The sequence below is a fragment of the Caloenas nicobarica genome, chromosome 2, assembly GCF_036013445.1.
Source record: "Caloenas nicobarica isolate bCalNic1 chromosome 2, bCalNic1.hap1, whole genome shotgun sequence".
NCBI lineage: Eukaryota > Metazoa > Chordata > Aves > Columbiformes > Columbidae > Caloenas > Caloenas nicobarica.
The window spans coordinates 106630370-106702458 of NC_088246.1; the positions used below are offsets into that span (position 1 = coordinate 106630370).

At 36.8% G+C, this 72089-nt stretch overlaps 1 protein-coding gene across 1 annotated transcript; it reads right to left on the bottom strand.

The window, feature by feature from the left end:
- Positions 1–16246: 16246 nt before the first annotated feature.
- CCDC102B (coiled-coil domain containing 102B) lies at positions 16247–56472 on the bottom strand. Its single transcript, XM_065629795.1, has 5 exons — positions 55882–56472; positions 53862–54070; positions 47989–48096; positions 46999–47080; positions 16247–16519 (listed from the first exon to the last, which is right to left on the bottom strand). Exons 1-5 carry the CDS (start codon positions 56437–56439, stop codon positions 16247–16249), a joined length of 1230 nt encoding a protein of 409 aa, XP_065485867.1. The 5' UTR covers positions 56440–56472.
- Between the last annotated feature and the right edge of the window lie 15617 nt (positions 56473–72089).

Genomic DNA, 72089 nt, shown 5'->3' on the forward strand with positions numbered 1-72089 from the left:
TGGAGAACAGGAGAGATGCCTGAGGACTGGAAGAAAGCCAGTGTCACTCCAGTCTTCAAAAAGGGTAAGAAGGACAACCCAGGAAACTGTAGTCCAGTCAGCCTCACCTCCATCCCTGGAAAAGTAATGGAACGACTTACTCTGGATGTCATCTCCAAGCGTGTGGAGGAAAAGAAGGTCATCAGGAGTAGTCAGCATGCATTCACCAAAGAGAAATAATGTTTGACCAACCTGATAGCCTTCTATGATGGAATGACTGGCTGAGTAGAGAAGGGAAGAGCAGCCAGTGTTGCCTACCTTGACTTGAGCAAGGCTTTTGACATCCTCATAGGCAAGCTCAGGAAGTGCAGGCTGGATGAATGAACAGTGAGGTGGATCATGAACTGGCTGGATGGCAGAGCTCAGAGGGTTGTAATCAATGGTACAGTGTCTGGTTGGAGGCCTGTAGTTAGTGGGGTTCCCCTAGGGTTCAGTATTAGGTCCAGTCCTGTTCAACCTGTTCATCAATGATCTGGATGAAGAGACCGAGTGCACCCTCAGCAAGTTTGCTGATGAATATGAGGAGAAACTTCTTTACTTTGAGGGTACCAGAGCACTGGAACAGGCTGTCTGGAGTGGGTGTGGAGTCTCCTTCTCTAGAGACATTCAAAACCCACCTGGACACATTCCTGTGCAGTCTATTCTAGGTGTACCTGCTTTAGGAGGGGGGTTGGACTAGGTGATCTCCAGACGTCTTTTCCAACCCTAACCATTCTGTGATTCTGTGATTCACTGCAGTCATGTGGGTAATGAAAATGAGAAATTCTTTCCATGTCAACAATATTTAAAATGCTGAACTGTACTACCTCCCTTCCAGGAAAGAGAGAGCTACTTATGAATTACAGTTTAAACGAAAGTGATAATATATGCCCTGTAGTTTTATATAAAGATACAGATAAACAGAAACACAGACTATGTATAGAGAATTATACATATCTACATCTTGCCATTTAAAGCATATAATGTTAAGACTTGTATTTAAAAGTGGGATTATTACTGACACACAAACTTGAAGAAATGAAGACAGCATAAATGCTGAGGCGTATGAAAAATATATAAGAAAATACAGCCTTCTTACAGCCTAGTCCTGGAGTAATTACAAAAGAGTAATATCGAGAATTCCAGCAGAGTTTCAGAGTATCCACAAAGCTTGTAAAATAATAAATACTTCAAATAAGGGGAATTATGGAAGTACTGATGACCTCACCATCAAAAATGAAGTGTTCAGGTTGTTTTTATGCTCTGTACAGTGCTAAATAATATGTTTACTCTTGTGTCCTTTGCTACAAAACACTGTGTAATTTTTTTAGTAGTGTGCTATGAGAACAATAATTCTATTTGTACAGACTTTTTGGAACATGGTTTAGCACTCAACTCTAGTGATGCACAGAGGGAGGAGCTACAATAGAAGTCTAGTGGGATAGACCTTACTCAAAGACCTGATATGATCAAGTCATCATCTATCAGAGCTGACTGCAATAAGATTGTAATTATTTGCATTCATATGAATCCACACTAATTTTTCAAATGCATAAATCTTCCAAATAAAAAGAGGAGGCACAATCCCTATCAAGTCCCTATTACACAAAGGCTGCTAGTCTAAGACCCAGTTAGCAAAGATCTTCGTGTTTCCTTCACCTTGAAGAAGCTGATAGGATAACCAACTAAGTTCTTTTTCTTTTTTTTTATTAGTGACTGCACTCAGAGGCCATTATGGTGGATTTAGGTATGTTGATATGATACAAGTTTTGAAGCCATTTATTTTAAGACAAAGTATGAAAGTTGGGGTGCCTTGGCAGCATGTTCTATTGTACACCAGGATAACTAGTAACTAGTACAACTAAGACAGGACAGTTAGGCAAGTTTGCAAAATCTCAACGAGATGAAAAATAATCCACTAATTAAATCTTGCTGTGATAAACAAATTTAAAAGTGTTCCACTTATATACACCAACATCAGAACAGAACTGAAATTAAGCACTGAAGTGTCTCCATGCAGTATAAAATAACAAAAAGGACTTCATGAATTGAACTATAACACTAAGCTTATGTCCCAAGTATTGCTAAAAAAAAAAGATACGATTGCCTCTGTTCTGCCAGTAACACTCCAGACAGTCCAGCTATTGACCTTAAAAGTCCAGTTTTCAGACTAACCATTACTTTATCTTCTTTTACAAAAAACAAAATCAAAATATGGAAGTCAACTCTGTCATCACCACTACAAATGAATTTATATTTCAATCTAGTTTTACTGCCAAAATTTTAAAGTATATCTTTAAAAGCAAAAAGCTGATCTTTAAGTTGGAATGCAATGTCCATCAAGAATCTAAACCGTTATTTTCTGAAGAGTTTGAAGGAGGAAAAAGAGAGTCCAGCTGAATGAAGTAAGCACAGAAAATGGAAATAAAACTCCTTTACTCCAAACACTAACTGCTCCTTTTCACAAATTCTTTATTATGTTTCAGGTTAATGCTGTTTTCAAATCTGTAGGATTAAAACTATTTATTTGAGAGGCTTGGCAGTGTTGCAATTAAGCACTAACAGCCTTCCAAACCATGACACTGAAAGACAAAAATTTGCCAGTTTATGTTCAAATAAGCCGAAGGACTTGAGTGGAATGTTGTTCATAAGCCTTTCAGTGTGAAAAGCTATACAATGAAAGATGAAGAAAAATAACATACACACGGTCTTCAGAGTAGATTGACTGTTAGACTGTTCAGGCCGAATAAGAACTGAACACCTCAATCACATCTGTGTTGATTTATTACATGTGGAAGAGCAGTAATGAAATAGTCTTAAGAGGATCTACCCCAGACTAGATAATCGCTCAGATTTCCTATTTCTTAGCTTATTTAATTCTGGGACCTTAGATTCTTTCTCTTTGTAGCATATTTTCCTCAAAACTTTGGATTTATGGAGTTGATATTTTCTAAATCATAAAGACTATTCTTGCACGTAAAAACAAGAAACCGTATTTATTAGATTTAAGAAATCTCAATAAGGTCAATGGGAAAAGATAAAAAGTTTAGACTCAGCACAATCATCAGTTTCTGAAACAAACAGAAGCATCCAGAGCTTTCTTCACCTAATCCCTGCATACAGATTGATTTTTCAGAAGGCAGGCTATTATGTATGTGTGAGTATTGTGACCTTTCAGATTTTATCAACAATATTCTTCATGTAAATTGATCCATCTTATACCACTGAAGCCAGGGATGCAGAACTGCCAAAAGCATTGACTTCCACTTAGTTAGCTGGAAATGTAGCCTCTCATGAAAAAGCAGCTTCTTCAATCATGGTGTGTGGCTCTGTATGTCATGTGATGAGATGTAAATGTCTGAGACAATTGAGAATTGCAGATACCTTTACGTCTAGTAATCATAAAACCACAAGAGTGTGAATGTAGAGTAACCAATTTAAACTTAATCAGTTCTAGGTCATTACACTTGATAAAAGGTATTTCCACTCAGCTATACAGGAGCCCATTACAATCGTTTCCATTTGAAGGTCAGCAATCACCAGTATTGACCTTCAACAAGGCATGAAAGTTGATAATCAATGAATTTATCAGAAAATCAACAATCACAAAACAATTCTAAAAACCAGATCGTACTTAGTCATTCTGAAGACAAAAGGAACTTAATATTTTGGTGAATTAGACTAGACCGGGTTGAACCTCTCCCTATTTTACTGCTTTGTAGCCTCTTAGCCATGGACTAATGCTGATATTGTCGTTTGATACTAAGTGAGGAACATCAGGGCTCTAAGGATATCCTACTTTCTCCATTTCCTGAGATTTGGTTGCCTGGGCTCAGGGGCCATTTAGAGATAGTATATTTGAGGGCATGCCTCTGTACTCCTCTTAGAAAGGACCTTAAGAAAGGTCTTCCAGAAAGCCACCACCAGACCTACTCTGCTTTCCTTCCTCAGGGGCTGTGGGACTGGGAAAGGTCTGTTCCCCTCCTGGTCTAGGTATTATGCTCAGCTCCTGACTCCTCTTTCCTTAGCAAAAGGGTACCCCTCTGATGTATTGAGGTAGAGGTCAACATACTGATTTTGACAGTGATACCAAAATTACAGTAGTACTACATACGAGGAATTCTCAATTCCAGATACTTATAGCCACAAAATATCTATACAACATTGGCAAAAAAAAAGCAGCTTCTCTGAACTAATCACCTGTTCAGTTACAAAGACTTCTTGCAAAGACTACAATGACAGAAAAATATTTTCTACACAGCTTTCAGAAAGGTGTCTACAACCTTGTTCATGTAGGGTATACAATAGTGTAAAATACAGTACATTATTCAGTACTAAAGAAATCTCCTTCCAAGATGGTTGCCTCTCATTTGTATTACGTATTTGGTAATGTGACAATAAATCTCCTTGGTAAGATACATGGCTTGAAGTAAGTAACCAGACAATGTCAACTATCTGGAAGAAGCACCAAAAAAAAAAAAAAAAAAAGATGCAAAAGGAAAGTGAAAGTAAATGGAATGAATCATTGAGTGAAAAAATGTGTGTTGCTGTTGTCATTTAACCCCAGCTGGCAACCAAGCACCACACAGCCACTCGCTCATTTCCCACCCCATCCCTACCCAGTAGGTTGGAGGAGAGAATCGAAATAAAAATCACAGGTTAAGATAAAGACAGTTTAGTTGGGTAGCAAAGGAAGAGAAAATAGTAATAATGAGAATAATAATAAAAGAATATACAAAACAAGTGATGCACAATGCGCTTTCTCACCACCCACTGACCAATACCCAGCCCATTGCCAAGCAGTGATTGCCTCCGGCCAGCTTCCCCCAAGTTTATATACTGAGCATCACATCATATGGTATGGAATATCTCTTTGGCCAGTTTGGTCAGCTGTCTGGGCTGTGTCCCCTCCCAGTTTCTTGTGTACTCCCCACCTTCTCATTGGCAGGCCACTATAAGAAGTTGAAAGGTCCTTGACAGCTTAGTAACAACTAAAACATCAGTGCATTATCAACATTATTCTTACTCTAAATCCAAAACACAGCACCATAACCGCTACTAGGAAGAAAATTAACTCTATCCCAGCTGAAACCAGGGCAGTTACACAAGTTGAAGACAGTACAATACAGCAATCACCCCAAATGTCTCAATTAGAAACTGAATAAACTTATATTTATTTTGGTATCTAAGGTTTCTTGCTGAATGACTTCTTGATTGAAATTTCTGTGAAAAAGAAGGAAATATAATGATTAAGATATTTTATTTTCCTTTGCAATTATGTTACAGGTCAACATAGATTCAGAATGTCTTGGAATTGTTTTTATAATATACCCACTTTTCAATCATAATTAAACAAAGAGATAAGAAATATTAAATATTCTTCACTTACAAGAAAAATAGAGTAATTTCTTCCACAATGCTGCTGCATTAAGAAAGGCATACGTAGGGTACAATGTTGTCTTTTAAAGAACCACCCTTATAATCATAAAGTATTTAATTAAATTCTGGTCAAAGCATCTTAAAACAAACAAACAAATAAAAACAAACAACAAGCAAAACATCAAAAAATTATTTAAGTTCATATAGAGAAATCACTTTGGTTATCTTATATCAAGAATCATTTTTTTTCCTCTCAAATTTTCTGAAACAGAGAAAGATAGGTCAGTATCCCTAAACTGAGAAGAGCAAAGCATACAGGAAGTGACAGGGTCAGACAAGAAGTGTTCAGCTCTATAAATGAATATTTATACCATTTGGGAGCTTTCTGGCTTCAATGTACACAATCGACAAAGGTTAGTTTTAAGCAATCTCTCGACAAAATCACCATATCTAATAATAAAATAAAAGCTGTTATTTCTATTGTCTGCTTTGGCACACAACTGATTTTTTTTTTTTTCAATTCTTAAGCCTTGGGGTGTTTTTTTGGTGGTTTGTTTGTTTGTTTTAATAAAGATTCTGTGAAGAAATATATCCTTTGAAAAACCTGGAAATAAAAATGGTAGTATAATGAAAAGACAATCCTTTGTAACTAACAGTTTAACCAGAATTACATGGATTAAGTGACTTCAATACTCGAATGAGCACAAAAGGCAAATGTTGAACCAAAATCAGATTACTTCCACTTAGATTACTCTTTCCACATACTGGCATAAATAAACAAAAACACACACACACACCAAAAAAACCCAAACAACACATTATGAGGCTTTACACAGATACATGTCTTCCACACAAACTTGGCTAAAAGGCAAGTTCAGGGAGAGGTAGTTCAGGGAGAGCTGAGCCCATGGTCTCCTCAATTAACATAATAACCCAAGATAGCTGTCCTGACAGCTCTAATGTATGCATAGCACATCAAGACAAAGCACAAGGTATTCCAGGCATCTACTGCTGACTGTTTAAAGAACTGAAATTTCCAACATTGATGAGAAATATCAAGAAATACAGTTCAAACCCATGCATATGAATTTTTAAGAGAGGTACTACTGAAGAACAACCCCTTCCTCTCTTTTTCCAAGAAGGTTAAAAGATGCCCAAAACTGAAGGCTGAGTTCCTGAATTAACCTCTCTTGCTGTATTTACTTATTTTATTATTTTATTTTATTTTTCTTAAAAAGGAATTTGCCAATAAGTGAATTTGAAAGTCTGCTACTTCAAAGAAGTCACAAGGTAACCAGAAGAACTCATTTCAAATATTCAGCATCAGTAAGAAGTACCTGTTAACTAAAATAAGCTTACAGATATTCCACATAGGGCCAGAGTTGCTACCTAACTGAAAAGACTAGTCACTGAAACTGTCAGATTTGACAGGCTGGATTTAAAGGAATGAAATTTGAACTGACCATCAACATACTTGGATGCATATATCCCCATTTACCAACACCTTAATCATGAGACAAAATAAAAAAAAAAAAAAAAAAATTCCTGACCTCCTATCAACAGCAATAACATCAAGTGTAAAGACTATATTTCAGAAATGAATATAATAATAAAATAATGGGGAGGCAGGGAGGGAAATGGAATTAGAATCATAAAATCATTTAGTCTGGAAAAAACCTTCAAGATCATCAAGTTAACGGTAAACCTAACACTGCCACGAAACTATGTCCCTAACTGCCACATGTACAGTCTTTTAAACACCTTCAGGGATCATGACTCTGGCACTTTCCTGAGCCTGCTCCAAAGCTCGATAACCCTTTCAGTGGAGAAATTTTTCCTAATAGCCAAACTAAAACTCCCCTGGTGCAAATTGAGACCATTTCCTCTCAACCTGTTATTAAGGAATTAAAGAAGATCTGAATTTTAATTTCATCACGGGTTTTAGGGAATAGACTTAAAACACGTTCAAGTCTAAGAATAGGACAGAAATAGTTCAGGAAATTACTCATATGTGTATTCTGGAGTGGAGTCAAGTATATTTATTTCATAAAGGGAGCCATGTAAAATATTGTATTGTGTGATATTTTATAACTAGCTGTTTACAAAGGGGAGAAAGAAAATATCTTAAAATCTGGCAGTCTTTTTGTAAAGATATAGTGAGACAGGCCAAATAGGATGTGAGGAACGACTTGCAGAAGTTATAAAAACTATTATTAATCCTTTTCCTAACAAATTGACAGCAAGAAACCTGATGGCCTGTTGATAATTACACAACCAATATGAAAAATGAAGGAAATGATAGTTACTTGAATTCCTTCTATATTTACATAAGAGAAGCATGGAAATAATACTGTACCCCATATATAAGATATAAGCACATCACAAGATCTGCCTCAAATTGAACCCTGTCATGAAACAGACAAAATAGGTAGTTAAAAAACCTGGGAACCAGTCATAAAATTATTCAGAAGGCCAAGAAAACAGCTAGCATGATAACAATTTTTAGAATACTTCAAGAGGTGATAAAAAAAAAAAAAAGACCTGATATTTGTAACAGGAAAAGTAACATTCTTAATTACAAATTAATTACAAATAAGATTACATATGGACAAATATGATAAATTGAAGAAGAATCAAATCGATTTTTGTGCAAGGAAGCTTAGGTCTTACAAATCCATTTCAGTTTTCTGAACAAATCAAGAAATTGACTCTGCTGGGTCAGAGGTCTAGGCAGGCCTTCCACAATGTTTCTTATAGAAACCTACCTGAACTTGAATAAGAAAAGGCCCTCACATGCTGGAATACCTAGTTATTAAATTAGGAAAAAAATAAGTGAAATGGGACATGAAGAAAAGAATAAATTATCAGTTTCCATGCTGTAGTTAGATCATATTAGTAGACTTTCAAAGGGAATCATGTTTGGCTTTTGCCACAGAAGAAGAAAAATCAAAATTATTTAGGAAGTTAGGTAATTACAAACAGGAACAAAGAGACTAGGGGATTAAAAGTAGTAAAGGCCTTCAATACTTAGTGACAAAAAGTGAAAAAAATATAAAGTAATGAAAATCAAAACACAGTTCTGATTCTACTAATAGAGATGCAGCTCTGAGTTTACAATTATCACTAAAAACGGTATCTTAGAATCATAAGAGGTACCTGTATTTTAAAACACCAGCATTTTATTTTTAAAATATATTGTGCAATAGCTGTAAAAAAGTAAAGAGAAGATTAAGAGTTATTAAGAAAATAATATTAAGAATATTAGAAAATATAATTATTCCAGTCATACATTAATATCTTCAGTAGTATTTCTGTTTACTCTTGTGTCCATCCCCAGCACACATCCCCCAATTATATAAGTTTGGAACTGGAAAGTCAGAGAAATAAGTGACTGATGATAAGGAATTGCTGGTGTATATGATACTTTACTCAGAGGGGAAAGAGAAACTGAACCAGCATATAGGATTCTTGGATGGATGAAGTGAAGGAAGAGGGAACCGAATTAATTTTCTATTCCAATATCATGAAATTGCAGATGTAAATTCAAAGCAAACAACGTAAATACTTCACCTAATGTATAGCTATATTTATTATACTCCTTGGCAGGCCATAGTGAATGTTAAATGTTTATATGTGTCCAAAAAATAATTGAAAAAAAAACACAGAAGAGATATTCAGTAAGAAGTATTAGAGTTGAAACACAGCAGTCTCATTCTGCAACTTTCTAAGTCATAAATTGTTAAGAAGCCATGACAGTGCTCTGGGAAATAATTTTTCCTCTGCTCTTGGTAAGCCTTCCATACATACCCATTTTTGCTCAGTGTCAGAAATGGGATACAGGGCTAGATGAGCTTTTCTTCTGATGGCATGCAAGCACTCTCATGCTACTCTGCCAAAATAAAAAATAGAGCTGGCATTTAAAAGCAAGCTTCCCCAACTGAGCAGGAAAAAAGGGAGAGAGGTAGTGTAACGAAGTTGAGAAGTTAAAATTTTATTCTTTTTTCCCTTATTTTTTTATTAAAGCATTCTTACCTTTGACAAGCTATATGTAAAAAAATTAAGAAGGGGAAAATAAGCAAAACAAAACACACACATAAACAAATTTTAAACAAACACACAAAAACCAACACAAAACTGGCTTCCTAAGTTTCATAGGAAAGAAAAGATAAAATAAATTTATTTCTGAAATGTAACAACTCTCTCATTGTTATAAATATGTAATTTACTTGAAATTTACTGCTTAATGAAAAGCTTGAGTGGAGACATTGCATTTTGTAAACTTCTCTAATTGCAAGGATGATAGTCAAATGGGTGTTATTATCCAATATGCATTTCAAGACATTCAGTCTGTGACAAATAACCTCCAGTGACTTTAAGATAAAAGACAACACTGGGAAATTCACTATAAAAAGAAGGAAGTATTCTAACTAGTATAGGTAATGCTTTTTACAATTCCATGAAAAAAAGCAGGTTTCATAATTTTGGTCTTATCATTGAGGTTGAGGTTGAATGACTGAAAAGATGTACTCCAACTAGGCCTTCCATTATTTTATTGTTAGAACATATCCCTTCATAAACTATTATGTTAAGATATTCATTATGTTAAACCTATTTTATGAAAGCTACAGGCCAATATAAATATGTACCCTTAAGTGAAATAAAAATCTCGTCCTAATTAAGGAAAATACAATACAGAGTAGCTGAATATACATACATGTCAGCAAAACCTATAGGTTTTCTTCTTTTATCATTGTGTAATTCAAAATTTTTATATAATCTTCGAAAATATTTTCACTACAATTTGCAGACCCATTCAAGAATTAGAAAATAGGAGATAAAATATTAAACTTAAATGAAAAATTTGAAGCATACCAGTACTCTTAAATTTATACCATTAGTCACATGCAAATGACAAATTCATTTTTAAATCTGGTCTTTGACTTTCATCTTCCTCTTGTCATGAATTCTGAATTAAATATTTTTGAAACTGGAAACCATTTGGTGAGGAAGTACAAACTGCTGAGTGCTGATCCATGCTAGTTTGTAATCTAGTAATTTTTTTCCTTGCTATTATTAAAAATGAGCGGAAATTGCTAGAGGAAATGGACACATCTGCAAAACTATCTTTATATTTGTTTTTAGCTCTACACTTTAGTGAGTTTTCTAAGAAATTGAAATGAGCATTTCACCAGAAAAGTAATGAGGAAAAAAAAATCCTTATAAAACCAACAGTATCGAAAGTGGTAATTCTGACAAAACATATTCCACTTTAAAAATCTCTTAAGGAAGCGAATTGTGCAGCCAGTACTGCTTTACCATCAGAATAACCAGCCCCAGAGGTTTGTGTTGAAACGAAGATAATTTTCCATTGGATGAACATTGCTAAATGAAGTATCAAAGTGTTTAGCAATGATTCCATAATTATATTTTCTCTCAAGTTCTGTTCTGATGAAGAGTAAAAAATATATTAAAAACTCAACCCAAGAGATCTGTGACACAAAACCAAGAATGAAGCAGTTAGTATAAATCCTTACTATTCAAGCTTCACTCACATCATCTAGGCAAATTTTAATATTCCTTCTCTGTACTGTGGTGCCTCCTCAAAACACCTCTGGCAGGCCACATGCATTCATATACATGGTAGACAGATTGCCCTCTACTGTGATTGCTGTTGATATGGAAGCAATTTACATCTCTGTTTGCATTTTAGCCATGTTTGCACCAGTGAGTAAGCACAGCAGAAATTGGTAAGTAGACCAAAGCAGGAGATGCTGAGCTCAATACACGAACACAAGAGCCTAGGTTTTGCCTACCCCTGCGTCCCTTAATCCACGTGCAGTATGAGGCCAACCCAAAAACTGTAATTGGTTCAGTCCTGTCCACTCCTGTAGGGCTTGGAGCAAGGACCTTGAATATCTGAAGAAAAGCTTCCCATGTAGTTTCCTTAAGAAAGAATTAAGTGTGTACAAAATCACTCTGAACTACAGCAGTACCAATTAAAGGAGATGAAGAAGGTACCTGCCTTAAAGATGCATTACTTCTTTGAGGCAAAATGTTAAGGTATATTAATGCAGCTGCAATGTTTGTCACTTTATCTCCTTCCATTTATTTTTCTTAACCACTTAAATTTTATTTCACAACTGTACGTTTAAAGACTGTTCTAGTTAATTATTTGTGATAAGTTTCTGTGGAGCTTAGAGTAAAAAGGCTGTCTCTCGTCAAAAGTTTTCTACTCTTGTGGGTTAACTTTGGCTGCCTCCTCCACCTCAGCAGGACAGGGGATGAAAATGAGAAACCTCATGGGTCAAGATAAAGGCAGTTTAATGAAAAAAACAAAGGCCACATGTGGAAGCAAAGCAAAACAAGCCAAAACAAGTAAACAAACAAAACCCAGCTCATAAACAGAGATGCATTCTCTACTTCCCACTAGCAGAGGTTGTCCAGCCCCTTCCCAGGAAGCAGGGCCTTGGTACACATATAAGATGCTTTGGAAGATAAACATCTTAACAACAAATGTCTCCCCCCCTCAGCCTTCTCCCCTCCAGTGCTCTTAGCTTTTATTGCTGAGCACAACATCATATGGTACAGACTACCCCTTTGATAAGTTTGGGTCAATTGTCCTGGTTGTTTCACATCCAAACCTCTTGCCCACCCCTAGCCTACCAGCCTTTGAGAAAGAGGTTGGAGGGACAGCCGCGATGCTGTGCAATCACTGCTCAGCAGATGCTGAAACACTGGTACATTATCAAGCCCATTCTAGCAACAAGTGGAAGTCACAGCACCGTGTGGGCTGCCGTGAACAAAGTTAACTCCATCCTAGCCAGACCCAGTACATCTGCATTCAAGTGAATAGTAGACAGATGGAATGAATGAAAATGAATAAACTTTACAATGATCCAAATATTTCTAGGAAGAATAAAATACAGTATGAACAATCTTTTTAGCTGCCTCTATTTAATATTTTATATTATTTTTCTTAGCAAAAAAGAAAAGCATTTAATACTTCAGTTGCCAAAACTGTAACTGAGATTTTTCTTTCATAAAAAAAAGTAATATATATGTTTTGTATACCACATAAAATGTTTGTTACTAAGATATGATCTGATCCAACAGCTTCTTATCCAAAGAGCTGACATTTAAGTAGTGGTAATCCAATAAAACACAGCAGACACCAGAAACAAAGAGGTCTGGCTTATGCAGCACTCTTTAAAAAACAGCCTGTTCCTAACTGGAGATGAAAAATAGCTGACAATATTTTTCTCTGAATCATGAAGAAACAGAACCTTATGATGCTGCAAGTTTAAAACCTGGTGTTTCATAGAATCATAGAATGGTTTGGGTTGGAATATACCTTAAAGATGACCTAGTTCCTACTCCCCTCCCATGGGCAAGGAACCTTCCACCAGACCAGGTTGCTCAAAGCCTCATCCAGCCTGGCCTTGAACACTCCCAGGGACAAGCCTTCCACAGCTTCTCTGGGCAGGCTGTTCCAGTGCCTCACCATCCTCATGGTGAAGAATTTCTTCCTTATATCTAATCTAAATCCATCTACTTCCAGTTTAAAGCCATTACCCCTTGTCCTATTACTACATGCCCTTATGAAATGTCCCTCTCCAGCTTTCTTGTAGGTCCCCTTTAGGTACTGGAAGGCTGCCATAAGATCTACCTGGAGCCTTTTCTTCTCCAGGCCAAAAAACCCCAACTCTTTCAGCTTGTCTTCATAGGAGAGGTCTTCCAGCCCTCTCATCATCTTCATGGCCATCCTCTGGACCCACTTGAATTGGTCCATGTCCTTTTTATGTTGGTGGCCCTGTAGCTGAATGCAGTACTCCAGGTGAGGCCTCACCAGAGCAGAGTATAAGGGGAGAATCAGCTTCCTCGACCTGCTGGTCACACTTCTTTTGATGCAGTCCAGGATATGGTTGGCTTTCTGGTCCTCAAGCTCACATTGCTGGACCATGTTGAGCTTCTCATCAACCAAGTCCCCCAAGTCCTTCTCCTCAGGGCTGTTTTCCATCCATTCTCCACCTGGCCTGTATTTGTGCTTGGGATTGCCCCAACCCACATGCAGGACCTCGCACTTGACCTTGTTGAATTTCATGAGGATCACACAGGCCCACCTCTCAAGCCTGTCAAGGTCCCTCTGGATTGCATGCCTTCCATCCAGCTTGTTGACCACGCCGCACAGCCTGGTGTCATCAGCAAACTTGCTGAGGGTGCACTTAGTCCCACTGTCCATGCCACCAACAAAGATGTTAAACAGTGCTGGTCTGATGCCTGAGGAATGCCACTTGTCACTGGTCTCCACTTGGACATTGAGCGATTGACCCAAACTGTGTGACCATCTGTCGCGATTGAGAGACGGGGACGCAGCTTGATGCAAGCAAGATGTCCGATTTATTGAACTAACACACATACATTTATATGTTCTAAGTTAAGCGTGTCTTAAGGTGATTGGTTAAACACTCTAACACATGCGCAAGACTAGCAAGACTACCTAAACAAAGTTTGTTGATTAGGAGATGTTCCCGCGACTATCAGTCGCCACCTGTGGTCACGTGTTGTTCTTTGTCCTAGGGCTTAGGCGTTTGCTGATAACCACAAGTTCTTTGTTCCTGGGCCTTGTCCGGGCATGTTGTGTTCCATGTCAACACTCAATTAGCATACAGGCCTCAGGCCCAGGCAACAGCTCTCGCTAACCCACAACCATCCATCCGATTCCTTATCCACCAAGTAGTCAAACCATTGACTCCAGGTATCCAATTTAGAAACAAAGATGTCATGCAGGACAGTGTCAAATGTTTTGCAGAAGTCCAGGCAGATGACATCAGTTGCTCTTCCCTTATCCACCAACACTATAAACCCATCATAGAAGGACACCCAATTTATGAGGCATGATTTGCTCCTAGTGAAATGATGTTGGCTGTTACCAATAACCTCCTTATTTTCCATGTCTTAGCATAGTTTCCAGGAGAGGGGTCACCTCAGTTGGAGTCAGCCCACCACAAACATGCTGTCCAGAGAGGTTGTGCTGTCCTCAAGGTTTTGAGACTACGCTGAGCAAAGCCTTGAGCAACTTGTCTGACCTCAGAACTGAGCTTGCTTTGAGCAGGAGGTTGGACTGAAGATCTCTTGAGGTCCATTCCACCCTAACTTGTTCTGTGATTCCATGATTTGCAGTTCTTGTAAATCAGAGATAGAAACAGCTGGAAACAAATCGGTTCCCACTCTAGTCTTTGGATCATAACTGTAACCAATCCACCAGAAGATGGATGACATAGTTTCAGCTTACACTAAAATACGACTTTTCATTTTCTCCTTTGAACTGATAATCAACAGTTTTGAAGACAATCTTATCCTAAAATCATCTGCTATGAAAGGGCAAACACTTCACGGACTCCTTATCCTTTATGATAAAGAAACAGAGATGGCTGAGGTCCATTTCCACCTTTTGACTTGGATAAAAAGTTGTGAGGTTGTGTCAGTTAGAGGCTCGATACTAACAGATCTGTTACTATCAGATGCTAACGGAGTTGATGCTAGCGGAGTTGATGCTAGCGGAGTTGATGCTAGCGGAGTTGATGCTAGCGGAGTTGATAACAGATGTCTAATATTCTCTGCAAATAACATTTTAAAGAACCAACAAACAAACAAACAAACCCCAGCACAGCCATATGACTAAAAGATATTTGAAATATAGTAACATGCCTTAGTAGACGAGCATCTTTCTGGCCACATCTCCAACCTCAGATTACTTGCATTACAAAGAAAACATGAAAATGCTGGTATGATATCGTATGATATGATGTGAAATATTGTATGATATGATAAATACTAGTAAAGGAAAATCTAAACCAGCCATTTGTTTTGTCAAATATTTTAGAAAGGTAAGCTATATGTGTGAACTTCAGTTTGCTATTCCTGAGCCATCAGAGAAATATAGAAAAATCATACAATTACATTCTAAAGCAGGCCTCAAATACTGAATCTCTATCTCTCTTAATCTTTTCCAAGATTACCCTAAATCTGGTCCTAATGACATGACCCACACTGCCATTATTCAACAGTATATGCATATAAATGACATTAAGGGTTTTTGTTTGTTTGCTTTTTTGTTTTTGTTTTTGTTTTCAGCAAATAAGAATGTTACTTTTTCTCACTGCCCAACTTGTAACATCAAGCATGTGTATTTACTGACTGGTTGGGTTTTCTTGTTGGGTTTGTCTTGGTTTAGGTTGTTTTGTTTGTTTTCATGTGTTTTCTTTCTCTTTCTTCATGTCTCTTTCTTTCTTTCTTTCTTTTTTTCTTTCTTTCTTTCTTTCTCTCACACAGCTTTCAGATTCTCAATTAAAGTGGGAGTCTTCTGGACTACTACTTAATTATTGGCATAGGAAACCATAAAATAAAGGAAATACCCACAACTAAGAATCTCTGAAAAATTTGTCACACCTTTTTAAGCAGTACAATAAGGTTTAAAAGTGAACAGATATTTAGGGGAATAAAAAATCAGAAATAAGGCTCTTTCTTCAGTTCTTTCTTCCCTACAAAGAGATCCAATATTCAGCAAGACAGAGAAATTATGTGTCTCACAGCTTTTTTTTACTTTGACCTTCATCAAGACTCTGCAGCTACCCAAGCTTACATAATCTCTTCTGTTCCTCCCAGTCCTCTTGCTCCCTAATCTTGTCAGACTTGTCATTTCCCCCTGATCCTTTTAAAAATGAAAATATATGTCTTTCTGTTTCTGTACCCTACAGAAATTTGAAGTCACTGTGTTCTAATTGTTCAGGTCCAAGATGCAGACAGAGCTGTTCTTGCATAACACTTGTTTTAGGGACACATTTTGACATTACGAAATAGCAATTCTTTTGCAGAATGTTCCCCAAGTAATCAAACTAAGGAATGCACATCCCTTATTTTTAACCAGCAGCTTACTTTGTGCATTTTGTTGATCACAATTCATTTTAGTTAGCATTGCTCTATTTTTCACCTCCAGAAGTCCCTGAATTTCTTTTACCTGCAAATTCAGTCTTCTGTTCTCTTCTTCCAAATTTTGCTTTTCTGCTTCCAGTCTCTCTCTCTTTCCCCATTCAGAGGTATTCTCAAACTGCAGTCTTTCCAGCTGGAAAGGGTTTGGGTGGGAGGACAACCAAAAGAAAGAAAAAGGAAGAGGAATTACATGATTTAAAAAAACTATTCTTTATGGTCTGACACTAATAGCCTGATCCCAGCGTAAGGTGGGCATCTTAGAAATCAGTCCAAGACATAAGTTTTCCACATTTCATAAAGTTAAGTACTTGAATTTGAAAATGAAAAAAACGGGGAAGTCAATGGTTCATTAATTGTACCTTTTCAAAAATAAAGCATAGGCAATATTTTAATATAGTAATATTAATATAGTAATATTTCTCAGCTGTTTATGGACAAATAATATTTAAAAAATCATAAAATAAATTGTTTTAAATAACAGTGGCAAAGTTCACATTTTATTCCCCAAAAGGTAAAAAATTAGAACTTTTTTAGTTATAGTCTGTTTACACTTTAGAAGGACTATAATGAATATTCATTAAACTGAAGAAATTCTAAAGTACGTCTTCAGTACTAGAAACTGCTATCCTAGCAACCAGAGGAAGGATTTTCAAGTTTTCACACTACTGTCTTTCTTGAGGTAACAATAATAGTCATTAGGAAAATATTATTTTTTATGGCAAATGATGTAACCCTAATTTAGGAATTCATTTATCTAATCCACACATAGGAGGATTAAATATATCAACAAGAAGTCATGTTACAAAGTCATACAAAATAATTCTCTGACAACTGTTTTTATTTACTGTTCAGAGACAATTAGACAGAGGAGGTTTTGTCAAGAATGTATGAAATGTTCCTCAGATTTCAAACAGAAAGAATCAGTAAAATGGATTTATTTTTATAGCACAAAACAGGTACGAACAGATATTTATTAGAAGATTATTATTGACAAGTACTTACTATTAACAAATTATTAACTGGTACTTGTGAGAAGATTAGAAGAGGTTAAGAAAGATTAAAAACTGAAAAACAAAGGAAAATAAAAGATTCTCTCAACTCAGATGAAAACAAGAAGAGAAATGCTAATACATAAAAGACAAAATTTTAAGAACTTTACGATTTTCAGTTCTGTGAAAACTAAAATAAATTATTTGATAAAAGTAGAGACTGACAAGAGTGCAAGGCACTCCTTGATTGAAGAAAGAGGCTTATTTGTGCCAACAATTGTTTAGAAAGAGCCAGAGGGGTGTACTTTTTCAGATATTGGTTACTTTTATTTTAAAATCAATTTCTGGCAAACAATTAAAAGCTACTGAGCATAAAGCAAAGCAAATGAGGTATTACAGAATCAGAGAAACATAATTCAGACCCTGTGAATTGTAACAGTGTGATTATCTGTCTAAATCAAATAGTAAACTTGTCTGTTTACATGTTATTTCTGAGCAAATAAAAACAATTAGAATGTTGAAGAGGCTCATTCAGAATTTCGGGGAAAAGTAGAAATGCTTTTTGAGTTTCTCTCGTAAGAACAAAAACCATATTCAATGGGAAATACAAGTGATTTTTTACTAAAAATTATATTTTTCCAGATATTTCTCTAGCTAGTATTCTACATATGATAAACTAAAGAATTCCCCAAAAGAAAGGTGGTCACTGGACCAGGCTCCCCAGGGAAGTAGTCATGGCACCAAGCCTATCAGAGTTCAAGGAGTGTCTGGACAAGGCTATTAGTCATATGGCTTAGCTTTAAACAGTCCTGCAAGGACAGCAGGATGACCATGAACCAGCACTGTGCCCTTGTGGCCAAGAAGGCCAATGGCATCCTGGGGTGTATGAGAAGGGGGGTGGATAGTAGGTCAAGAGAGGTTCTCCTTCCCCTCTACTCTGCCCTGGTGAGACCTCATCTGGAATATTGTGCCCAGTTCTGGACCCCTCAGTTCAAGAAGGATAGGGAACTGCTGGAGAGAGTCCAGTGCAGGACAACGAAGATGATTAAGGGAGTGGAGCATCTCCCTTATGAGGAAAGGCTGAGGGAGCTGGGTCTCTTTAGTTTGGAGAAGAGGAGACTGAGGGGTGACCTCATTAATGTTTATAAATCTATAAAGGGTGAGTGTCACGAGGATGGAGCCAGGCTGTTCTCGGTGACAACCAACAGTAAGACAAGGAGTAATGGGTTCAAGCTGGAACACAACTTCTTCTCAGTGAGGCTGCCCAGGGGAGTTGTGGAGTCTCCTTCTCTGGAGTCATTCAAAACCCACCTGGACACCTTCCTGTGTAACCTCATCTAGGTGTTCCTGCTCCGGCAGGGGGATTGGACTAGATGATCTTTTGAGGTCCCTTCCAATCCCTAACATTCTGTGATTCTGTGAAGGAGCAGGGAGTTGGACTTGATGATCCTTATGAGTCCCTTCCCACTTGGGATATTCTATGATTCTGTGATTCTGAATAGAGATGATGAGTACCAACTACTTCACTTAGAAAGTCAATTGTCAAAGAGGCAAAAACTGAATGGATTATGTTTAAAGACACTTTATTCTACCAACAAAAGACACTTTCTGAGCCTGTTCCTTGTCATCATGGATTATTTGCTCTCCTTAAAAAAGAAAACCACAAGAACAACAAATTAACAACTGTCCCCTCCACCCCAACAGCACTCCTAAAACCTAGGCCAGTCTTAACATCATGATACTGCTGAAGGGCACTATTTGGAGAGAACTCTCAAACAGTTCTTAAAACTGAAATGGGCCTTTGATCTAAGATTAGGCAAACTAGCAAGAAAGAAAGAAAGGAATATATTTATTTCATACTCTATCATATTGGTAGACTAAGTGGAAGCCAATTTTAACTTTTTAAACAATTATGCTATTCAGCAGTTGCCTTTTCATTATGGACTTGTTCTTGTATGAAAAGACTTCACACTACAAAACTACTAGCTTTGGGGATTGTACATCTGGGTAAAATACAACATGTATTTTATATTCATGCTACCTCACAGTCTTTAGCAGTTATTTACCAGCTAAATTCCTTAGAATGTGATAAACGTCTGTACTGAGATTAAACAGGGCATCAGGGAAGAATAATTTTGTAGCCTTATTTTTGGTTCATTTTTTTTTGTTATGTTATACCCACTGGTAATAGAGTACAAGATATTAACACCGGTGCACAAGACAATGTTAAATGCTCACTTGTTCCTATTGAGATCTTTAAACTCTATGCAGTGAATTTCTGTGTGATAACTGGAAACGAAGAGATCACACAGCTCTATTTAGAACCAAATCTTTTTTCTTTCCCTTCCATCCTCCCAAATTGTGCAGATTTATAGTTGTTCAAATACCACCTGCTGGACTACCATCACAAAAATACTTATTTTTTCTAAATTAATATGCAGGTATAATGTCTTACAAGTACCCATGAAAGTTCTGGAACATGAAAAAGCCCTGTGTTCTTGTAAAGCAAGACATGACTCAAATTCTAAGCCTGAAAGTTCACCTTTTCAGGGTGATGACACTAATCAATACCAATTCATTTTTGGCAGACTTCAAGTAGAGAGAAATCACAAAGCCATTCAAGGTTAAATTTCCGTCAGGCAATTAAGCACAAGATGACTACCAAACCAAGATCTGATGTCAAAGATAGATTTATTTATCTCTGTGTCTGTAAAATTTCAATTCATTGCACCCAAGATGTCTACAAGTTCAAATAATGATAAATTTAAATGTTTAATACACCATGTACTTAAATAACTCTTTAATACTAACTTGTACAAAATCATGAATAGACAATTTTAGTATAATTTATTTTATTATAAATCATTGTCCAGTAAAGTCCTATAACTCATTCTCTGAAATACTAATTTTCAGAGTGTTAATAATCAGTGTTGCTTTCTTGTTCGTTAGAGTCCTCCCAAACTATACCTTATGCTTATTCCAAATAACACTCTCCATATAATGCTTTCATATGAAGTATTTGCTCTCTTTTCCCTCTTTGGTCAGTGTGCAAAAAAAAAAAAAAAAAAAAAATTGTGGTGCCAGATCCCGACTTTCAGATTTCAAGTCAGAACACCAACTTTGTAAAGTTGTCTTGGGTTATTTTGTCACTCCCAGCTAAAAAGAACAGCTTTCTCTTGAGTAGACAGAATTTGTCTCCCACATGTGTGCAATACATTCCTAATGCTACCCACACCCCGAAACCCCTGTCAGGGCTCTTCCAGCTTCCAGAGCCCAGCTGGCAACACCCAAGGCCAGTTGGCTGATATGAGCTGTTGTAAAGAGCTGGAAGAAGACTCAGGAGAGAAGTCTCTCTTTGCTTCAGGGCTGCTTTTAATTTAAATATTCCAGACCCCAACCTTGACAGAGCTATTATATGTTGCAAATATTTGTGTTTAAAACAAACAGGAGAGGTTCGTGCGAGTGTAATACAGATCGCAGAAAACAGCTTTGATATCCCTATTGTTTTCTGAGGAACACAGGTGTTCCTGAACTGACTAGTCTCATCTTTCTATGTGAACTTTTAAATATATTTTATCTTGAATCACAATTATGTCTCATATTATACATTTTAACTCATTTAGTGGAAAACTGAAATATTGCTATTAAAAGGGCCATAAAGGATTTTTTTTTAAGTATGAAAATAACTGAAAATAACTGAATAATTATTTGTTGGTAACATATTTGCTAATTAATCTTCCTAAATTAAAGAAGGATGCACAAATTTATTTTCATTGAGACTTGAACAATATTATTTTACATTATTTTTTTGTTAATTTTTATATTCTATGTTAGTAGATAATCTAATCAAGTCATTACAATCTTTAAGCAGGATACTAATAATTTTTTACTTAATCATATTTTCAAAACTATTTAAGCACCTACTAACTCTCCAAACAGTATGGATACTGCATTTATCAGGTGTGAGAAATATTTCCTATGTAAGTTCAGCTACTTCTTCCATGAATTAGTTTCACTCTCAATTTAATTAGGAACTAAAACATCTTAATGGCTTACTGATTGTTCATATAGAAGCAACAGTATGTTCACTACAAAGGCCTCAGAAAACTTGTGAATGTAAAGTACTATTACAGCTTGTAGTTGTGCATTTGAATCCATAAACAAAGAAAGCTGTGTCCATTATACATAATAATGCATTTATTTAAAGCGAGTTAGAAGTTATGTTACATTCTCTTGCTGTTCACCTTACTTCAAAGATGAAGTACAGGTATTCACAACAGTAATGTCAAGATTCACAATTCAAGAATCACAGTACTGTTTTTCTAATAAAAGGTGAAGGTACATTCCAATAACACACACAAATTTAAACACTTTGAGAAGTTGCTTCTCTGTCATTCATATAGCTGTCACAAAATGAGTAACGAAAATAAGGAAAGCAAAGCAAAAATCGTGTCTGAAATGAAGTTAGGAAGAACAAGCAAAATTAAGCATTTTATGATCTCTATAATTTAATTTTGTGCAAAAAATATTGCAGGGTTATGTTCTTTCAGAACGAAACTAAGTCTGCTCAGGCCTTTTTGAAATACTGTAAGAAGGGTCTTTTGTAACTTGGTGCTTCAGCTTCCAGAAAAGATTAAATGCAATGACTAAAGACAATGTTAGGTGTTAAGTCAGTGTCCTGGTTTTGTTAAAAACAAGACAAGTTTATCTTTTAGTGAATTTTTCCTTCAGTTAAGCCCTTCTTAGTAACTGCACTGTTCTGAAGTTGGATACACATTTTGGTAGACATAGCAATGGAATGCAAGGTCGCTGATAAGGATGCACGTCCCGTACGTGAGAGGGGCAAGGAGAAGCAAACTGAACAGGTGACTAAAACTGACCAACTAAGTATGCCATCCCATTCACGTGATACTTCATATGAAAGTGGGAGATCATGAGGGTCTTGTCCCTTTTTTCCCTTCCTCGACTGTGGCTGACATCTGGGAAGGACCCTGCCTGCCGTCCCTGCAAATCTGAGGGCTGGTGACATCCTTGAATCCAGTTCTGGTTTGCTGCAGAGTCCAACCCAGGGCTTCCAGGTGCAGGCCCTGCTGCTGCCGGAGCAGTTCTGAGCTGCCAGGAATTTCTGAATTGGTTTTGTATATTTTCTATTATTTTCTCTATTTTATTACTAGCATTAGTAAAACCTTTTTAATTCTATCCAACTTGCAAGTCCTCTCTCTTTTAGCCTCTCTTTGCCCTCCTATTGCCCTTACTTAGTGGGGAGGGGGGGCTGAAGGGGGGCAGGGGAAAGGGGAGTGGGTTAACAAAGAATCTGCCAGGGTTTATTGTCACCCTGCAATCAAACCTTTACTGTCAGATATTTGAGAAGGTGTTCCTCTCACTAAAACAGAGCAAAACAAAAGAAAACAAAAAGCTTTGGGAGTCTGTTTCTCTCTAGAAACAAGATTTGGAGTGTTGTTTTTTTTTCAATTGAAAAATCTCACCACCTTATTTTCAAAGTTGTGAGGTCTCGACCTTTACGGAAAGTAACTTCTTCAATTAAGGAAAAAAAAAAAAAAAAAAAAAGAGAAAAGAGTAGTTACATATACTGATGGGCTCTGTAGAGCATTTCATAACTCTACTAGAGCTGCTCTGTGAGGGACCCATTCCCCATCACTGAGCTTGAATGACCCTTGGGATCTTTTGATCTACTCCATGCTACACAGTTTGAATAGGCTGAAAATCACCTCATCCATCGTACTGTAACTTGTACAGATCCATTTTCCTTTCTACCATACAGCCAGAGAAAACAAGTGTTGTGAGACCTAGTACAGCAAGATGAGGAAAACAGCTAGAGGAGCTTTTCTATATAAGAAAGCTGATGCTACTGAAAATGCAACACGAGGCAAACATTCAAAGAGAGTTAGCTGTTTTGAATGAACCAAATGAAATTTTTTAGGTATATATATGTGTATAAAACACATACATGTATGTGTGTACACATAGACATGTTCCTGTGTTTCTTTCAAGGGAACCTGGCATTTTTTTCAATCCTCCCCTTCATTACATGAAAAAAATACATCCTTTAAATTAATCTATTAATATTGCTGCATTAAAGTCTTCTGTCTGCTTTCACTTTTCACACAAAAGTATTTCACAGGAACAGTAATACTTATTTTTAATTTTGAAATTTAATACTGAAACTTCAGTTAAAAAATGCAAATTGACTGAATATCAGTGATACCTATCTCACATTTACAGTGAAAAGAATGTCAGGGTTTTTTTTCCACATGTAAAATATACATTGTCATATGCATATACAAAAATATTTTAGATATTCCCTGCTGGATCTACAGGTTCTGATTTATAAAGGGACTGGAAGCCTAAGAAACAATTTGCAGCTGCAGGTCACATGCAAAAGAATCTCAGGATGTTTCATTTTTCCTTCAAATTTGAGTATTTTCTCTCCAGAAAATGTCTCCACAAACTCGCAATGAATTTTACTTTTCAATAGAAAGACCAGAATAATGGTGGAGGCATAGAGCAAGGTCAAGGTACTGTCAGTGAAGTGGATAATTGCTAAGGTGAATGGTGCAAATGAAGTATAGTGTACTGACCTTTTGAAACTGGATAATTGCATCTTAGAGCTAACTTACACCATTTTATGACTAATATAAAATACAGAGGCTCTGAGAAAAACAGACACAGTGAAAGGAACTCCTCCTGGTACGGTTAATTAGCTGGAAAATCTTAATGCTGTAGTTCAGCTTAAGACAACAAAGCTGTGGCTAAGGCTCAAAAAGTTTTACTGAAACAAGATTTTTCTCCTTCCCTTCAGTCAAAGGAAGATGAAGTAGGATGGAGGATAACAATTAAGCTGCCCATCTGTTTTTAATGGGAGTAATGGCAGCAAAAAAAAGGACAAGGAAGAACAGACATAACAGTTAATATGATTTCAGATGGAAAACAAAATTTTCCACACATCTCTCAGGAGCAAAGGAGATTAAGAAAGCAGCAATTTTTGTTGGGTTTTAGAGCAAAGTTTTGTTAGCTTCCTATAAAATTTCAGAAAAGGTAGGAAAGCGTACTTAGAGAGTTATGATCTCCAGACAGAAGACAAGCATTGTAGTGAAAAGCTGCAGTTTTGATTTGATCTGACAGGCAATGATATCATAAACAAAAAAATGTCAATTCAACCAGAAATTTTCTCTGCAAAAGTTTTTTCTTTTACAAAGTTGGCACTTTTTAACAACTTTTTCAGAGAAAAATTCTCCAAACATCTTAAATAAAAGTTGTCCATACAAGATACTTCAGATTACATGCAAGGTCTTTTCCACAGCAGAACTGCCTCAAAACAGAACAGTTTAACTTATGTATTTACAATCCAAACCTTACTGAACCACATTAAAACATAAACTTCTGATGCTGTCTTCACACTAATAAGCTGCAGGCAAGCCAGATATGGCCTACAGACTTCTGACCCAGAGAGGCAAGAATTCCTGTTTAAATAATGAAAAAGAAACTCTCACAGCCTCACTCAAATATCTGTAAAACATCTGTATCGCCTTACGCAAATCAAAAATGAAAATTTAAAATCAATATGCTTTTTTGTGCCTGTAATGACTGCACAGGGCTTTTTTGGGTTTTAAAGCAGGATGAATGAATACACATTTTCACGATTTCTCATGTCTTCACTATGTTGTGTTTCGAGGTCATTTCCACTCATCTATGCTACAAATTATTCTACAAACTTAAAGCAAGAGAGAGATTGAACTGAAAATTAAGTGAGACGCAGGTTGATTATGCATTAGGGATCACATCACCTCCAAAAAAATAAAACTTGTTGAAATAATGATACAGCTTCATAAACAAAGTAGTGAATTTGACTCTTACTGATCTTGTCTCTACCGTTACTTACAAAACTCAGCACAAGAAAGCTCTTTGTTTCTGAAGCAAATGTTTCTTTTCTGTAACTCAGACAGGAATACTATATCTTTAAAAAGTCATATCCAGTGACCTTTTCAAAGCCAGAACCAAGAACTCAACAGGTGTGCAGTTTTGCCAGCCATCTTCCAAGTCCTTGCACATTGACAAGAAATGTGAGGACGGAGAATCTGCCATTTCACATTGGTACTTCTCTTTGTTATGCGATGTCATCACTTTCTAAAGTATTGAATTCATTGCAGCTGCTAGAAGGAATGGAAAAAGTGCAATTTTCTTAAATATGACACCAAAGTAGATTGATTCAAATGAATTAAAAAAACAAGCTCTGCCTGAGGAGTCTACCATCAAGCAGAGGCATCATATTTCTTCATTAAGAGCACATTGTGAAACAACATCACAATGTGTCACATAATACTAGATATGAAGCTCTTTTATCAAGGGTCTAAAAGGAACGACATCAAACTGTAAAGATATTTTGTTGGGGGAGGCAACGGGGGAGTCGGGTGGGTGGGTTATTTAGTTTATTTGTTTTGAGATTTCTGCTGCTAGAAGTCTGTAAGAGCTTGGTGACAACTACAAAAGCTCCTGGGTCTGAAAGGAAACCCATCAGCTTGCCTGCTTCCAAGCCCAGTACTGCTGTGCACAGGTGTGATGTTTGCTGGCAAGCAAAACTATTACTCACCATGTGTGACACTAGGCACTTTTGCAATGATTATTTACAATGTATGTGACGGTTCCTAGAATTCTCTTCCTTTTTCATCTAAAAGAAGTAATCAAAGACTACCAGATCCATAGCAGTCCTTCCACAGGAAAGGGAAGACAAATGTAGGCTAACTTTTTATTTGACAAGTACTTCAATATTCAATAAAGGGAAAAATAAATTTACTCTGCTTTTTTTCTTATTGTGAGCAAGTCTGCCAAGAACACCATTTAGTCCATCAGAAACTATACTGAAATCATGATAAATGTTACTATGCCTGACAATATCTTGAGACACCAAGCCCTGCAACAAATTGAGCTTTTTAATGAATGCTTATATTCATAACAATGCAAGTAACTGAGTACCAGCATGTTTAGTAATCAAATATTTCTTACTTCTGGTATTACTCAAATGTTTAAGTCTGCTGCAAACTGATATGATTACACTATGTGACATTAAAAGTTGCTAATTTACTGGAATTTATTTTTCTATTCCCCACCTGCACACAGAGAAAACTTTTTTATGTTTATGAGTAATTTACCACAAGTGGTTTTATGCAGGAATATAAGTTGTCCATACATAGATGAAAAAGCTGAAGGCTGAAACTTTACAACAATCACAAATAATATAAGCAAAAACAGGTTCAAGAAAAGAAAAATGCTGGGAGTGAGGCGGGGAAATTTATCCTTGATCTCCTGTTAAGGAGAATCTACTATGCATTCAAGGCAAAAAGTTTTTATGTCAATGAGTATCAGAGAGAATTATCCATGCCTGTCCAAAGTTCTACTTTCAGCAAATATCTGAAAATTAGAAGCCTCGAAGTAACTACTTTTACCTATCTAAGCTTTGAGATCAGTAAGGAAAATACCAACACATTATGCACTCATTTTTACTGTCAAATTATGAAGATTTTTTATGTTTTATCTTATTCTAAACACAAGAGCTATTTACATATTTCATGTGGAAAAAAATAAGGAAGATAACTAAACAAATACTGAAAGCTTCTTGTTGTATGCCAGCTGACTTCACCATAATCAGAATTCATAAAGAGACTGAGACTAGAGGAATATGCAAACTGTCAGCATCTATCAAGTTGTACAGTACTACTTATTTCACATTTTCACACATTAATAACAAGCTATTACCAAAAAATTCTAAGAAACCAGTTAGAACTAGGAAGGACTGTTAGAATAAAGATATGTGAACACACGCTATAGATAAAATATCTGATAGCCATAAGATGTAAGGACAATACTGCCAAGCAGACATTATTCTAGGCTTGCCAGAAAAGCATCTGTGTTTGAATGAATACTTAAAACCAAATAAAAGTATGATTATTTTTTCTGATACATCTTGTGACTATTTTAGCTGTCACTTCTCCCATATAATGTCTGTTTTCATATTTAGATAACTACATGACCTCTCCACCCCTCAGAGCCTTACTATACCAGGTTCTGCCTGATTCAGTATAACATTAAATAAATTTTAAATACTGTATCCCCACTGGCCCCCAAAATAGATTTTATGATTGATGGAGAAGAACAGAAAACCTATCAGGTAAGCTATGACCTAGCTGATAATTAGAGTTTGGATTTAAAACTGAAGGGAACCAGTTAGTTTCCTTCTGAAATCTAGGTCTACCAAATGAAATTAAAAGAAAAAAAAAATCTGCCTTACTTACACCTGTAGGAGAAGTCTGCACCTCTACGATCTTCAGGCTGAAAAAAGCTCTACGATAACAATATTTGCCAGTGCCCAACACTTGGTGGCAACAAATTGACTATCAGAAACTGAAAATACATCTTACATAGGCAATACACTGCAGTGTTTAAGTTATTACAGTTACTGAGTAAGAGCCTTTGTACAAGTATATTTCATTTTGCAGCTAAACCCAATGAGCCTTAACAAAACTAGATCCACAGAAAAGCATCTACAGTCTCTTCAGGACACAGTAGCCGCATAAAGCTGTGGTCCTTAATTCTATACCCTTATTCACAAGAGTCTGAAATATAGTATCCTGAAGTATACTATACTATCCTGAAGTCCTTTTCAGCAATAAACAAACAAATAAATAAATTCTGCCACAAGGATTCAGGTTCCTTGTAATTCTGATTGTATCTCTTCAGTCTTTCTCTAATAGCTGGTGATCAGTATGTAAAAGTGTGGGATGAACAGAAGACATTTTTCAAATGCAATATTGATATACTTTTTTCTGAAATAAGTAAGCTTTATGAAGTGCTGCTTACAGTTCATTAGTGTACATAATCAGAAGCTACAGACTAACAAAGTATTGATACAAAGCACCTGTGTACCTATTCCTACGTTAACATGAAAACCAGTTTTACAGAAGACCAAGTGTTATCAAGAGGAGATATCAATCACAAATTAAATGAAAAACAAACAAACGAAAGACCACAAAACAACAATGGTTCCCATTCGACTTTTTTGTTGTGTTTACTTTCTCATATATTGTCACGGGGGCATCCCAAAAGTCAACTCCAGGCAGACAACAGGTTCCAAACAGACTTTATTCTAGCCAGAAAAGTGTAGCTAATAAACTAGCTAGAAACAGTGTTTATACAATTATTTGGCACTCCGACAACATAAAATACAGGTTCGGATATCAGTTGAGGAGATTGTTGGGGTACAACAACATAAGAATAATGAGGATCCACAACGTGCACACATACACTTACAAGAAACAAAACCAGAGGCCGATCATTCCAGGGTACCCACAAGAAATAATCAGTCGCCTGGGTTAGGCAAGGGTTCACACTTGCCTGGGTTGGGCAAGGACTCATTCAAGGATATATCCAGTAAATAACCACTCACCACATGAGAAGGTGAGGTGCTCTCAATCCCGGGAAGTCTCCTTAGACACCGTCCCAGTCTAAAGGGAGGGCTCCAGTTCACAGACCCGATGCTCCGAGGAGACCATTCAAAGGGGTCTTCGGCAGGGACCGTATTTTATAGCCTGGTTAGATCTGGCTGTGGGAATTACAGCATGGTCGAGAAGCTTCTCAGCTTCTCTGGGCACCTCCTTTGTTGAGGGCCCTGTCAATCAACTGAGGGTCCCACCCCTCCTGCCCCCCCAGCTGAGCAGAGGTAAAGTCACTCTGCCCCAGGGTAGGGGAGGATGTGACTTTCAGCACCTTGGCACCACTCTAGATGTGGATGTTGTGACAGGCACAATGGGGCACAAAAGGTTCTAGGGAGCCATCAACTGCCCTGTTAAAGGCTCCGGATCTCAGGGTGATGTGCAACTGCCGCATATATTAAAAAAAATTTAAAAAAAAAAAGAAAAAAACCAACTATCTGATATTATAAGAGATACTGAAATTAACATTCACACTGTGTGGAAAAATCACACATCTCCTGTCCTTTACTTTAGTTAGTGCCCCCAGGGGAAAAAGTATGATGACACGCTTTCTTATAGATGCATAACTTGGAGAATTTTTCCAGATAAGAATACTGAAGACTGAAGTCTTATATAAGAAAACAGTTCTGTTGAGATAGAAGCCAAATGGCAAACCATCTGTAGGCTGTCTTGGAAACTGAGGGGCTTTTACTCATGGTTTAAAGATAACAAATACATAAATACTTCATTCATTTTTATAGCGAGGTGATATATCAAACTTGTCCACATGTCCTGATCGACTAAGTTACTAATGCACATGAAAAATGAACTATGTACTTTATTATCTTTCAGAAGAGGACTCAGCAATCTACAGTGCAAGATGCAAACTTCATACATTACCAATCCCGAAAAACACCTGTAATTTTCTTTATAAGTGTACTATGTTTCAGCTGAGAGAAGTCAGAGACAAAACTGATTCCTTGGTCACATATATATTAAAATATACACTTGATTATTATGAGCACTAATGTATCATCTATATGGAAATTTACTTAGTGAAAGTAATACATAATAGTAAAAACTAAACACGATCATCTTCATCCACCTTGCAAAACAAAACAGAATATCAGCCTCATCTCAGTGGTCATTCTCAGTGCAGTTTCGTCGCATATTTGCCAATAGAAATATTTCAATATTTTATCACCATTCCTGATTGGATAGCTCTCACATTGTATGCCTGTTTGCAGTCAAAAAGGGAGCAGTCCATATATTTGCATACCTCAAAATAAAATACTTAAGAACTGTTCTTGAATTTTATCATCAATATCGATATTGACTGAATTTCTAAGTGGCCTAGGTGAAATAATCACTGTGAGTATATTCTCCAGACTGGAGCTGGAAGTATTCTGTTTCCAATCCCCTCTTGAATATCTGGGAACTTTGTCAGGGATTGTTGGGGGACTCACGGGAACCTTCTGAGAAATTGTGGGTTCATGCTGCTGCAACATAAGGAGCCACTGAAGTATCTGTTCCTTCACAGAATCACAGAATCACAGAATGTTAGGGATTGGAAGGGACCTCAAAAGATCATCCAGTCTAATCCCCCTGCCAGAGCAGGAACACCTAGACGAGGTTACACAAGAAGGCGTCGAGGCAGGTTTTGAATGTCTCCAGAGAAGAATCCACAACCTCCCTGGGCAGCCTGTTCCAGTGTTCCGTCACCCTCACTGAGAAGAAGTTTCTTCTCAAATTTAAGTGGAACCTCCTGTGTTCCAGCTTGAACCCATTACCCCTTGTCTTACTGTTGGTTGTCACCGAGAACAGCCTGGCTCCATCCTCGTGACACTCACCCTTTATAGATTTATAAACATTAATGAGGTCACCCCTCAGTCTCCTCTTCTCCAAACTAAAGAGACCCAGCTCCCTCAGCCTTTCCTCATAAGGGAGATGCTCCACTCCCGTAATCATCTTTGTTGCCCTGTGCTGGACTCTCTCCAGCAGTTCCCTATCCTTCTTGAACTGAGGGGCCCAGAACTGGACACAATATTCCAGATGAGGTCTCACCAGGGCAGAGTAGAGGGGAAGGAGAACCTCTCTCGACCTACTATCCACCCCGCTTCTAATACACCCCAGGATGCCATTGGCCTTCTTGGCCACAAGGGCACAGTGCTGGCTCATGGTCATCCTGCTGTCCACCAGGATCCCCAGGTCCCTTTCCCTACACTGCTCTCTAATAGGTCATTCATTCCCCAACTTATACTGGAACCTGGGGTTGTTCCTGCCCAGATGTAAGACTCTACATTTTCCCTTGTTATATTTCATTAAATTTTTCCCCGCCCAACTCTCTAGCCTGTCCAGATCTCGCTGGATGGCAGCACAGCCTTCTGGCGTGTCAGCCACTCCTCCCAGCTTGGTGTCATCAGCAAACTTGCTGATAGTACACTCAATTCCCTCATCCAAGTCATTGATGAATATATTGAACAGTATTGGTCCCAGAACTGACCCTTGAGGCACTCCACTAGATACAGGCCTCCAACCAGACTCCGCCCCATTGACCACGACTCTCTGGCTTCTCTCCTTCAGCCAGTTTGCAGTCCACCTCACTACCCGATCATCCAGTCCACACTTCCTCAGTTTTGCCGTGAGGATGCTGTGGGAGACGGTGTCAAATGCTTTACTGAAGTCAAGGTAGACCACATCCACTGCTCTGCCATCATCAATCCACCTTGTTACGTCTTCATAAAAGGCTATGAAGTTGGTCAAACACGACTTCCCCTTGGTGAAGCCATGTCAACTGCCCCTGATGACCCTCTTGTCCTTGATATGTCTTAAGATGGCACCAAGGATAAGGTGTTCCATCACTTTCCCAGGGATGGAGGTGAGGCTGATCGGTCTATAGTTGCCCGGGTCTTCCTTCCTGCCCTTTCTGAAGACCGGAGTGACATTTGCTTTCCTCCAGTCCTTCACTATAAGACTCCTGGACCCAGACAGAGCTTCAGAAGGAGGATGCAGCTCTGCAAGCGTCAGGCTGCAGGGAGTCCCTTGAGCCTCTTGCTGGACACATGGTCTCCAAGCCAGTGAAAGGTGTGCAGTTGTCAAGGGGCTGTGTTTCCTTGTGAAAGAGCTTTGGGAAGAGGCCACCAGACTGCACAGTATCAAAGAGCATGAGAAACATGGACCAGAACTTCTCTGAGACCTTGCAGCTTCAAGAGCCTGGACTTTCAACTGTAGAGGAAGTGGCAGGAAGAGCCTATGCCTATATGAAGCTGGAAAGTAGAAATTCCCATAATGATGAATGGTGGAAGCTGGTGAATTCTCACACTAGGAAGAAGGTTCATGCTCCACCAAATAACTTGTACTTTCAGAATAGGTTCGCTGCCCCTGTGGTTGATGAGAATTCTACCTGGTGGGTGAGCCTGAGCCACTTAAGATCACCAGAAGGAAGAGGTGAATAATAGCAATAAGAGACTCCCAGCTGCAGGGCGTGGAGACACCCACCTGCTGATGTGACTTGTCAGAGGGAGGTTTGCTGCATCTTAGACAGAATGAATGCCCCCACAAGAAAAATGAAAATCTATATTTCTAAATTAAACAAAATCTCTATGGAATATTCTGTTCCTCCCACATTTTGACAAATTTGTTATAACGTTTTATGCTTTTAAAGCAGGTTAAATGATATCTCTCAGTTACAAATGTCCTATCTATTAAGATACTGGGAAATATCCTGAGTTTTTCCTCATTTTCCCCATAAAATGAACATGATAAGTAAGACATATTTACTTACTGAATAAAATTAATTAAAATTAAATTATCAATAATAAATGGTCTATCAAGTCATTTGTTCCTTTAAAATGTATACTGTTGTTTTTTGAAGAAAATACTCATATTTTCTCATTTTATATTTACCCAACCTATATATACATATATAATTTTATGCAGACATATCGGTTAGCCTTATACCTATATTACATTAAGGGCAACAGTTGAGGCACTGAAAGGTTTTATTACTTGAAGAAAAAGTAGAGCATATCTTACCAATGACAATTTTCTATCTCCTCTTTTTCATTCTGCAAATAGAATTCTAGAATCATAGAACAGTTGAGGTTGGAAGGTACCTCCAGAGGTCATCTGGTCCAAATCCCCTGGCTCAAGCAGCACTACCCAGAGCTGGTTGCCGAGGTCCACATCCAGAAGGCATCTGAGTATCTCCAGTGTGGGAGATTCAGCAACTTCTCTGGGAAACCTATGTCAGTGCTCCATCAGTCTCACAGTATAAAAGTGTTTCTTGGTGTTCAGAGAGAACCTTCTGTGTTTCGGTTTGTGCCCATGGCCTTTGATCCTGTCACTGAGCACCACTGAAAAAAGCCTGACTCCATCTTCTCTACAACTTCCCTTTGAGTCTTTACAAACATTTGTAAGATCCCCCTGGAGCCTTGCCTTCACCAGACTAAACAGTTCCATCAGCCTTTCATCATATGAAAGGTGCTCCAGTCCCTTTGTCATCTTAGTGGCCCTTGCTGGACTCTGCCCAGAACTGGACCCAGTACTCCAGGTGTGGCCTTCCTAGTGCTGAGCACAGGGGAAGGATCATTTCCCTCAAACCTGCTGGCAATGCTGCCCCTAACGTGGCCCAGGATACCATTAAAATTCTTTGCCACAAGGGCATGTTACTGATTAATGTTCAAGTTGTATTTAACATTCTCTATTATTTTCTTCACTCTGCCCCCAACAACATTACTAGGCTTTCTCTTTTGGTCAAACATAATTTTATCTTCCAGCTCTGACTATGACTAAGACCCCCACCTCTGGCCCACACCACAAAGGCCCTTACTGTTCAGATCTCTTGATTGTCCTGACTTTCCTTGAGGACCCCAATTCCAGCCCCATTCCAACACCACCTCTAAGCTTTATCTTTTGTTCAGCCCTAACCTGAGCTTCTGGCTCAGACTGGGACAAAGAACCACACCTCCTGAACTTCTGTCAGCATCACTCACAACCTCACCTGCTCTGTGTTTTGCAGTTTAGATACTCTTCAGATATATTGCCCTCCTACTTCCTATGGCTTTGCTGTATTTTAAATGCAATGCTCATGCTATAAAATATACCAACAACTACATTAAAAGTCACATTGGCCTTACTTGGCTGCACCAAAAGCATGCTATACTAGTTCATTTCAGTAACTTGACTCTGCAAATTTACTACGTGGCTTAAGAACGTCCCCATTTGCTGTGGTCCTCAGGCTATCCAATATTAACTTGCTACTCATGATATAGTCTAGGATACTTCTTCTTCATACTAGCCACTTCTAAAGGTTTCCCAGTTCCTTGAAATTGTTCATAAGTCACTTTTCATTCCATCTGGTACAGATCTGGAGAGACTGACCCTCAGAGTAATTCTTAACTGCAGAACCCAAAGTTGAAGCCTTGGTTCTGATGACAGAAAAGATTACTCATTCAAGACAATAATTACCTATCTGTATGAATAGAAAACACTTCCAATAGAATTCAGTAACTAAATGCTCTTAACTTTATTATTAAGCACCCTTTCATCCTCTAAGTATCCTTCTATATGAAGGTTATATGTTTAATAATGACAGAGAACCTCAGATTCAAGTACTTCCCTTAATTAGAAAAGAGACAATCTAAACTCCTTCGGATGTACTGGACATCTATTTGTAACATACTTTTTAATGCAAGGTTTTCAAATTATCAGTTTTCTGTTATGTGTAGCAAAATACTGGTGCCTAGATAAGCATGATAATCATGACCTTATATGAAAATGGCTTGTACAGAATGCCCATTTGCTAGATTTCTACATGCAAGTGGTACTTGAGATGGGATTATAATGACCTAATTCTGAAACTGAACTTTGTTTTTTGCCTGAAGCTGAACATAATAATTATAGTTACAATGAAGACCAATCTAAATGAACATTATAGAGTGGCTTTGGTGAATTTAAAGTGTTTTTTAATCTCAGTCAAGAAAAGAATTCACTTTTCAGCCAATCTCTTGGAGGATATTGCTTGAAATTTATAAAGGACACACGTCAACCAAAACTCTCAAAACCTGACAAGCCATCACTCATGTGGAGAATCAGAACTCCAGTGTGCTAACAAGTGCATAGCTGCTTTTACTACTATGTATGGAGAGGTCAAATTTTTAATGCAGGGATTAAACAAGTAAAAATCTCTATATTAACTAACAATAAAGTAATCTAGGAAATGTATCTGAAATTAATTTCTTAAAAAAGAAAAAAAAAAAATCACACCTTAATGTTTATATTTCACTACTGAGCAAAGTAAAACTGGAGTTCTTGACATTCACACCAAAAAGGTTTGTTTGTTTTACAAACAGTAGCATGCTTTTCTTGCAGTTGATTGGATTATGACGGAACACAACAGTGGTTCTGAAAGATTCAATACTATACATTTTGCTTTATATTTCAAAAGAAGATATAAAAGGCCTCTGCTGAGAACTGTTTCTTGGTTTGGTTTGGTTTGGGGTGGGGGTTTTTTTTGTTTTGCTTGTTTGGTTGATTGGTTGGTTTTATGACACTTGAAACCTTTTATTAAACTCTGCTTACTTCCCTTTTCATCTAGGTATAATTACAACGGCAAGCTGAAGTTGCCCAGTTTAAGAGTTTTTATGATCTGAAATTAGTTCACCTCTGTTACTAGTGCTGTTATCACAGGGAGGGCAAGGGAGAAGGGAGTAGCTTTTTGGACTTTTTTCCTCCACAAACCAAATACAACAAACTTCTTCCCACAATAAGGAACACAGGCTATCACCTCAGAGGGCTGAGACTGATTAATTAAATTCTTTTCCAACATCAAGATAAAGAACAGGTTTGTTAGTTTGTATGCCTATGAGTAGAAATACATATACAGACTGTATTTGAAGCAAATATAAGTTATTATTCTATGTAAAAGGACATATGATCAAATTGTTACTCTTAACTTGCAGAACAACAATAATTTATCTATAATATATGAAAAATATTTTTAAAAATTGGATTTTTACAGATATACAGCATAGAAATTTAATTGCAGTCCAGACTATAACAGCCTGCCTCACTTTGCTTCAAGAAGTTACTTATTGCTGTGTTTGGTAATGTTATTAGTTATTATTAGTAACTAATTCAGGAACTAGAATAAGCCATGACCCATTCTAATAAACACTGTAAAAGGAAGATGACAACTTTTATTTAAAAAAATACAAGCATCTATCAAAATATGATGACTGCAGACATGCAGAAAATCACCTGAAAACCAAACTAAACAGTGCAATGGGTAATGTCTCTCTTTTTCTTTTTTTTTTCCAAGGGTTTTTTGCCATACAGAAGGTCTACATCTCTCTGTTTCCAACTGTTTTCTAAACCAACCGTTCATCTTGACTTTATATTGCTGTATTGAGCCAAATGTATGGATAAATAAAGAACTGTAACGAAACAGTAAATCAACAGTGATCAGTATGACTGGAAGCACTCAAAGCAAGTTCAAATTGTCATCAATCTCAAGAACTTCCTAGACTGTATCAGAACACTGTTCAAACCAACTTACCAGAAATTATTAAATTAATAATATTAAAGACATTACAAGAACGCTAATTCATAAGCATAGAAAATCTAAGTAATATTATCTCAGTTTACAGTACATTTTTTGATGTAACTACTAATGAATCATACCAACAATACATCAAACCTGACAGCAATAGTCAAAGCACTCTACTTTTGTTAGGAACTATGCAAGATCACTTATCTTACAGATGAGGACTGTTGACTTTTCAAATTAATAGTTAAGTGGTGCTGGGAATAGGATGTTTGCTGTAATGGTAAATCTCTAAAAAACAAATACATCATAGATAACTAGAATACTAAATAGTGTGAAGCCACACCAGAATTTGTAATCATTACTTTCCTGTAGGCAAAACAATCCATACCAACATACTTAATTAAAATTTGCAAGTCTGTTTGAACATAATGTTAAATTTTCAGGAAAATCAGGATTGCACGAAAGTTTCTTGATGAATACCAGACTATTATATCAACATTAATTGAAGTGCAGGTAATTTGTACTATATAACAGATATCAAAAAGTTGCCACGTTCTGGTTCAATGAGCTTTCTCTTTAAACAATGGCCTGGGCTAAAAGGGACAGATTAAACCAGTGTTTAAGCTTACTTTCTCTTCCGAACCAAAAGTTCAACGGGATCCAAGAAATGCAGAAGCTGACTTTGTTCAATGAAATTTTAAAGCATTGTGTTGCTTAGACTCCAGATAAATATGGTATAGAATGTTACCTCCACCCAGCTCTTCTTTCAGAATATGAACCTGAAATATACAGTCAGTTGATCTAGATCAGTAATTACGTAAAGGTTATTTCTATAGCTCAAGGGCCTGCTGGCGAGTGCCTGTAGAAACAGTACTACTGTTTTCAGTACAGTTTACATGACACTTCTTCTGTTTTATCTGAATCATACCCACAATAATATATTAACTTGGTATTTTGAAGTTACAAATGTCCCGGAAGATTCATCTGGCACAGTTTTTAATCACTTATTACTACAGTTTGAATTAGGAACTGATCCAAAGTTAATTGACATCAGCAGATTTCTTGTTGACTTCAGGATATCACTGATGTTCTTGCTCAAACAAATAGGCAGCACTACACTGATGTTAACAAGGAAAGTTTTTTACCGTATCCAAACAAAATGCTCATTAATTTTTCCTAAGATTGAATCATTTGTTTGAAATTAATCTGAAAATGTAACACTACAGTGTAAAGGCACTTAGTTCACTGCCAAACTGTTCTCTTTAAGCATTAAGGCCAAAGAGGAAAATTCTTATTACTTCGTAAAGAGAAAAAAAAAGAAAGTGAGAGAGAAAAAAAAATTAAGGAAAAAAAAATGCTGATTCTCTTCTTATCCTACCTCCCATGAAAGTACTACTTCTTTGTTCTGGAATCAGTACAACTCTCTCATATACACTATAGCGAAGTCAAAAGAAAATTCCATTTCAGCAGTCAAAATGAAAGAGTAAATCTGACTTTTTATGCCACACACACAAGTTAGGAAGCACAATCACCTATTAATTCTGAAAGATGTATGAATATATCCTATCCATATCCTAGATGACAGGCATGAAGCTATATCTATTCTACCACTAAACGTTTAGGAGCTTGCTTTCTTTCATAGAACATGACAAGATCCTTTAAAAACAAGACGCTTCATTCCAGTTGCCCACATGTTTTCCCCTCAAAAAATGCAAAAAATTGCTCAATCTATTTACCATATAGTAAATCTGAAACTCTAGATTACTACTGAGCAATGGTTTTCACAAGTATTCATGCCTTGCATAGACTTACAACTCAACACAGAGAGAGATTCCCAACAGTCCTGCTGATTCCACAATGGAAACTTCACAAGTACAAAGGTGTTATATATTGGATAAATAAAGTACCACTTACGCGTTTCTTATTAACATTATGAGAAGAGCTTGCAAGGTGACAGGATTAGTTTCCGTGGTCTGCAGGTTTGACTGAAAACGAGTTAATTTTCTTCATGCAGTTACAAACCTCTCTTTTTTTGTAGCTAGTGTGGTCATTGTTTGGATTTAGTTTGAGAACAGGAAGATAACGTCCCGGGATAGAGTTAATGTTTTTCTTCAAGTAACTTTCCAGTGTCTTTGAGTTGGAACAAATAGAATGTAAGAGCTTGTTGTTATCTTAGTTGCTGTCTGAGCCAAGGTCTTTCTGCGCTATCTGCCCACAGGTATGAGGCAGGCAGGAAAGGGGGGCACAGATGGGGCAGACCTTGTCCAGACTGATCAATAAGAATATTCCATGCCATTAGCATCATGCTTCATATTTAAGGGGAGTCAAGTTTTCCAGCTGGGGAGACAGAGACCCATTCCAGTTCTGCTCTGTTTCAGTTGACTTCTATTCAGGAGCTCCTTTTGTCTGGCCTTTGCCATCCTGCTGTTTTGCAGTTGCCTCTGGGCCTTTCTGTCTTTTTCTCTCTTCCCCCCGGATCGCCTGTTTGGGACCAGGGTGCTCTCTCTCTTCCTGAGAATGGCTGCTCAGTGTGGAAGGACTCAGTGAGGAATTGCATTGAGTATCTTTTATTGTATATTCTATTTTTTATATGTTAGTATTAGTATATTAGTGTTATTTGGTTGTCTTATTAAACTGTGTTTATCTCAATTGACAAGCTTCTCCCTTCCCTTTTGATTCTCTCTCCTATTTAGCGAGGGGGAAGGGGGGAAGTGAGCAAGTGGCTATTGTGATTAGATTGCTAGCTCAGGTTAAACTGTGACACATGGGGAAAAAAAAAAAAAAGGAGAAATAGGAATTTGCTAGTTTGTTTGTTGTTTTTTTATCTATTTATTTTTCCATGAAAATAAAGTCCTTTGTTTGTTTGGTTTTTTGTTTGGTTGGTTTTTTGTTTGTTTTAGTAGGAAGCTCAAATGTCATGCCTATAAGAGAGCATTTTATTTCCAGAAATTAAGGAAAAGAAAGATCTACGGCTAAAAATAATGAGATTTTACCACAGGATAATTAACAACACTGGGCTTCCACTCTATTAAGTCATTTGAGTTCTCAAATAATTCAGGTATTGTTTTCAGAAAATCGCCTAACGATATTTGGAAATTCTGATATCAAATGTTACAAAGACTCCTTTAGCTCACTCAGACAGACTACTGGCTATTCTGTAGCTTATAAAATCATCAAAAAATAATTTTTTGGGACATCATTTTATTCCTATGATAGCTATGCAAAGTATGTGATATTTCTGTGTATTTTAGGTTGTAATTAAACAGAGCAAATTGCAGTAGCCAGTATAGCCATTAAGGCTACTGGTTTATATCTGGTAATTTTTACGATTTCTACAGGATTCAAGGGACAGTCAGAATGCATTTTTAGGGTCAAGCAAACAGTATGTGGCAGAATAGATGTTCCTAATACATGTCTCTAAATTTCCTGTAAGATTATCAGAGTATCACTATTTCTAATTTGTGTATATACTAAGTAAATGAAAACAGCAATTACAGGCAAGCACATCTGCAGCATCTTCGCACTATAACGTAATTTCACAATAAACATTTCTGGAAAATGTGAATGTGGAAATAATGCAGAATCTTTAACAAGAACTAACTGTTAACAACCTGGGTCTCCTAAAAGACTGTCCCATTTAAAAAACAAAAACAAAAACAAAAACACACATTTGAATGTCTACAGTAAGAATAGAAGACTTGGGACATCCAGAAGCCTCACTTGCCTCAGTGGAGTTTCCTCCACTTGGGTAACAACAGGCAGGAAACTGTTACAGTTCTCTTAAAGAAAGTAATGCACCTAAGTAACGACATATAGATTTCCACAAAATACAGGGTAGAACATCTATATACTGAGAACAGAAAATGTGTTCTAAAAGATGTTGAAAGATATTTCCTCTGCTCTCTGGCTAAAGATACAAAATGCTAATTTAGCATGTGTTCCTTTTCTTCTGATGATACTTGTCTCGATACTGACATTCAAATAGGCTTTAAGTACCAATTACTGTAATTTTTGCCTCTTATTCCACAAACTGGGCTATGAATTTCCCTCATTTCCAACACAGTAGGCAAGGTACAATCAGGCCACATTCTGTACTTCAGCTATCAGAAAATTATTTTAAACAACACAGAAGTCACTGCCTGTAGTGCCATTTGTAAGTCTACAGTGCACACCAGTGGAATATAGCAGTATATGCATTTTTTCACTGTTTTCATTGTAACATAAAATTGCTTTGTAAATAGTCCATCTTATTTAACTTTTGAACCACTAGAAAAGCACATCCTTCAGAAATGATAAAGACAGATATAAAATGTTGAGGAAGATTTGCAAAGAATTTAAACAAGAATGTTTTATTGTGTATGTTATAAGATTAAATGACCATTCTAAAACCTAAAACTTTAACAGTCTGGAGAACTATAGTTCTGTGTTTACAAACATCAGGGCAACACACCAAGGATTTACTCTGTTTTATGAAGAGTCCAAAGACCTAACTAATCGGACCCAGATATACTTTTAGTGTCCTGCGGACTGTAAAGTTAGTTAATTTATCTGTAAACTAAGCTGTATCTGACAAAACTGGATAGCCCATTTCCAGGGACATTCAACTAGAAATGTCCTTGATGTCAAAATTTTCTTATTCTTCTTTTCCTAGATTTTCTTACAAAGATTACTTTAAAAACAAATGCATCTGATGTCAACACCCTTTATTTATTGAATGGTTTTACAGACTTAATCTTTGCCTTTCTGAGGATTTTCATGCAAACACAACAATAACGTGGGTATAATTTTGTACTGAGCATTTGCTTTGCCCTTTTTAAGAACAACAAAGTGTTTTACAGTTGTTAATAGATTATTTGTGATATATGTGAAAAGCAAGGCACAAGAAATATTAATTGACTTAGTATGCCACTAAGAGCTGCAAGCTCTCCTAGAAGTGAAGTTTTTTAACTAGACAGTACATACCAAATGATTTTGACAGCTTAGAAATGTAGACATAGATATCTTAGCTTAAGATATGACCTTATGGACTGAATATTGTGTAACAAGCTCACAAATAGGTCTCTCCAGAAGTTCCAAATGTGTCTAGCGATCTCTGATACTGACAGTATTGTCAGGTCACAAATTCACAATAATTGGTAAGACTGGCTTTAGATAGTACAACACAGTTTTTCTACAATAAACACAACATGTAATGTAGGGACACTGTGCTTCCCTTCCTCTTTGCTCCCTGGGAAAATGTTTGGTGGACAAAGCCTTAATTTACTGGTTCTCTAAAGAAAGCCAAGACATTTTTCACCATATAGTCACCCAGGTAAGGTAAAATTTAAACCCTAATCCAGGGGTGTCAAACTCATTTTCACCGGGGGCCACATCAGCCTCGCGGTTGCCTTCAAAGGGCCGAGTGTAATTTGAAGTATACTGTATACAGTCCTAAAATTACATTCTTCCTTTTGAAGGCAACGGCGAGGCTGAAGTGGCTGCCGGTGAAAATGAGTTTGACACCCCCGCCCTAATCTGTAGTGAGGAGGTAATCTTTAAGAGCAGCCAGTTAGGACTTGGTTTGAAACCTGCCTCAGTTGATGAGGACTGGGTTAGGGAGCAATTAAGCAATCTGGACATCCATAAATCCATGGGTCCAGATGGGATGCACCCGCGGGTGCTGAGGGAGCTGGCTGAAGTCATTGCTGGACCGCTCTCCATCATCTTTGCCAAGTCTTGGGAAACGGGAGAGGTGCCTGAGGACTGGAGGAAAGCAAATGTCACTCCGGTCTTCAAAAAGGGCAAGAAGGAGGACCCGGGCAACTATAGACCGGTCAGCCTCACCTCCATCCCTGGGAAAGTGATGGAACACCTTATCCTTGGTGCCATCTTAAGACATATCAAGGATAAGAGGGTCATCAGGGACAGTCAACATGGCTTCACCAAGGGGAAGTCGTGTTTGACCAACCTCATAGCCTTTTATGAAGACATAACAAGGTGGATTGACGATGGCAGAGCAGTGGATGTGGTCTACCTTGACTTCAGCAAAGCATTTGACACCGTCTCCCACAGCATCCTCACGGCAAAACTGAGGAAGTGTGGACTGGATGATCGGGTAGTGAGGTGGACTGCAAACTGGCTGAAGGAGAGAAGCCAGAGAGTTGTGATCAATGGGGCGGAGTCTGGTTGGAGGCCTGTATCTAGTGGAGTGCCTCAAGGGTCAGTTCTGGGACCAATACTGTTCAATATATTCATCAATGACTTGGATGAGGGAATTGAGTGTACTATCAGCAAGTTTGCTGATGACACCAAGCTGGGAGGAGTGGCTGACACGCCAGAAGGCTGTGCTGCCATCCAGCGAGATCTGGACAGGCTAGAGAGTTGGGCGGGGAAAAATTTAATGAAATATAACAAGGGGAAATGTAGAGTCTTGCATCTGGGCAGGAACAACCCCAGGTTCCAGTACAGGTTGGGGAATGACCTATTAGAGAGCAGTGTAGGGGAAAGAGACCTGGGGGTCCTGGTGGACAGCAGGATGACCATGAGCCAGCACTGTGCCCTTGTGGCCAAGAAGGCCAATGGCATCCTGGGGTGTATTAGAAGGGGGGTGGTTAGTAGGTCCAGAGAGGTTCTCCTTCCCCTCTACTCTGCCCTGGTGAGACCTCATCTGGAATATTGTGTCCAGTTCTGGGCCCCTCAGTTCAAGAAGGACAGGGAACTGCTGGAGAGAGTACAGCGCAGGGCCACAAAGATGATTAAGGGAGTGGAGCATCTCCCTTATGAGGAAAGGCTGAGGGAGCTGGGTCTCTTTAGCTTGCAGAAGAGGAGACTGAGGGGTGACCTCATCAATGTTTATAAATATATAAAGGGTGGGTGTCACGAGGATGGAGCTAGGCTCTTCTCAGTGACAACCAACAGTAAGACAAGGGGTAATGGGTTCAAGCTGGAACACAAGAGGTTCCACTTAAATGTGAGAAGAAACTTCTTCTCAGTGAGGGTGACAGAGCACTGGAACAGGCTGCCCAGGGGGGTTGTGGATTCTCCTTCTCTGGAGACATTCAAAACCCGCCTGGACGCCTTCCTGTGTAACCTCACCTAAGTTTTCCTGCTCTGGCAGGGGGATTGGACTAGATGATCTTTTGAGGTCCCTTCCAATCCCTAACATTCTGTGATTCTGTGATTCTGTGAAACTGTTCCAGTGAAAGAATACTTGAAATTAAGAAAAGGCCAGAGGAAGCTAAATGAATGAGAAATTCTGAGTGTCCTTAGAGAAGCAGAATAGTGTGCAGTAAAAAGAGACAACATTTGACTGCTTGCAAATAAACAGAGTGCTGTTAAACATCAATCAAGATTTGAACAATAAGCTTCTTAGTGTTAACCTTAACTTCTTACCTAACTATTTAGTGGGAGAGTAGAATTTTTATAACAGAAAAAGAAATAATCTGCTTCAACACTAAATGTAACTTCCTGTTGTATTTGTTAAAATGGCCTAATTTATGACCTAAACGGGACAAATTCAGCGCAAGTATCACGCAAAGTTACATGTAATGCTCGTAGTAGTTGTGACAAACATAAATTGCCCCTTTAAAACTTTTTTTAATTGATTCAATACCTTGAAAACTTATTTACAATTTCCAAATTGAGGCAGAATTCATCATTTTTTGCATCATCAAGATCACCAAGGCTTTTCATATTTAGCTTGTTCCAAGCTGAGTGAATACTTGTCTTCTAATAGAAAGTGATTAGTTACTGAAAGCACTAATAGTGAAATCTTGGCAGCTGTGAAACATCTAACTTTACACAAAATTTCTGACTTCCAAAAAGCTAGCAGAGCTAACCATTGCTAAAAATGGTTTAATTTGTAGTGACACTGTCACTTGTAAACTTAACATTTTTAATGCATTCCCAGTGGGGCTGTCAGGTGATCTACCAAAGAAAATAGCAGATTAATTTATTCATGACTGAAACTGAAAACTCCTAGTCAAGGATATGAAAATAATCTAGACATAATGATTAATCTGTTATAAATCTAGAAATTCCTTTTTGATTTAATATTGCAAGTATGTATATGAACCAGATTCCATGCTTAGCCTAGTACATGTCTGTGCTTTTCTTAATTTCACCTTCAATATTTTTCCTGTCAAAAACCTTGTGTGGTGTTCCAGTAACCACTTCTCAACAGTAATATATAGTAAGTGACATTCACACACTCATTACCAACACACAAGATCTGTTTTTTTTCAATAAAGAAAGAATTTTCATTTACAAGAGACCCCACAGATGTAATTTCATTCACATCAGTCAGATTCATCAAGACTTTAAAAACTAGATGTATGTGTCCTATAAATTCAGAAAACAAACAGAATGCTCAAAATATCACTTCCTGTTAGCAATTAAAGCAATTCAGCACATTCCCAAGAAAAAAAACCACCACATATATATGTGTATATACATACATATATATAAAAATTGGAATCTATCACTCGGCAAGCTCTTCTCAGCAGGTTTTTACTTCTTAGTGTTCTATTCCTGCTGACAGTGCCATAAAACACAAAACTACATTTCTTAACCAAAACAATTAACTAAATCTAGACTTCCTCTGTTGTGCAGAAGCATGACAAGCTAAAATCCTACTCAATGGGCAAGCAGAAAATAAAGAACTAAAATCTGAAGGAAATCAAATATGACAGAGAAATGTTAATTTGTTGCTGTGGATATTAATCTATAAAGGAAATTCCATTTCCACATGCATCACTTTATAACTAGAACTTGGAATTTAATAGAATACTTGTAAAGTTTTCCAAAATCTGAAAAGAAAGCTAATTAATTTTCCTGGATTATTCCAAATCTGATATATGACATTTATAGGAAAATGTAAATTCTATATCTATATTTAGTTATACAGATGCATATTTTGAGTTTTGTTGGATTTAAGAGGTCCTCAACCTGTTGTTCTGAAAGTTAAATCCTGAAAGCCGCAATGCAAATATTTCTTAGTATTCTACTCATGAACCTGGATTGAAACGAACACTTCTTTCCTAACACTGTTCCTACATAACCAAATCATGTTCTTAAATTACTCCTTTCTTTGCTTATCTCCTTTATAGAAGTACATTGCTTCCTGGCATCAAGAACTCCACCAGGAGTTCCCTGCTAAGCTAAATCTGTCTCCTGACACATCCGCCTGCTACCCTGAGTATTAGGACAGACCTTTGTTCCACTTGGAAGAAGCTACACTTCAAGACCTACCAGCTTTGGTGAACTCCTTTACCAGTCAGAGCTGTCTCCCCTGGGATCCTATCCAACAGTTCCCTGACTAAGCCAACATCCTGCTTTCCTTAGGTTCAGGGTCTGTACAGTGCTGCTTGCCTTTCTCACTTCCCTCAGGATGACAAATACCACTATTTCAAAGTTCCTATGGGCAAGGACATCATTCATTATCACATCCCCTTTGATACTAGTCAACAGCAGATACAGCTATGCATCGCCACTGGTTGGTTCATCTAATATCTACAACAAGAAATTATTCCTGAAACCCTTTGGAAGTCTCTTTGATTGCAGCAGCCAAGTTGTCTTTCTAGCAAATGTACAGTCAGTCCCCCATTAGAACCAGGGTCTGCAACTTAGAAACTTGAGTTCTTTAAAGACTTTATTTGCTTCCTCATCAGGTGGTCTCTAACAAACTCCCACATCAATGTCGTGCTTACTGGCATCTCCTCCGATCCTAAGCCACAAGTTCCCATGCCTCAGGAGAGCTCAAAAGGTCTGACTGCTTATAGAGTTGAGGGTAACTTCCATCCTTTTAGCCTCTCCTTCCTGAAGTACTTCACGGGACTCCAGTTGTGTGAACTTAGCACAGTATATTAATTGCTCCAACAATATTGTAGCTATGTAGCCGCACATGGCTAATTCTTCCTACTTGTTTCCCAGGATGTGTGCATTTCTGTACCAACGCTTGAAGCAGGAGTCCCTTCACCTTGTTTTGTCATTCATGAAGTCTTGCTCCTATCAGCCTGTAGCCTCAGCTTTCTACCTCTGAACATCACTTCATCACCTTACTGTGGGCTGTAATCTTCCACTCCCATCATTCCTCTTTCAAAGTTTTCCTCACTAGGTTGGCCAGCTTGTTGGATCAAGGAGGCAACACCTGGGTCCCTGTGACCTCAAGCTCAGAGCTGTGTGGTCATTCCCAATATGCCCCCAGGAGTATTGCTGGTGCCTATGTGCATGAGCAGCAAGGGAAAGTAGTCAAAGGACTGGGCAGACCTTAGCAATCTCTCTGCAACATTCTGGATCCAAGCCCACCGCAAGCAACATAACCCTCAAAAAGGCAAGTGGGGGACACAGGGGTTTCTGTCCCCACAGGAGAGAATCTCTCACTGTTTCCTCCTGAGTGCATGGTTTAGGTTAAAGCTGGCTCTGATGTCTCCTCAATCATGGCTTTATTCTCCTGTGCTGCAGTTGAACCTATTCTGCAACTGGGGATCTATATGTGGAAAAAGAGCTATGCTCCAGTTGCTGGAGATCATAGGTTTCCAGTCTTTCTACTACAGGTTTCTATTTACCTCACAAGTCTCTGGTTGCCCTTCCTATGTGGTTCAGACCCTCTTACCTCTGGGGACCCTGGGAAGATCCTCTTAGTCTCCCCTTTGTCTTCCCTGGGCCTGCCCAGCCTGCTCACTTCTTCCTGCAGCGGAAAAGGGGCAACACATTCCCTCCACCAGCGTACATCTCCTGTAGGCATGGACACCCACTACTATTGCTGATGTGTCTCATACTGCCATCAGCACACTTCCAGCCCCCTCCCACATGCAAACCACCGGACAAGCCACCACTCCCTACAGATACGGTGCAGGACCTGTGCACGAGACCTGGCAGCTCTCTCTCAGCATCACCTGAATGGGCATTTGGCTCTCCCTAAACAGAAGTCACCTCTCTTGGCCACAGCCTAGATCTCAGGATGCCCCCACCACCTCTAAGGGTGCTGCCCCACTCTTTGCCAAGCTGTCACCGCCACCATGCCCACTTGGTAGCCCAGGGACAACGTTCTCACAGTGATGGGGCTTTTCCACACACCTGCTTGCCCCACATGGGCCCCTTCTGCTTGAAAACAAGCCCAGCTGGACCCTGACCATGGTTCACTGTATATAGAATCATAGAATCATTTTGGCTGGAAAAGACCTTTAAGATTATTGAGTCTAGCCATTAACCTAGTGCTGCCAAGTCCACCTCTAAACCATGTCCCTAAGAACCTCATCTATGCATCACCTACATCGGGGCCACCACCCTCATCACACACAGGGATGGAGCACCATCACCTGCCTCCTCCAGCCAGTCCCTTCCTGTGAGACAATGGTGTCACTCTAGTGCCACCCTTGCAGCTCCCCAGCACCAGTGCTACCATGGCAGCACATGACCCTTGCGCCGGGGCTGGGCTTCTCCACCCACCCTTGGCAGGACCCTCCCCACCAGCCTATGGGGATAAATAGTTGAAAATCGGTTGATTTATCTCTTTGATAAACCCTAGATATGATTTTACTCTTAGTTACAACACAAGAAATCAGAAGTCTAAATTTTGTTTCTTACTCCATGCTAACATACCTGTTTCAGGCTTTCCAGCTTGGTTTGTCTCAGTTCTTCATACTTCCATTTCCAAAAAAATAATTCATTTTCTGTCTTTTCCATTTCTTTTTCCAGAAAAACATTCATTCTGAAAAAGTATTTTAAAAGTCAGCATTACATATTATTGAAGGTGACAACAGACAAATTACTTTGAATTTCCTTTTCACAGCTTGCTATATTTTGCTGCCTTTATCAATCATATATCTGTTTTTTATTAAAAACCTAAATTATCATTATATAATTATTCCAAGAGATTTACCAAAAATAATAGCAAAAGAGATCAGAGAAATCCAGTAGTATAGAATTAAAATTTTACATGAAATAAAATTTGGGGAAAAACTGAAGAAAAATTGAAAATGGACTTCAGTTAGGGATTCAAGTTGCCTAACACATGTTAGTGAGTTAGTGAAGATCCTCAGAGAAAAGGTACTGTATTACTTTTATTTGGATACAGACAGAAGATTATTTTAAACACACAGAGGGAATGTATACTGTATGTCGATAGTGCTGAAACCAAAGATGCTATGGATATTTCATGTTTCAAAAAATAATTGTTCTTGAAAGGAAATGCTAGAATAATTTTAGGAAAATTGATTATTTAGCTCAGAGATATTACACCCTCATTAAGCATTTTCCTCTGGAATGTTATTTGAGCATAAAGTCCATCGCTACATTTAGGAAAAATATCTAGGATACACAATCCACTAAGAGCAAACAATGATTCCTTGGAGAAAGGTATTGTATTATGAAACAATGAACTTCGATATTTACTTTTACTCCTCTTCTAGCCAATTAAAATGTTTTCAGCCATTCAGAAAATATTGAAAGAAATATGAAGCAGCAGAGGCACTACAGATGTTCTTGTCTTTGAAACCAATTAAAAACTCATTTATTTGTTCACAGGAACACTATTAGTGAAGTTCCAAAGACAAGAATGAATTTCTCATAATTTCTCTTTATGAAATTCCTTCATAATTTCATTTTAAATTTGTGTAACACACATGCCCAATTTTGAAAATTTGCAACAAAATAGAATTTGGAACACAAAAGAAAATGAAAAAATTCTTAATTACAGATAAAAGCTTTCAAATTATATTTCTAACATTTCTATGTTCCATTCCATTCCATTCCATTCCATTAACTATAAACATAAATATAGGAATAGACCCCATAATGTCAGGATGCTGAAGAAATTTAAAATCTGAAAAACAGTAAAACCACATAGATGTTTCAACCCAAAGATGCTGCTACTAGGCATTTTATATAAAGGACCTTGTACTGCATATGCTATTTGTAACACTACTGTTGAAGTCTGTAAACTCATCTCTGGCCTATTTCAGTCTATGTATTTGATAAAGCAGAATCAGGAATAGAGTCTGAAGGGCTGTGGCCAAAAGCACTGAAATGTTCTCTTAGTTACGAGTTGTACCTGCAATGAAGTAGTTCTAGGGAAAAAAACTCTTTCAGCAGCTGCACCGCTGAATTTTAATCTTGTTAAGATGATTCCTATTTCCAAAAATGTATTTCTAAGGGATTAATACTCTTGACTCAAAACCTTGTTGGGAGATGTTGGGAGATGAAAATTTTAAATTTTATAAGTTTTGTGATAATGGAAGGATTAAAGGCTACTATACCAGAAAAGGCGAAAGTATCGAAATAGTGGAAAAGAAATTTGTGATCCTGGTGATAAAGAAACTGTTATATGCCACCGTAGTTATTTTCTATTCTGAGGCTAATAGTATTTGTCAACCTCTTTACTAAAGATATTATTGCCAGGCTGACTATAGCTGCATTCTAAGAATATTTTGTTTAAAATTAACCTTCTGCAACAACTTTGCTAACTTTAATGAATTAAAGCAAAGTGGTGAGGTGTGTCTGGGGCATGTCTATGCAGCATATGGCAGGCCTGCACAGAGATACCAAGAGTTACCACTAACTGGCTTGGCTCAGGTCCTGGAAGCAATGTCAGCTACATTAATGAAGTGATTCACTTGAGTGAAGTATTGTCTTGTTCTCTCTTCTTTTACAACTAAACCTAATGCTCTTGAACCAGGGATCTCTTTTTTCTGCATAGATATAGCACACAGCAGAGATTACCTTAATAAACACCTATGGCTCCCATAACATTATGGTAATAAAATAAACACTATCAATCACAAAGCAAAGTGGAGCAAGGTGACTTCTGACATATGTAAAGAATCTAAGATAGACATATCAACTGAATAGTTTTTCTTATTAAGTAATGGGATATCTCAGTGGAACGGTATTATGACTTCATTGGGGAACTAAAAGAATAGTTAAGAGGGATGTTTAACACAGTAGAAAGTGAAAGCATGAAAAATGACGTTTTAATACTTTGAATAATAGTCTGTTGACTGTACTGAATACATTGAAGTCCTTAGAAATGGTCTAATCTGAAAAGGAAAAGAGGAATGTCCAGTATGTAGCACTTACTTAGAAGATACTGCTTTTATTTTATGTTACAGCTCAGGTACCTCTGATGCTGCTAAATGAAACAGATGATCCTGCCTACATAAAGTTTGCTATTTAAATAAATAAAACAAAGATTGGAATAAAGAATATAGCAGAGATTGGTGAAGCAGCTTACTACTACTTAAACAAAAGATCAAGATCAGAGCATTTTTAATGGATCTTGTAATCATCTATTTTAGGTCATTATCTAATTAAATCACAGAATTACACAGAATGTTTGAGGTTGGAAGGAACCTCTAGAGCTCATCTGGCCCACCCCCCTCACTAAAGCAGGGTCACCTAGAGCTGGTTGCTCAGGTCCATGTCCAGAAGGCTTTTGAATGTCTTCAAGGATGCAGACTCAGCAACTTGTCTGGGCAACCTATGCCAGTGTTTGTTCACCCTCACAGTACAAAGGTGGCTTTTGATGCTCAGATACAGCCTCCTGCTTCCATTGCCTAAGTCTACCCATCCAGACCTAAGCAATTCCTCTGTGATATTGTCAATTACCAGTGTAGTTTGCGGACTTTTGGTTCTAGACCAAATAAAGACTTTTTCAAAATGGAACAAATTAAGATCCTGAAACTAGAAGACATTTAGATGGGACCACTGATCCGAAAGATGAGTAAAGGTAGCTATTTTAGGCAAATGATTCTTTAAAGTGTTGAACAAGATATAAGGTCTTTAATTCCCATTTATGTCATGAGATGTCAAATGTGCATTTGATATAAACCATGGTGTATAACAGAGGATTTTGGTGTCTGATTTTACATTGTGGATCCCACCCTGAAGTTCTCTGAAAGTCAAAACATAAACTTTGAGCTCTTTTTATTTATTTTTTTTTTAGAGCTCCTTTCTTTATGTATTTTTCAAAGCCTGATCCCTGGCTTCAGGTTATATTGAGTTTACTGAAGATAGCTTTAAACAGAATGCAAAAAGCATAGGTCCTCTCAAGGTGAAGAAACAAAACATCTTAAGGAGACACTTGTCAGGTAACCAAGAGTAAGTCCAAACACTGGATCTGCATGAGCTAACTTGACTCTGGAAGGGATGTGGCCACAGTTCCGGAGTACTGAATGTAGACCAAAAAACTGCTGAGAAATCCTGTGCTGTATGAGTAAGATTATACTGACTGCCAAGGTAACCTTTGGCCTTGGGGTTCAAGCTGTCTGTGATCCAAGCTTGCTTTTGATGCAAAACAGCTGCGTGTCCTTGGCTCAAGTTTACTGGGAAAATTGCTAAGTTGTGAGGAAGAAGCTGTGAGAAAGTACTTAAGCAACAGCCATGCAAGATAAGACAAGTAAAAATGCAAACGGGTGAGATTGTTGAGATAGTCTTTATTAGCAGCTGTGCGATCCAGGGGTAAAAATAGTGACATGAACAAGTATAAAACCCTAAGAGGAAAAACTGGGAATATGAAGATGGAGACTCAGCAAAAGAAGCCGCATTCCATCAAGCAGTGCAGATCAACTCATTCTGAGCTGGCAAGTGACAGCCTGCCCAACAGCGACTCGTAGGCTGTCTCAAAAAACTGGTGCCTACATTAATGCTTATCTTAGTAACATTATTCCTAACTATTTATTGTGTGCACTGCCAAAAATAATTGCTTCATGCTTTTAAGTTGCATACTTTCTGCTTACAGAACATCTTTGAACATGGGAAGTGTTGCCCAAAGTGACCTAGAGAGGGAGTTGTTACACCAGTGCCCACTGCCATGTGGAAATGACTACTCTTGTGAGCATTTGCTGCCTGAAGGGGGTGGCACTGCCATGTGTTGCACTGGGTAGATGTGCCCCAGTTCTTACCATGCGCCAGTAAATTTATTACCATATACCATAGTCAGTATATATCTAGGGATAAATGGCCGATTCTGTCTCTCTGAAATACAGTTACAAATTGACTAGAGAAGCACGTGGACAGACAAACCAAAAGCAGGAGGTATAACCAGCATTTATTTTGTCTAAGAAGTTATTAAAAAATAAGAGTTGAAAAATGATCCTCTTTCTAAAAGTAAAGTTTTATATATGCATGTATGTATACTGTGATCACTGTTGAAAAATGAAATACCTAGGACCCTAAATATTTCAGCCAGAGGAGAATGGGTATGTGAGGGATGAGGTTTTTGACTCACATTAAATACCATTACAAGCTGGAAAATTTAGGCTTTTCGGGACTTTTGCAGACAACAAAACACTAAATCCTTTTTAATGAGATAAAACATTCTTCTGGTTATCTGCTGCAATGTGATTCAAATAAAGAATTATTGTATGTTTTCTACAGCTATCTAATTCATATAACAGAACACAATAAATACTAGTTAAGAATGTAAAGGTTTTTGTGTGTTTTGGTTTTTGTTTTGTTTGTTTTGTTTGTTTGTTTTTACCTTGGACTTGTAGCATCTACAGGACAATTGTGAAAAAAATGTAACTAGAAATAAATTCTAAACTGAAACTGTTGGATATATTTGTAACAAATGGGGCATTTTCTTCCTTTTCATTTTCTAATTAACTTCAGCTGGTTTTGAAGTTACAGTCACATAGGGCCTGAATTCTCCTACTACATCCATCGTACATCACAAACTACATGTTTCCTTGGAAAGCCTTTTTGGTGTCATTCAGTCTTGCTAAATACTGATCATATACATGAAACATCAAGGAATTCCTACCAACACAGAGATCACATGCTGGAATATAGTGTATAATCAACATATGAATATTTTTAGGCCACCAAAATGTGAATTTACTATCTATGTGAGGTAAATTTGATATGATACAACAAGCGTACAATACGTGTGTTATTCTCCTCTCATACCTGCTTTTGACATAGGCCTTACTGCAGGTGAAGAGGTTAAAATGAACAGCATTTTGCAGCTGCATTCATGTGCTTTTAATTAAAAAATGGCCTTAGTCATTCTGCAGTTAGACTCTTTCAAAGTCTGCTGCTAGAGTATATGAAAATTTGTTAAAATGCACAATGCATGCCAGTAACTGAGTATAACATACATTAGAAATCACTGGATTGATCAAAAATCACTAGTAAGTATAATTTTTTTTAATCTGTTGTACATTTTTAACAGTTCGATGTGGAGCATTTCTTATTTAAATGACAGAAAAGCCACATACTATTTTAAATGTTTACAAAACATGGAAACATTGATTTTCAACGCTTTTAAGCAAGAAAAAAAAAATCCTTATCCTGAAATTTCTCTCTAAATTCTTATCAAAGCCTTGTAAATAGCAATTAATAAATTAATTAATAAAGCTTAGAAATGAGAACATATGAGCTATGAATGCAAATATCACTGTATCTGGTTTAGAAAGTGTCTTAAAAACTTCTATTTTTAATGGAGATTTCCCCAGGTAAGATGGTTTTTGCACTTACTCTCTTTCCTTCTGTAAGATTTTCTGCATCTCTGCCAAATGCAAGCGCAAAACATATATTAAATCATTCTCTATTGTCTTAGCTGAATTGTCCAAACTTTTTTCAGGTTCCTCCAAAGAGATGCTGGGAATTCCATTGAAAAAGGAATCAGGAGGCTTTGGAGTGATTTTTTTACCGTGATTGCCTTCGTCTTTGGTTAACTCTACATCCTGAGGAAACAGAAAATATGACATCCAAGAAAAACATAAATGAAGGGAAAAGTCTAACATAACTTCAGCAGGGCCTACCAAAGCTCTTCTAGACATTTAAGTCACATAGGAGAAAAAAGAGAATAAGTAGCATCTTGTATAGTTGCAGTATGTATGGACAGAATGTGCAAAAGTTTGGACCACTGTCATTTTGTAATGTCTCGCATCTGTTATGACAAGCTTCATATCCAAAATATTTCTAATGGATCTTTATTAAAGAAATAGATTCCAATTATCATTAGTTGGCTGTAACTACAGTGAAGACAGAATCTAGAACTAAGAAAACCAAGAATACAATTTATGTATACAAGAAACTATACATTAAGAACTCTTAAGCTTCTAATGTAAGTCATGTTGAAGCTGGTGATGGACTTATACAAGTTTAGTATAAAGACCAAAGTTACCTCTGCAACATACCAATTTGAATCCCATTCAGAAATTAAGGGCACTATAGTATCTCTTTTGAAGATACATGTTTTGCATATAAAACATGACCGTAACTTAAAATATTAGAAAACATCATTTAAAAATAAACTATAGCTTAGTTAGGAGACTGAACATCTCTTATAAACAATAATTTCCTTTAGAAATGTATTTAAATTTTATCATCTCTGATTAATTGTGTTTAAAAGCTAATATAATTTTAGCAGATTACCAACAGTTTTATTTCATGCCACTCTGTTCTTTCAGATTTTTAAAAGAATACTTGAAATCTACATTAGAAAATATCAGAACCTCCTGAAAAGATAAGACTTTTCCATTCATATTTAAAGTTTCAGTTTTCATTAAATTATTTTATACTAAGAAGAAAGATAAACAGTTAAAATACATTTGCCTTCCTATGGCCCATTTGTCTGCCCAAAAATATGAAAGGCATGCTTTTTTTTTGCCAAATTTATTCTCACTACTAACACTATGGTGGTTTTCTTTTCAGAATTCACAGGAATATAGTATAATTTATGTGCATTACTGAGTGAGTGAATATTCTGAACATTATACATTCAGGCCTAAGATCATGATAATTTTCATTGAACTGAAGTAAAAATTTTCCTACATCCTACAATGTAGAAAAAACCATTTTCCTACAATGTAGGAAAAAAAATCCTACCTCTACAGTGACTGCTATCTGTCAGACAAATAGCAAGTATAGTATTTACACGGTGCTGTCTATGATGGCTATATAATGCAGGACAAGGCACAGACTTAAAACTGGTAAAACATGAGCAAATAGTTTCATTTTGATGAATTAGTTCATTTGTATAGAACTAGGAGCCAGCCATATTAAGCCATGCCCAAACTTGATTGTTAATTCTGCTTAACAACCTAATTGCGCTCCTCACCAAATAAAAATCTTGCCATTTTGGAGAAGAATTTGCCTCACCTCTTCCCTCATTTCAGAAGCTGTGTAAAGGGAGACTTAAACTATTTTTAGGAGCCAGGAACCTAAATTTCTTTTTTCAAGGCTAAAAAAAAAAAGGTACGCAAAGCATGGAGAATTCAGACAACAGAGCTAATCTGTTATCTTAAAACATTAGAGTCAGAACAATACTCTTAAATTACTGGATATGAGAGTTACTTCAACATTTAGCCATACTTGAAAGGTATTGTTTTCTGTATTTCTCTATATTAGGAATACAGGTGAAAAAAAAAGTGGTTTTACTATCGAGGTGATCAGGTAGAATTTTGGTCTAAATCCTTGAAACATCCCATTTGCAGATACACATCTATAATCTCGCACTTCTTCATGAACTAAAGAAATCCCCATTCTTTACCTTCTTTGTGTCTTCTGCTCCAGGAATCTTTTTGGTTTTGCTAAGTTCCTCCACAGGTTCTTGTTCCAGAAATGTTAACTGGTTTAGGTCTTTTTTAATATAAGATAATTCTGAGCAGCAGAATTCTGTTTTCCAAGTAGCTACATTTTCCTTCTCACTTACTAAATCTTGATTTATTTTTTTAAGCATACTCAGTTCTTTTGCAACACTGTCTAATTTGATTCTCAGTTGTCGTGCTTCCTCTCGGGCTTTATTCCTTTCTGCTCTAACTTTGCTCCATTTTTCCCTCCAGTTAGCAGTACAATCTGACCACCAACGCATGGTCTTCTCCATTTGGGCAGCTCTGGCTTTGACTTCTTCCAGTTCCCGAATTCTTACTGCTTCAAAAATTTCCCAGTCACTGCTGTAATTTTTATACATATATGGGTAATGAGGTGAAGATAGGTAGAAACTTTGAGATGACAGATTTGAATTACACAGATGACCAACTGGTAAGCAATCCCCAGCTAATTTATAAGGTTGTCTTGTTTGGGTCCCCAAAACCTGCATCTCTTCCATTAATTTCCGAACAGAGTTTAAATTTGGATTTTGATTCACAAACTAACTTCACTCCTAAAAAAAAGACAAAGAAAAACATTAATTTATCTTCCCTCAAATTATATGAATAAGCTCAAACAGTAGTTTATTTTACAGCTAATGACATAATACTGTTAATCTTTTAGAAATTTGCTTCATCCAGAAGAAATAGCTATCAAAATATATTTTACACAATAATTTTTGAGTACAGTATGAATGGACACAACTATTACTTGTCTAGGAATTGCTAGCAAGGAAAACAAAACAAAACAAAACAAACACCTAAAAATATTGCTACTCCAGTAGCAGACTAAATTGTTTAAAGAAAAAAAAATAGCTCCTAAATTCCAATGTCCATCTGTAAAAATCATGTTTATGTGTTAGAGCAACTAGTGTTAACACCTGTAGTTGAAATGTAGAATGCAGGAAACAAAATACTGAAGAGCAGGTAGTCTTGGCATTATGATTCAGTCCTGTTTCATTTCAGCTGAAGGTTTTGGTTCATGTTTCTCAGCTGTTTCCAACTTTTCAATGCTTTCTAGGACATCTATTTACCATTTGTTAGAAGCTTCTGGAGAACAGTTGTAGTCAAGTACAGATATGAGAGAAGGAAAAGGGATAGTAAATAACTCCAACTCTCTTCATAATAACTGTCTGGTGTGGCACAACCATCTCCCACAACAGCACTACACAGATGTAGAATAGCCATTGCCAAAGCTTGATCAAGGCCCAGTCTTCTTCCTGTTGCCTGACCCACTTCCAGAAATTCTTGAGGTTAAAAAATGCAATCTTGTAAGTTTGTAGGACAAAGTCTTAGGGTGAAAAAAACCAAACCAAAACCAAAACCCAACCAAATTATAACTCCACCAATTCTTTTGTTTAACAGTGAGGGTAACTTACTGAAGAAAAACTCTGATACCTATGAAGGCACATTGTATTTATATTGGTAAAAAATATCATTTAACTCATACCTGACCATAAATAATATTAAACATTGATGAAGTAGATACAGTAGGTTAATGACTATAACAACACACCTTGCCTCTGTTGTACTCTTTGACAGAAGTCAAATACCAAATCATTAATACATGCTTAAATTTCCCTATTGGTAAAACAAGGATAATTTACAGTTTGAAACAATTATTGAAAAAGCACTGTCCAAACAATGAGGCACTGTTTTTGCTGGTGTGCTTTTTTTTTCTTTTTTTCTTTTTTCTTTTTGTCTTTTTTCTTTTTTCCTTTTTTCTTTTTTCTTTTTTTTCTTCTTTTCTTCTTTTCTTTTTTTCTTTTCAAATATAAGGACAGCACTGAGGGGTCTACACCTGAATCCATAATTGTTGTAGTGGAAATATGGCTGTGAAGTATCTTGGTATTTCACCGTGTAGAAACACATGCATACTTTCTTTTGTCAGGTAGTCTGTTTTCACCCTGCTATATGTACAAATGATTAGTAGCTTTCATTGCTTGCAGACAGAATGTCTCATTATGTCTCCTTTGCACACAATGTAGACAATCAAGTATTACTGAAGCACAGAGGTAGTGATGAAGCCAAACTCTCAAAAACAAAAGAATGAAACATAACTGGAGCCCATGATTCACTGAAGGCTTTTAAGATCTCTGTTTCATCCATGGGACTTTTTCTCTGCAGTTTACCTTAGAAGTTTTATCATTTTCTAAAAACAGAGGTGTACAACAGTGCGATGTTTCTTTGAAGTCTTTTAGATTTATTTTTTGATTAGTCAGCAAGGTACAGTGGTGGCCTCATAATTGAAGAAATGCCTTATAATTTAACATTACATTTAGGACAAGAGAGAACATGAGTGTATATATAATATGGGAAGCATGATTCATTACTTATTCTGATTTTATTAATTTAATAATAACCTCAAGAAAAAAAGCTAAACACACTACCATTCTAACTTTGTTGAATTTCCATTTCATTTTAAAGTGAAGCATCCACAGGTCGTCTGCATATAGCCCTGGTTTAACTGAAGTAAAAAGATGTTTTCCCATTGGCATTAAAGAAAGTAGGATTTTCTGCTTTGTTGAAGTGCTGTACTGCACTGCTGCTGAGAAGACAGCCCCTCCTTTTTCACACATGCATCTACATGTTCTCGACTAGGTAGATTTCCTCTTAGTAAAAGCAGTTAAATAATCAGATCAAACAGATGCAGCATTCACAGCTAGCAATTTTTTAGCTTCACTAGAGATGGCATTTAATTTATATAGCTAGTAGAATTACCTAAGTTAGATCCAGAGAGCAACAGCCAAGCATTTATGAACAAAGCAAAACAATCTATATATTGTATACAAGATTGTACTTCAAACACTGTATTTGACTTGTGATAACATTGTATGAAACTGAAAGAGAACTATGTATTTCATTGATGACTAGAGAAAATTTGCCCTCCTATGCAAGAAAGGCTTGGGCAGGAACCTCTTTTTGGCTAAAGTGAGTTTTTGCCTATAAACTTCCTTTCCTGGCAAAAAACTATGATGTATCATGCTGATCCATTATGGTAACCCTACCTGTCAGGTTAGTCAGCCTCTATGACCACGGGTGATGAAAGTAAATGAACTACTCTTTAAACTGCCGCGAGTTGTTGCGATGGTATTTCCTACCTTTTTTTATTAAAAAAACCCATATGTATATATATACCTTCTAGAAAAATCCTAAAACACCTAGAATTGGACATTTTGATGTAATGTTTAAATTTTCTGCAGATGTTTTTCACATTTTCATTTGATCAGAAATCTAATAAATTCTTGTGAGTGTTAAAGCATATCGATAATAGCATCAAGGATGAATATTCTTATGCATCTAGTTTAACATCCATGCCTGAATACAGCAGCTCTGTTGCTACAGGGTTGTAGAGCAACTCTGATAAAAATGGTGATAGGAATTCTATTTCAGCTGTGAATGATTAAGACTTGTGCTTTTATCTACTAAAAAAAAAAAATTCTTGAAAGGAAGCAAATATTTTAAAAAAATTTTAAAAGCGTTGATTAATATAAAAGTGCTTGAAATGGTCAGAATCTCACAGTTCCAGAGGGATGATTAATATAGGCTTTTTTTTTCTTTTTTCAACTTCAGTCTGATCTTTCGTGTTCTCAAAAATACTGCACTGATGAAATAATAACAATAATAAAGTTTAACTGAAAACTGTTGTAATACCGAATCAGTTTTTACTGAACCTTTAATCATCATTGTAGTTACAGAGATATTTTAAAAATAAATTCTCTGATGTATGACCACCTCATAGAAAAGTAACTCACTGTAAAACATCGCATATTTACATTGAACTTAAAACTCTCATCTATCTGTATATTGCCAGTCTGTTCAAAAGGGGAACCAGAACATTTTCTAAGTTTTATGTTAAAGATAACCAAGATAAGAAAGCTATGTGTTAATATTGTTACAGGTACAGAACTCTAAACATCAAAAATTTCAGTAGTCTGAAAACTAAGGAAAAAAAACCCACAACTGTCTGCAGCTAGTTTTAAAGTTGCTAGCTTGAGTTTGCAGCAGCAGACTAGCATAGCTGATGAAGCTCAGTGACGGTTATTACTTAATAAGAAATGATTGGGTGGAAAGGTAAGATATAGTTAGGGAACTGGATGAAAGTGAGGATTTTGTCTGGTGAACCCTTCTGATAGTTTCACTCTTAACAATTCAGGAACAATACAGTAATACAGAATCCCTTTTAGAGTAGTTTTTCTTCAATGAATAATCAAAAATAAGTATGCACAAAATATAGGAAGCAACATTCATTGTGTTATGTGAGTGAGGTGGAGATAGTATGAGAGAAAGAAAGAAGGAGCTCTAGTGGCTCTCAGAGAAAAAAGAAGGTGCAGACGTTGGGCAAACACTACAAGGAATATAGGTCTAAACCATATTTCATTATATTGCAAGCTTTGCTTATTTACCTAATGATCCTAAACACCAATAAGAAAAAGAAGAGCTCTTTATTTATTTTTACAGGCTATTATTATGGGCAGAGAGAAATGTATTAACCCTTGGTGGCACAGTTAACAAAATTACCAGGGGAGAAAAGATTTATTTCACTTCCCTCACATTAATACTTGCTCACTGAACTCAGGTTTTTCAGTGAGTTTGGTAGCTACACCAGCAACTTGAGGATAATATTTCAAAATGCTTTTAATAATTGCATGACTTAATCTTTAGTCACATGCCTTTTAATTATTAAGACTTCGGCCAAACATTTTTTAAAGGCATTTTGTATCTTTACATAAAATATATGCTTTATATTAAGCCAGTTAATTTTCTTTTGTCTAATCTATATAAATAATAGGACAAAATGAAGCATTAAAGCTGCACATGTGCTTTCATAATTGCTACTGGAAACTCAGAACTTTCCATGATATTGCTGCAGCTGTGCCTTCAATCAACAAACCCCTATACAGCAAGAAGGCTTTGAGAAGATGGACAGGAGTGATGGGCTCATTGTGGGAAGAATATAGGGAGTGACTGACTGTCATTCCCTGAAAATTTTGCTGCTTACAAAGGACTGCTCACTACTGAGTCGTCAACTCAGGAAAAGGAGATCAAGATATGTGTGCCTATTCCTGTTGTAACACCGATTTTAACTAGTAAGACATTGCCCTTAGAGGTTCTACCCTCTGGCTAGAAAATTTCAACAAGCTGTGAGGAGAGGATACTTGGTGGTAAAAGCTCTGGCAAAACAAATTGTAGATTCATGTCATTTTTGTCAAACGATGGTACAGCATGTCACCGACATCTTACCAACTTCAGGGAAGGTAAACTAGTCTGGAAACTTAGCATATAGATTATTTTGATCCCTTAGAACAAACACCTGGAGGGTGGAAAGACATCCTTACAGGAGCAGAAATAGTGGTATAGGGAATCTGCACCCTGCCTATGGTAACACTGTTCTCATGATCATTAAGCTAACGGTTTGCTACTTTTGCCTTACCCAGAGAAATACAGTCTTATAGCAGATAACATTTTAAGAATAAAATAGTACAAGCTTAGTGTGGTTCAAATGTTGTATAGTGGATTTTCCACCTACTGTATCAACCTCAAAGTAATGAGACAGTAGACCAATGGAATAGCCTACTAAACCACACATACAGGAGACTGAAACCATTAACACTTTAAATGGGGATCCTACTTGTGGGAACTTTTGAGCTGGCTACACCAGCGACAAATCCCCTTACGAAGTATCATAGATAAGGGATTCATATCAGTAGCTGTCCAAATTCCTGTTAGAACAGAAGTAAAACTCACCTGAAATCCATGGAATGAGATTGCAGTTAAACATCCAATTCAGGGATTATCTGGGCCACTCTCCTTTTACAAAGAAAAAGGAGTATGGTATGCTGTAGACACTAAAGGGAGTGAGTTAACAATAACTGAGATTTGGATTATGTCCAAGACCTGAGTGTCTTCTCTTGCAGAAAATGTGGCCTTACCATATCACTGTGGCAACACTGATAACCGGAACGTATACACAAAACTTGTCTCTAACAGATTCTGCCTTTTAACATTGCCCATGGAAAAACTCAGGTATTGCAGATCAGCCATAAACCACATTTGAAACAATTTACAGGAGGAATACCATCTTAACGCCACAAGGACAAGTATTGACAGTAGATGATAATGTTACATTAACCCTAAGATCTAAAGTTAACCTGAATTTACCAATATGTAATAACACTGGATGTGAAGTTGTACGTGGTTGTGACAAAACTGAAATGGGTACTACAGACATGTAGGACAAGTAATCATACACTAGTAGTCACCAATAATTACACTAGCTGTAAACAATGAGAAAATAATACATGGCAATTTTTTTAATAAACACTCTAATAATCACTGGGCAAGTCAATGTAAACAGACAAAATTAAGATACCATTTGTTCCTGATTGTGTATCTTAAAAAAAAAAATCCAGATAAGTTATTAATAAAAGTACCCCTTCCTTAATGCAATTCCATGATGTACGGGAGCCTATGATTATGTCTCCAAAATTAATGACAATGAACGTCCATTTGAACTTAACCAATATCTACACTACTGCCTGGAATAAAACTTGTACTGACTATAGTGACCCTCTTTAAAACTGGTGGCTACAAAGTCATAGACGACTAGGACACAGAACTAAAAGAGACATTATTTAAACTCTGCTGGGTGAAATTGGTATGAGAACTAAATTAATTTGATACTGAAACACTAGCAAATAAATTGTTAGTATTAGAAGAAACCGAAGCTAGTGTAATCAGAATGACCTGGAAAATGCTTAGAAGAAAGAGAAGTCAAAATGTGATAATAATGAACACACAGCTCATGCTAAAGCCTGATGTATGCTGGGAGCAGTGCCACCACGTCGAAGTGAGAGCAACACGTACATAGGACACAATGAACAGGAAGAGACAAGGGCTGTTATCACTTGCAGCATCATCATCCTGCATCTTTGCAAAGCAACTGCCGAGCAGTTTCTTCAGAGTTTGCTAATTCGTAGAAATCCTATAGACCATACTTGCTAGCTGAAAAGTATAACTATGTCAGCTTACTCCTAAAGATTTTGAAGCAGATCCAACAGCAGCTGGACTACTGAGGCTTTTGTGCTTGCTAGCATGATACAGGGGACAACCTCACCATGACAGAGGAGGATGAAAGAGCACTCTCACCAGCAGCTCAGTAACTATTCTGCTAATAGACAAGTTATGAATTAGAAAATGTGTGACTTAGAGAGTTCATAAATTAATGAAATAATGAATTAGCAAATTCATGTGTTGGGCTAGTCTATACAAAAAGTATTCAGCTATTGTTTGATGTCTTTGTATGTTTGGGTGTTTTACTTATTTATTTATTTTTAATGAGCTCATTAAATAAAGTTACAGAGTACATTGTACTGTAAATTCGAGAGATCCAAACAGACCATGACAACACATGCAGATTATCACACTTCCAGAGTCTGGATCTAATCATGGTCTCTGTTAGCAAGTTAAGAAAATTGTTATTTTAGAACTGAAAATTAAAAGATGGTGATTTCAAGATTTTCAGTGCACAGCCAAAGATCATTCTGTTAATTTTTTCCACAACTATAAAACATAACAATATTAAACCATATGGTATATTTTAAAGTTGTTTATGTTGTTTCCAAACATCATATTCCTAACATGTGTCATAACTAAAAAATGAACCAAAAATGTCCTGAAGAGACAAACAATGCAAATGATTTCCTTCCTGTTAAGATTTACGTGATCATTTTTTTCTCTGTTTGCACTTCTTTAGCTACATTCCTTTTTAATATCAAAATATCAATACAAGTACAATTTATTTCCAAAAACTGCTTTATTTACTTCTTATGTCCGGTAACTAAAACCACTTTTACTGTGAAAACCATGAAATATAAAGTAATGTTTCTAGCTTCACAAAGAGAAATGTTTGTGGGTTTGTGAGGTCTCATTTTGCTTATTGTCCAACTATGAAATCTGTAAAGTGCCTGAAAGAAACGTGTTTTCTCATTGTATCAGTTTAGAAAGTCTTGTTCTTTAAGTGTGTCTTTGAGATCAAATGAAATCACAGCCACAATTCATTAATGCCCTGACCCATAACATAAATATCATGCAACTTCATCTTCCTTCTGTAACCTATCCTCAGCCTGAACTTTCAAAGTGTAAGAGACAATGTCAGGTCTAAATCTTAATTTCAAAGTTTCTCAATTTTCAAAGTTCCTAATGGATAGGATTAAAACTCAGATGTTCTACCAAAAAAAAAAAAAAAAAAGAAAAAAGTATAAAAGTGAGGGAGAATAAACTAAAAATATTATTTACATCGGCTGAGAAGAAGGAGTAAAGCCAGAACTGCTGAGTAAAGTCATCTACATTTCCTATAGGTCTGGCCAAATATAAAACCTTGGGAAAACTGAATATCACTGTTTTCCTCATTACTTTCTTATGGTATAAACACCTTTACCTTGAAAGTAAATAAATTTAATGACAGGAGAGGTTAAAAAATTCCAGAGAGAGTAATAGGAGTAGGACAAAATCTAAGCAAGTACTTGTTAGTAGAATCTGTGCAAAAACGGAGTCAGTTCCCAATTCTGCATTAATCACTGCTAGATGATGAGAAGAAATAATATGACAGAGAGAAAGAAGGCTAAAGAATAGACCCAAGTTTCAGCTTGGCCTTCTATCGAAAAATTCAGAAACAAAGTTTTTTAACTACTCTATTAATGCTAAAAATTTCAGAAAGTAACTTCAGGAAAATAGTTCTGCAGGGAAAATTGCATTTTACTACCCTAGAAAAGATTGTGACTGACAAAGTGTTTCTCAAGTACCTCCAGAAAGTGTATTACCATATTAGCAGTCCATTTATAGCTAAATTCCCAGGAGGAAAGGTAAAGGATGAGTACATTGAAGACAGTGACTGAAAGGCAATAAACCACAGAGGAATTAGTAAGTGAAAGGAGTACTCAGGAACAGCTGAATATTTTTCTGATTTAGGCAGAAGCAAGACAGGTTTATCCAGAAACTAAAAGAAAATAAAGCAATTGCCATAACACTGAAATAAGCGTAGTACACTACACAACAATATTATGTATACTGCTATTTGATATTCCAGTATTCATGGTAAGAAACAATAATTCTCCAGCTGCAGAAGAGGAATTCTTTCTATTGTTAATAGCAGCTTGCTTCTCCCAAAGGTTTTAATAATTCATATGAAGACATGTAGGGTAAAATGACATATATGTATATAGTTAATAACTTCATAAAAAGAAATGTGAAGCAGGCCTGAGTGGCTCTCAGGCTGGCCACGCTGGTCACATTGCCAGTTTATGCTCACATGCTATCTTTCCCCAAAACACACTCCAGTTCTTTGAAATAAGGTTTACAATTCCAAGTGGAAGTGGTCCTGCCCATTTTAGAGATATTAAAATCTCCAGTCTGACAGTAATTCTTTCAGAAAAAAAGCATGCCATACAGAAGCCCTGAGTAATCTGCTCTGCACAGGGGGCTGGATGAGGTGATCACTAGGCGTTCCCTCTAACCTCAGCTGTTGCATAATTCTCCGAGCTGTGTGTGCCTGTTTCTCCCACTTTTAACAGCCAGGAAAGAAGAAGAAATCAAGATCACAAATTTTGAATCACTGAATACATAACTTTTACCCAAATGGTTCACACAACATCCTATAATTAGAGAAGTGCCATAAGAAATAAGCCCATTTTGTGACAATGCTGAATTGCCTTAGAAGCAGCAATTCTGCATTGTTCCTAAGAACTGTACAGTATATCCACATTTTTGTCTTCCAGTTAAAGTTGTTTTTAAAAATCAAGTAATTTATTGGTGTAGGTAACTTTTAATAAGAAGAATATATGAATGTCTAGATTTATTAGATAGATTTATTAGACTAGAAGAGAGGAGATTCAGGCTAGACATGAGGAAGAAATTTTTTACAATGAGGGTGGTAAAATACTGGCACAGGTTGCTCAGAGAGGTGGTAGATGCCCCATCCCTGGAGACATTCAAGGCCAGGCTGGACAGGGCTCTGGGAACCTGATGTAGTTGAAGATGTCCCTGCTCATTGCAGGGAGGTTGGACTAGATGACCTTTGAAGGTCCCTTCCAACCCAAACTATTCTATGACTCCATGTTTCTTTTGTTTTTCATGTGAACAAATCATGCTCTAGAACTTTGTTCTAACAAACTTGATTCTTGAAATTTTAAAAAAAGTTAGCAGATCATGTGAAAAAAGCACTGTTTTCAATGTGGCATATTTTAAGTAATGATTTGTTACTTAGATACTTCTAAATAACAAAATATTGATATTCAATTATATGTAGTAGCATCAGAATTCTCTGACACAGTTACAGAAAAAATAAACACATTTGTTATTCTTAAGAATTCAGTGACACATGGAAAGGATTTTCTCTGAACTACATTCCCATTTAATTAATTTTCACAGTAATGATTGAAAGATAAAGCCAGAATATCTGCTTGAAAAACCTGCCAATTTATGCATCAAATGCATATATTCTAGAAACAAATACAGTTTTAAAATATCTTGAGATATGAAACCTGATTGCATATTAACATTAAATTAAACTGGGTAACTTTCCCACTTCTTCTATTGCAAGTCCCTGCTTCTTGTTTCTGGGAGACAGAGGATTAGAAATACTGATATGAAAAAAAAAAAAATTGTTCTTAAAATAAGTTTGCAGAAAGCAAGAGATGCTCAAAATAACATCTACTCCTCACATGACAGATAATGCTTGAATCTGTAAATGAGTTTAAGTATGCAAAGTTTGGGATAATTTCATGCTTGGCTACTTTTCAATCAAGCAGCAACTAGCAAGACAGACACTAGATGTATGTAAAACCAGAGATTTAATTATTTAAGTATTAGCAAAATTTTAAGAAAAGTCCAAATAAGTACTACAATGCAGACCTACTCTGAAAACATGGACTGTTACATTCTATTTCACATAACTCACTTTTTCTTGACTTTGAGAAGTAGCCAGATTGTTTGTTCAGATTTGTAAGACAAATCCTTGTGAAAGATTACCCTTTTTCCATCTTTAGATAATTCTCCTCCTTTCTGAGAAAAGATCTATGGTACATGCATTGTTCTCAGGGATGTACTTGGTTTCTGATAGAGATGTGATGCCGCACAATTTTCTTCTGTCCCTCTTCATCACTTCCAAAGCTAATTGAATTAGGAGCAAACTGATGGTTTTATTTCCACTATGAGTTGGGTCATGATATAGCAATATGGAAAAGCACAAGGAAAAAGAAGAATGTGTATAAACCTTGTCACAGAAACTGTGAATATGCAAAGCACTGTATGTGAAGAAAGTGGCAAACAAGATAATCAAGTGTTCCCAGACACTTCCCAGGCTGAAGGTCAATTCTAAGCTCAGGTTGAAACAATGCAGGAAAGATATATCTGTAATAGCAACAACTAGTGACTTGCCGGAAACATTTAATTCTCCATAAAGTTCCACAAAATTTTATATTTGGACTGATACTTTTATTGAAACGATTACTATTACTGTGATTCCTGTAACCATGCAGAATTATATATTTCTCTCAACGTGTGAATGGCTTCTGAAAAATATATTGGAAACTTTTCTATGCCAATAGGAGAATTTGACCACAGAAGCAGTCAAACCAGCATGGCTAAAAGCTTGTAAGAGCTGAGCTTTTCTTTTTTTTTTTTTTTTTTTCCACAGAATGAAAACACCTCTAGGAAAAGAGATTTTGTTAAGTTACAATAAGACATAAGGTGCCAACAATTAAAAGCAGTAACTAAGGACAGGAACTCTTTCACAACGTTATCTTACACTATTGTTGCCAATGGTGGTCTTAGAGGTTCTTGCTCAAAATGAAATGCTGTAATTCTCTTTGTGAAAGGATGCACCAGAAGAGAACTTAATCCACCTCTTTGTGCTCCTATGTACTGCTTTTCCTTTTACCATTTTTCCCCATGTCTAAATATTTATTCTAAAATAAAATCCTGTTCACTGTTTCAATTTCTTTTCAAACCCGTGAATATACTTCATAGAATATTATACAGATTATATACCTACTGTACACATATACATTCATTAAAAACACAACTTGGAAGGTAGTCACAGCTTACAACAAATTTAAAGACTAAACAAATTATCTTTTTTTTCCTTTTTTGGCTGCCACTTTCAATAAACTCTAAGCAGTTTCAATACTTCAAAATGAGAACTAGCATTATATACTCTCTGTGATTTAGGTCTACTGCACAAGTCATTACGTATCATTGCAATATCTCTGAAGATCTTTTACACAGATAAGCTAATGTTTCTTCATGTCTTTGAAGTTGTATTGAAATCCTCAGGACTAAATATGAGTAACACAAATATTTGTACACAGAGATGTTGTCATTTACTACCCATAAGGCCAAAAGAAGCTCTGAAGTACTGCTTTAAGTATAACTTACAGTAAGTTTGTTTCCCCAAGAATGTTTTGTTTGATTACAAACCTTCATAATATATCAACTATAATTTTTATACATTTGAGTCTGTACAATTGTTACTTACTTGTCAGCCACTACACTTGAAAAAAAAAAAAAAGTTGTATAATCAGATCATGCAGGAGAAGAGGGGACGGTGTATGAAACAAAAAACTTTCCCAGACAATCTCAAACAGAACTAAGTATTGAGCAGAAGCCAAGACAAGTTTAATCCAGTTTAACTAGCTAGCTGTGGCATTTGAGACACAACAGTTTGGTCAGCTGGCTCCCCTTTGAGGTTACATATCACTTTTTCTTATGATACGATCATTGAAAAAAAAAAAAATCAACTTTCTGAGTAATTAGCATAAGTATGAACTGTCAAAGTTTTAGATCTTTTCAGGGTAAGCAACTTACAAACAGGTTTACAAAACCCAATGTAAATTTCTGGACTAAGCAAGTAGCCAACTCACCTAAATTCTAATCTAATCTCATTGACTCTATGTGGAGACTGGTAATCTACCATGAAATACCTTTATTGTCTGAATGATGCTCTGTATGATCCTTAGGAAAGACAGGCTATGAATAATAACTTCAATTCATACCAACTTCAGAGTGTATTTAAACTAAGGTAATGTTAATTCATATAAATTAATTCATATCAGTTAAAGGTCTGGTCTAATAGGCATCTCCTGAGTAGCACAGAGAGATTATTTAGAACAATAGTAATCTGTTCTCAAACTTGAAACAGGTAATTGCTTCAGAAGAATATAGTTCACATTGGTTCAGTATACTGAAACACTATCTTTTTTAATGCTAACGCCTAATGATGCAAATTAATGCTTTGTGCAATTTATGAAAACATCAAGACATCTTGTTCTTCAGACATAATGAGATTTCCCCTTAATCACATTAAAATGGTTTCTGATTTTTTTTTTTTCAGCAGTGCATGAGTCCTACTCCCCTGTTTCCACAGAAAGCGGACTAAGTTGGTTTCAGGGAAGGTTTAATGGGACAAACATTTCTTACCCCACACTGAAATGAACAGCAGTGCTAAGGTGCCATAGCCCCTTTATTGGAGACATGTGGACTGAGCAGCTTCTTACACTCCTTGGCTCAGTTGTGACAGAACTAGTTGTCAGTTAAACAACAGAGAATCTCAAAAGACTCTACACAGAGTGTTATTACAGGAGACGCAGCTCAGCCAGTACACACATGTGCTGTCTTGCTTATACTGACAGAGAGCCCTTTGGCATGACACAGAGAAACATCTTTCATGGATTTGCTCTGACCTTCCCAGAAAGAGAGAAGGCTCCAGAAATGTACGGGAATAATATCCAAGACATACATCATCCACAAAGATAGATCTGCCTATGTGCATATCATTCATAATTGGTTTCAGAAGCCTTTTTAAAATTTGCAAGCATTAAATCCAGTTGTGAGTTAAAGTAAAAAATAAAAGAAAACTAAAAACATTTCATTCAGCTGTTCACTTTCAGCCAGGGTGTTTGTTAATTAATTTCTCTGAAACATAAATATTCATAAATAAGCTTTAAATAAGCATACAGCACACTATTTAGACCAAAGCCCACTGTATCACATCAAGTTCTTAGTAGTTAGATTCCATTCTTATCCATTACTACCATTAGCACTCTAGTATTTAATGTTTTATTTATTTATATTTAAAAGCCAAATTAATCTCTTTGTGAGAGCCTCTGTAAGTTCTTACTGGGTACAGTCAAAATTTAAGATGCTCAGTTACTCCCAAATGGCACTGAAGACTTGAAAGATCTGTGAGGTTTTTTTTTTGTTCTCACATTTTTCAGATTGGGCTATACATCATATCAGGGGGCTCCTTTCAGTTTCAAAAGGAAGTTGAAAAAGGCAACTGAAGACTTCTTTAACCATTCAGAAAAGCGCTTTACTGAACAAGAATTAGGTCAGGCACAATGCTAAAACATGTCCATCCAAAACAGTAGAGGTCACTTAAATGTATAGAGAGGCTCCATTATTTAAACAAAAATCATCACAAGTCTATTTTCCAGAGTTTATACCATATTTCTAACAAATTTTTATGTGTCACTCAGTTGGAAAGTGACTTTGCACTGGATAGCTTCACTTTCACTTATAGGCTTTTTTGCTTACTAACAAAACACTGATTTTTTTTTTCTTTTTCTAATTTTCAATATGTGAAGATGTAATGGTATATCCGTGAAAAACTTTAGTTTTTAATCCCTGCTTATATTCTGAGAAATTCTTCAACTTTTAAAAATTCTTGACAGTATCTTAAAATCATATGCTTTATGATATGAGAGATTAAGAATTGTCTTGTTATAGTTGAAAACATTTATGATCTTTTTCTATGCAAAACATGACCTAATTTTGAAAGTACTTTCATAACACTGGGAGTAGGGATAATTAATCACATATCTGATGCATTGCTTCAGACCAAGACAGAAAATATTTCAATGCTTTTTAGGACACAAAACAATTTTCCTCCAAAACACCTCTCTGAGTCAATCTGGAAAGATATTCTCACCCACATAAGCAGACTAGTAAGAATGCTCATGAATATTTTGTTTTGTCTGGGTCAGAGCCTATCCCCTTGGCTTGTTGTATCAGAATTAACAGTCCTGTTGTGCAGAGATGCACTCAGTTTTATCAGAATAGTTTTAGAAGACATTTCTTCTATAATTAAGTCTTTGAAGAATACTCTTTTAAAAAAAGATTACTTCTCAGACATTGATATGTAACTATTCTTAATTGTGCTTCACAAATATAGTATTTTAATGCCATCTTATGTCTTTCAACAGTTCAAGGATTGGGATTAATTTCAAGCGTGGGATTTAATGATGTAAGATAGCATCCTGTGACGACTCCAACTCTAGTAAGTCTTCTTTGAGGGAAATGTACTTAAGAAATAATTCACATTTTCATGTAAGCCATGGTTCTACAGTTACTAGAGTGTTCACATAAATAATACCACGTGTTGTATCCTGGAGGTCACTGAAATGCGTTGAGAAGCATCTGAATTCTCTCAGTGCCCACAGTAGGCCAATTAGTAGTCCCACCAAAGGAGAAGAAATTAATTGTGTAAGTAATTGTTACTCAGTTTGGCTCCTTCCACATACTTTGTTTTCAATATTGTCCTTCAGATAGAAAGGAAGTTGGCAAACTTTAGCTTTTGTGGGTATCTACGTTGGTGAAAAAAACCCAACAAACCAACACAAAAAACCCAAACAAAAACTAACAAAACCCCCAACAAACAAACACAAAAAAGCCAACCAACCAACCAACACAAACAAAAAACCCCAAAACACAAAAACCCAAACCAACTCAACCAACAAACCAACCATGTCCCTCCCCCCCAAAAAAAAACCCAAACAGTAAGAGCTTTCATGACACTTCCTCCCTGGTTGTGACAACTTGGAAAAACCCAGTAAGGATCCCTACAAATGGAGTCAACTATTAATAACAATGAAAGTGTTGTTTAGACACTAATTTGCCTGTTTTGTTAGTTATATAGAAGCATACCAGACATAAATGTAACTCCAATAAAGATCTCCTGGTTTTGGAATGCAGGAAAATCTTTTAAATTAAAGCAGCCCTTACAAAATCATGAGATTAATGTTCTGGTTTCAATCACCATTGTAACTCACCAACT

Bases quoted from the DNA above. Each gene is read 5' to 3' on its own strand.
- CCDC102B (XM_065629795.1), bottom strand. From the start codon at position 56,439: ATGGAAGAGATGCAGGTTTTGGGGACCCAAACAAGACAACCTTATAAA. The intron at 54,071-55,881 runs GTAAAGAATGGG...CTGTTTCCTCAG, and splicing joins GAGCAGAAGACACAAAGAAG to GATGTAGAGTTAACCAAAGA. The intron at 16,520-46,998 runs GTAAGAGGGTCT...AACCCTTTCCAG, and splicing joins TCTTCCCAGGGTCCCCAGAG to CTGGAAAGACTGCAGTTTGA.